The sequence below is a fragment of the Ostrinia nubilalis genome, chromosome 19 (genome assembly GCF_963855985.1).
Source record: "Ostrinia nubilalis chromosome 19, ilOstNubi1.1, whole genome shotgun sequence".
NCBI lineage: Eukaryota > Metazoa > Arthropoda > Insecta > Lepidoptera > Crambidae > Ostrinia > Ostrinia nubilalis.
This window is the reverse complement of record NC_087106.1, coordinates 3,016,539-3,088,627: the sequence shown is the minus strand read 5'-3', so window position 1 is coordinate 3,088,627 and position 72,089 is coordinate 3,016,539. Positions and strand designations below refer to the sequence as shown.

At 36.3% G+C, this 72,089-nt stretch overlaps 2 protein-coding genes and 1 long non-coding RNA gene across 3 annotated transcripts; 2 read left to right on the top strand and 1 right to left on the bottom strand.

The window, feature by feature from the left end:
• Positions 1-4,141: 4,141 nt before the first annotated feature.
• On the bottom strand, positions 4,142-8,018 carry LOC135081049 (uncharacterized). Its single transcript, XM_063975766.1, has 2 exons — positions 7,684-8,018; positions 4,142-5,416 (listed from the first exon to the last, which is right to left on the bottom strand). Exon 2 carries the CDS (start codon positions 5,273-5,275, stop codon positions 4,265-4,267), a length of 1,011 nt encoding a protein of 336 aa, XP_063831836.1. The 5' UTR covers positions 5,276-5,416; positions 7,684-8,018; the 3' UTR covers positions 4,142-4,264.
• Positions 8,019-30,906: 22,888 nt separating this feature from the next.
• On the top strand, positions 30,907-32,407 carry LOC135081371 (zinc finger MYM-type protein 1-like). The gene is made up of 2 exons (XM_063976090.1): positions 30,907-31,932; positions 32,375-32,407. The coding sequence occupies exons 1-2, from the start codon at positions 30,907-30,909 to the stop codon at positions 32,405-32,407; spliced, it is 1,059 nt and encodes a 352-aa protein (XP_063832160.1).
• Positions 32,408-32,442: 35 nt separating this feature from the next.
• LOC135081065 (uncharacterized) lies at positions 32,443-33,280 on the top strand. Its single transcript, XR_010259118.1, has 2 exons — positions 32,443-32,788; positions 32,860-33,280. It is a non-coding gene; the product is annotated as an uncharacterized LOC135081065 (long non-coding RNA).
• Positions 33,281-72,089: the final 38,809 nt, after the last annotated feature.

Here is a 72,089-nt window from a genome sequence, read left to right as displayed (position 1 = left end):
ACGTAATGAGAGAAGGCATGTGCCCAGCAGTGGGCCGTTTATATTATAGGCTGATGACAACGATGACTATATCAAGCTTTTAAGGTCATAGTTTTGTGAATAGTATCTACATTGAAATTTCGCCGTGTCAGATGGGGTGCGAATAGTCGCTGCAAATTTTACATCGTTTGCAAACATTAGTACGGTGGAATGGAATATTTTAACAGTATCTGGTAATTTGTAAATCATTAATGATTATTAAAAATAAGAGGGGACCTGTAGGCCTAAGATGCGCGCCGCGATAACTTTTATCGACGTCAAAATGTATGGGCAAAATCGATAAAATGGCGTGATAACCGCTTATCGCGGCGCGCATCTTAGGCCTACAGGACTGCTACCTTATCCAATACCTGACCTGACGTCACTGGATACGGTGCAGAATGAGCTTTCTCATGAATTAAATGTTGTATCCGCCCACTTAAGTAATCAGCGAAAAAACTGAGTTCATATGGAAGAAAATCACCAGATAATGCAATAGGTAGTCACTTCGAACGCCTTACTAAAACCAAATTAAAGTATGTGAACAATGCATTTCATGATTGCCTGACGTTAATTAAAATTATTATAAGGTAAATTATTGGTTCAAAAGTAATGAAACAGCGAAGTATATGCGATTTACATAATTTATTCATTTCTGAACAAAATCAATTTATTGAAATAATTCCGATATGAAAGTTTTTCACTTGCTTTTCTCCCGTAATACCTAAATCGTAGGTCTATAAAAGCTTTAATAATGCTGTTAATCAAAAGCAACCTGTGGATGGTGTCGTGGTTCGTGTCAGAGCACAAAACTTTACTGTTATCTATGTTATAATATTCCACCATGAATTGAAATATGTACATATAGTAGTTTTCGTTTACGACCAGGATCGGTTTTGTAAGTTGGTTTGCGTTTGCGCGTAGTGGATGAATTAGGAGTAGAAGGATTGTCATTATCAGATGTCGAAATTAGTGAATTTATGCTTGGTATGTTATGGTCTTCCGGTACTGGTGGCGTTGTTGCACTGAGGTCGTTTTGTTCGGAAAAAAGTGCAAACGACGCATTTTCTTTATTTGGAGTAGTAACAGGGTTATCAGTTGGTGGTGACCCGAAGTTATTTTCTTGTTCGGAAGAAGGTAATGGTGTTGGTATCCCTTCTTCGTCGTCTTTATTTAGCGTATTAACTGGGTCATTCGTTGGTGATGACCCCAAGGTAAAGTCTTGTCTTGGCTGGAAATGGGCATGCCGAAACATCTTGTCCACTTGCTCAGACGCCTGTACGAGAGCGGATTGGCATCAGTAAAAACAGATGAAACGCTGTCGAGTCATTTCCATCCGGATGCAGGAGTACGCCAGGGCTGCATTATTTCACCGCTACTTTTCAACATCTATACAGAGATGATAATGAGAATTGCCTTAGAAGATTGGACGGACGGAGTCGTAATTGGCGGTAAAAGGATCTCCAACTTGCGATATGCGGATGACACGACCTTATTCGCTACTGATGCTCGTCATATGGAAGATCTGCTGCACAAGATGGAAGCTACAAGCCGAGGATTTGGATTGAAAATAAATCGCACAAAAACCAAAATGATGATTGTCGACCGCGCCAATAACAACTTACCAGGGATAACACACATAGGGAATTGCGAGGTTGTTAAATCATACATTTATCTTGGGGCATTGATATCCAATGAAGGCGGGTGCATAGACGAAATCAAGCGACGCAACGCAGTCACTAGGTCTGCTATGGACAAAATGAGGAAGATTTGGGGCAACAGAAACATCACCAAGGCCACGAAAACCAGGCTCGTTTATTGCCTAATATTCCCCATTTTCCTCTATGCGTCGGAAACATGGACTCTTCGTGAAACCGAAAGGAAGAAGATTGACGCATTGGAGATGTGGTGCTGGAGACGGATGCTGGGAATATCGTGGACCGAGTTTCGTACCAATGACTCCATATTAAATGAACTCGGCATCAGACAGCGCCTATCAACCACGGTTCGGTCACGCATTTTAACCTTCTTCGGCCATGTATCTCGGCGCAGTAATGACTCCATAGAGCGTCTCGTAGTACAGGGAAAAGTTGAGGGCACCAGACCACGTGGTAGATCACCAATGAGATGGACGGACCAGATCAAGGCCGCAACTAAGTGCTCGGTTAGCGAAAGTACCCGGAAAGCTGCAGTCCGCGAGGAATGGCGCCGTATTACGAGGAACATCACTCTGAATAGTGATTCAAAATGATGACCACGACCACTCTGACAAGAGTGTACCGACTGAGAAGAAGAATGCAGGGGATTCTAAAATAAAAGAAAAATATATTTAATCTACCTAAAACATAATAAAGCCACTAGTAGGTACACTAAAAAAGTTTTTAAGTCAGTTAAAAATTAATGTCAATTAAAATTGGATCTGTCATCTAACCAAAAATTAGCGTAGAACAGTATACAGGGTGTCCCGTAATGTAACGTCAAGCCGGAACTGGGTGTTGAGGCAAGTTGTGCTGGTTATCAGAAAAATATAAAAAAAAATCTATGTGGCATATTTTAAAAAAAATAGGCATTTAAAAAAAATCAAAAAATTCTACACCAGGTGACGGTCCTTTTACACGTGTTGCCACAAATCTTCACTTTTTCCAAATTTTTTTTTTGTTATGTAACCCTGAATAATGCTTCTCTAAATTGTTATCAAAATTACAAAACCAGCTGCTCCAACTTGGATGAAAAAAATACATTATTCCCAAAAAAAATATCAAAATAAAAATTTTGCCTAGTTTAAACTGACTGTACTGAAAAAAAATTGTACTACGCGAGTGTGGCAAGTGACGTCATAATTTGGCGCATTTAGTAAGGATTCCAAAATGTTATAACACTTTGTAAAATCTTGCTGTAATTGTCGACAATTTTTGTTTATTGGAAATAATCCCGTTTTTAACTTTATCTACCTTGGTTAAAAATATTATTCTAATGTGCCCAAAATTCAAGTTTCTGGCTTAAGTGAGGTGGAGAAGCCATTTTAAAAGGTATGAGCGGGACGGAGAGGGCCATCTTACCAAGCAGGGATGTTATGGATATCCGTAACCGTAACCGAAACTATCGGATATCCGAAATAAAAAAATGTCCATAACCGTAACCGAAACTGATTCAAAAGTTACGGATAGTTTCGGATTCGAAGGCCAAACTGCAAAACTCTATGAAATCTGCAGTATACACGCCGCAGCTGCAATGCCGCTCTGCCGATTTCATAGTTTTGCAGTTTGCGGTTGCAGTTTGCGGTCTGCGGCCCGTCTTGGAATTGTACCTTAAATCTTAATATTTGTTACCAACTTGTCTGGCATTCGCTGGCACCATCTAATATGCCAGCCTGTTTTACCATTATCATACATAGGTGTCGTCTTAGTTGGTACATAAAGTAGCTATGTGGGTCACGCTCACGCAGCATCTTGCTATTTGTATTATACCTACATTTTTGAAATTCTAATAATTCCGTAACCGAAATTATCCGAGACTTTCGGATAATCTGAAATGATTTCATATCCGTGACCGTAAAGTGCTTATTACACTACGCGGTATTCAGACAGTCTTACTAAGACTGTCTTAAAATCTAACTAGACAAGCTCGCTATTACACTGTGCTGAATATCGCATGCTAACTCATTTGCAAGGCGTACGTAGTCGGTGACGGTTGTCGCGCGATGGGAAAACTTTCAAAGCACCAGAAAATCGCCATAGCTCTTGCCGCATCTATTAATTTAAATACAAAAAAGAAAAGAAAAATATGGGTGAAAGAGTATTTACTTTTACGAGAAAAATTATCAAATATGCAAATACTGAGTGTTCTGGAACCATCTTAAGAAACTACCTTAGAGTAGGAGTTGCCGAGTTTGAATGTCTTTTGAAATTAGTTACTCCGTATATTCAAAAAGAAGATACGATTCTTAGACAAAGTGTCAGTGCTAAACAAAGATTGGTAGTTACTTTAAGATTCCTGGCAACGGGCAACTCCTATCAAGACCTAAGGTTCAGCTCTTTGATATCGCAACCTCTTTTATCGTCAATTATACCAGAAACATGCCGGGCTATCTACAAATGCTTAAAACATTTGATCAAGGTGAGTAAAACCACTGTATATTATTTTTCAATTTAACATTTATTTTTCAAATCAAAATTCAAAGTTCAATTTAACATTTATTTTTCAAATCAAATCAATAACAAAAACAATCAGTAAATTAAACAGAAAATTATTCTTTTTTCGGCTTGAAAATCAAAAAATCTTTCATTACATTGGCACTCCCTTCTACTATAGACGGGGAAACAGTTGACCCTGATTCATTTTCAATGTATTCTAAAAAATCTTCAGGATTGTTGACAGTGATTCTCGAGGGAAATGAATGTTGTGGTGACTGGATTGCTGGTTGTGGTGATTGAATTATGTGTTGTGACGACTGGATTGTGTGTTGTGACGACTGGATTGTGTGTTGTGGTAACTGAATTGTTTGTTGTGGCGATTGGATTGCTTGCTGTGAAGACTGGAATGGTTGTGGAAACTGAATTGGATGAGGCGGATGATACTGTGTAGTAGATGATGATGGAGGACTCGGTGTGGGTGATGAATAATTGCGTGATGATGGACGTTTGTGTGGCAACTTAGGGGAAATAGTAGACACTGATTCATTTCCAATGTATTCTGAAAAATCGTCAGGATTGTTGACAGTGATTCTCGAGGGAAATGAATGTTGTGGTGACTGGATTGCTGGTTGTGGTGATTGAATTATGTGTTGTGACGACTGGATTGTGTGTTTTGGTAACTGAATTGTCTGTTGTGGCGATTGGATTGCTTGTTGTGACGACTGGAATGCTTGTTGTGGAAACTGAATTGGATGAGGCGGATGATACTGTGTAGTAGATGACGATGGAGGACTCGGTGTGGGTGATAAATAATTGCGTGATGATGGACGTTTGTGAGGCAACTTAGGGGACTGTCGGTTGTATGGTGACGGGGATGAATAACTTGATGCTGGTGATTGGATGAAGGGTATCTGATAGTTGTATCTGTTCAATGTATGTCTTATTTCCGATGGCGTGACGAGTAGACAAGAATCTTCAGAAAGTCGTCCAAGTTTAGCATTAAAAATTACATCGGATATAATTTTTTGAGTAAATATCAGTTGTGTTCCATTTATATCCTTTAACTGCAAGCCTACAGACTTTCCAAATACTTCCCAGTCTTCTTCTTCTTTATTTGATAACATTACTTCAGCAGATTTGATAATTTTTTCTTGTTTTTGTAGAAGTGTTTCTTTCTTTTTTTTAACGCTATGTCCTCTAGACGTTGAAGGAATTGATCCTTGAATTTGCTGGCTTGAAATGTCTTCGTCAGATGAGTTTGAGCCCTAAAAATACAATCAAATTAATTTTTTTGTTCCAGATACCTGAAAATGAGACAGAATGGACAGAAATTGCTGAGGAATTCGAAACAAAATGGAATTTCAGTCACTGTATTGGATCATGTGATGGGAAGCATATCGCCATCGAAAAACCCCCCGGAAGTGGCTCTTTGTTCTATAATTATAAGGGATTCTTCAGTATAGTGCTGTTTGCTGTTGTAAACGCTAACTACGAATTCATGTATACAGGGTGACTGGAACTGAACCCGCCATAGCTAATAGGCGTATAGAGGAGGTCATTTGCTAATTATTGAACCTTACTTTCTATGGCTAAAGTTTTATAGTTTAGGAGATATGTCAATTTTTATACTTTTTTCAGATTTTTCCGAAATTTGACCTAAAAACTGCTTCAATTTTTTTTCTCGCGTGATTTCAACAGTTTTTTTTATTTGATATTAATATCGAATATGTCTTTATTCAAATGAAATAAATTTCTGATCCAGATAATGATTGAATAGCTAGTTACGAGCCGCCAAAGTTCAACAAAAGTACAAACCACGATAAAAAATTCTACTTCAAATTCGATTGAAACAAAAATTAATGGTGACAATGGATTTCCAATAATCTTAAAAATATCTCCAGCTTCTCTTCTTTCCAATGATATATCACACGTTGTAATTGGATATTGAAATTTATCAAAAATTCAAAGTTTATGGAAGAAAATGGAGTAATAATACAAAAATTATCCATACAAAGTTGAATTTGATTTTTTTTTTCTTTATAATGTGATTATTATTTTTAAATTCATTTAAAAAAAAAACACGAAAATAGTTATGAAAAGGAGTATAGCAGAAAATATGAGTTGTTTGAAGAAACTTTGTATGGATAATTTTCGTAAATTACTCCATTTTCTTCCATAAACTTTGAATTTTTAATAAATTTCAATATCTAATTACTACGTGTGATATGTCATTGGAAAGAAGAGAAGGTAGAGATATTTTTAAGATCATTGGCAATCCATTATCACCATTAGTTTTTTCTTAAATCGAAATCGAATTTGAATTTTTTATCGTGGTTTGTACTTTTGTTGAACTTTGGCGGCTCGTAACTAGTTATTGAATCATTATCTAGATCTGAAATTTATTATATTTGACTAAAGGTTTATTCGATATTAGTATCAAATAAAAAAATCGGTTAAAATCATGCGAGAAAAAAAATTTAAGCAGTTTTTAGGTCAAATTTCGGGAAAATCTGAAACAAGTATAAAAATTGTCATATCTCCTAAACTATAAAACTTTAGTCATAGAAAGTAAGGTTCAATAATTAGCAAATGACCTCCTCTATACGCGTATTAGCTATGGCGGGTTCAGTTCCAGTCACCCTGTATACACACAGGCACCAATGGATCCGTTGCAGATGGAGCAATTTTAAAATGTACAAAATTTTATAAGAAAATGATGAACAATTCTTTAAATTTGCCATCTCCATCTCCACTACCAGGCACAAACGAAATTGTACCATACGTGTTTCTGGGGGATAGTGCATTCGCATTAAATAAAAATTTAATGAAACCGTTTCCTTTTAAAAATATTAATCGTTCACAAAGGATTTTTAATTATCGATTATCGCGAGCCAGAAGAGTGGTTGAAAATGCCTTTGGCATATTAAGTTCCCGTTTCAGAATACTGCGTAGACCACTTGATCTAGATCTGGACAATGTGGATGCTGTAGTGTTGGCATGTTGCGCTCTGCATAACTTTCTGAGGAAACGAGTACCAACTTATATATCTCATTCTAATATTGACTCAGAAAATATAAGACTGGGTACGTTTCGCGAAGGAGATTGGAGACAAACCTCTGCACCCTTAGTTTCATTACAGCGTTCATCAAATAGGCAGCGTAATGAAGATGGCAACATTGTTCGCAATAAATTCATGGACTATTTCAATTCTGTTGGACGTGTTAGTTTCCAAGACCGAATGATTGATGTTGTACCACCATAATATTTGTTGTACCTACCATTTTATCTGATTAAATAATGCTTAGTAAAAAATAAAATACAGGTTGTTTCATAATATCCTAAAAAATGAAAGGGGTCAATGTACTGCACTTATGTACCTACGAACAACTTTTACCATCCAACTTCGAAATCACGAAAAAAAACAGCTGTTCCATACATATCGGGTGATTGGTCTTGAATTTTGAATATTTCTATGAAACCTGTTTTTTATTCGTGATTTCGAAGTTGGTATAATGAATTGAATACAATTTACCTCCTCATCTTCGATACTCTCTGGTGTTATGCGACACGGTTTACTCCTTGACCCAAGAAAGTTTAAGGCGTCGTAATACCATAAAGTTGGTACATACGCGTCATCTGTCCCTGCACCAGTTTGTTTGGAAGCATTTACCTGTAAAAACACCGCATTTCGAAGCTTGAAACGATTTAGGCCCAGTTCAATTCAAATCAAAAGTTATAAAGGGGGTTATTACACTATTTTGACAGGACACACAGTCGATGTACATTGCGTGAATCGAAATCGTTTGACAGATGACGCCATACAAAGAAAATCGAATTAGGCAATGTACGTCAAAGTTTTTGAAATAACGGTCAAATTTCCAACAACACCCGGAATCCTTCAGTACGTAGTGGTTGATTAGAATAATCTTTATGACTTTTCTGCCATAAATATGGCATGTCTCGGTACAAATCGAGTACATTAAAAAGCACTTCTTTCTCTTTCGAACAAGCCATGGTGCACGCGGCCACAGCAAACAAACATACGAGCGACTTTGCTCAGCGGCTGCCGCGCGCTGACTGAACGGTCTAAGCGTGCTAAGTCTTATTACACTACGCGGTATTCAGCAAGCAAGCAAGTAAGCATGGTCGAACCCATTCGGTCGGTCTAATTAGACAGGCTAACTTGCTAACTCTTATTACATTATGCTAAATCTTAGTAAGACTGTCTGAATACCGCGTAGTGTAATAAGCCCTTAACCGAAACCGGTATAATATTATTCTAATATCCGTAACCGTATCCATAACCGAAACTTCATATCCTTATTATCCCTGTTACCAAGTACAAGTGCAGGCAGAGCAGGTAGTAAAGGCGCGCGCACACGGGTGACTTTTATCACAGTATGTCAACTACTAATTACTGTCATGGTGACAAAAGTTTCTGTGACTGACTGTACGGTAGTCAGTCACAGAAACTTGAATTTTGGGCACATTAGAATAATAATTTTTAACCAAGGTAGATAAAGTTAAAAACGGGACTATTTCCAAAAAACCAAAAATTGTCGACAATTACAGTAAAAATTTACCAAGTGTTATACCATTTTAGAATCCTTACTAAATGCGCCAAATTATGACGTCACTTGCCACACTCGCGTAGTACATTTTTTTTTCAGTACAGTCTGTTTAAACTAGGCAAAATTTTTATTTTGAAATTTTTTTTGGGAATAATGTATTTTTTTCATCCAAGCTGGAGCAGCTGGTTTTGTAATTTTGATAACAATTTAGAGAAGCATTATTCAGGGTTACATAACAAAAAAAAAATTTGGAAAAAGTGAAGATTTGTGGCAACACGAGCAAAAGAACCGTCACCTGGACTAGAATTTTTTGTTTTTTTTTAAATGCCTATTATTTTTAAAATATGCCACATAGATTTTTTTTAATATTTTTCTGATAACCAGCACATCTTGCCTCAACACCCAGTTCCGGCTTGACGTTACATTACGGGACACCCTGTATAGTAACTGGTAAATTCGATAAATATTTTATAAAGTAAACTATCGAAAGTACCACATTCAATAATTCTCAGTTTTGAAACGTATGCGTAAACTATCGAAACTGCCACTTACAATATTTTCCAAAAAATATTTACCTAGAATAGGTACAATCAAATCTACCAATTTCGATAGTTTAAGTTGTTAACCTCAAATTTGGTCACGAGGATAAGAAAAGGGAAAAACATAGTTATTAATAATTTTAAAAGATCAAATCACCAGATTTATTAATATGTATGTATAACCAATTTCGTAGTTATATTTATTATATTAAATATCACTTACCCGGACGATCGTCATTTTTTTCGTTGGGCGTGGTTTCACTACGCTGGCGTTGTTCGTCTTTTTTAATTAAATTAACTAAATATTTACCGCGGCTATTCATTTTTAAACTTCGACTATAATACAAACCATAAACTAACAATAACAACTGAAAAGTTTAGTAACCTAAGACGACGCGCCCTCCTTCTCTCACATCGCGGTGAACACTGACGACTCGGGCAGTTACAAACTGTGCGTGCGTACCATCGCGTTGGAATAGTATCGAATTTACCACAGTCGTTCATGTTCGTCGCTTAAAATGTGAAGTTTCGATTTTGTTCAATTTAATGCTTGATTAAATAGTTAAAAAAAAATAAATAAAAAATGTTACTTCAAAATATAACGTGTTCTATTACAATTAGTACAATAAAATTAAAAAAGGTAATTTTGCAGATTCGATACTGTTTGTTGCAGCAGTCGATATATTTTAAATTATATTTTCGCTATACAGCCATAAACGCCGTCCGCCATGATGGTCTATTAATTATATTATCTGTGCCGTGACGTGACTATTCTTGTAAACAATACGCGTGACTGTATCTGCAGTTCCACTGGACAGAGTTACGGGATCTCTTTTAGCTAGTTGTAACCAGGTGTTTCGCATATTCTCATCACTGTGTACTTTAATCCACAACTTCACTGGGTTCTTTATTGATGTATTCTTACATTCCTGCACGATACAATAGTGGTAATTACTATATTTATCATGTAATCCTTTCGAAGCAATGGTTTTAAATTCCGACAAAAAGGTTATGATGATAGTCACGCGTATTGTTTACAAGAATAGTTTCTTAATTTCTGGTTTGAATTTCTGCAGACTATATTTTCTTCATTGAAGAGATGTTTAGTTTTTGAAAGAAAACGATCACAAGTCGGTTCTTTGTATGTATTAACTAAATAATGTAAAGATAATATTAATTTTTCCTCTTCATAATCTCCAACATGCTTGATAAACTGACATTATTTAATTTTTCGGTTTTTGCATTCAATTACAAATTCCTCCATAATACTGGTGTCTGGTTCCGGAACCTGATGTTTTCTTTTGCACATTTCTTTTGCAGTTAACACTTTAATTGTGCTGCCGACTTTTGAAAGATTGGATTTTTTCCAGTAGCATTCTACTGATGTGCACTGCGACGATGAAACCACATTAAAAATGCAACAGCATGTTTGCAGCCCCCTGCTGCAGCTGGACAATCTTGACAAAGAACTGTAATCTCTTCTTCTTCTTCATAAATGACTGCTGAAACTGTATACTGCTTAGAGCGCACCTTATGTTTAGGACACATTTTACATTTCACAGTGCAGATTTTACTTTCCCTTTTAAGTTGAACATAACCAATTGCATCATCACCATATGATTCTTCTGCAATAATAATATAATAATTTAGCAATAGTTGGTCAGAGGTTATATTACTTATTTCCTTATAATGATGTGGTCTAAATTAAAAAAAAAAGTTGTAAATGAACTGTACTTACTTAGTTATCTTAACATTCCTTAGCTCAGCTGAGCAGAAATCAGGATTTGAAGCATAACATTTTGCAACCATCAATGTGTCGATTTTGGGCAGATTTGTGCTTTCTGCTTTCACTAACCCAGGATCCATGATAATTTACAATAAATGCGAACTGTACAATATTTTTATGTGAAATAAATAATTATCAAGGCGTATTAGGGGTTTTTCTTTCGATGTATTGGAAGAAAACATCGATGTTTTATATAAATCGAGTACTTTTTTAAGATTTTTTATAATCCACTAATTTAAGCATTGTATTATTAAAAAACAGTAAAAGCCATACATGAGAAAAATCTTCATTATATATTAAAGTAAGAACAAAAAAAAACATCCGCATTTATTTTTTTAAGTTTGTTATATCCTATTTCCAGTGTTCTTTTGGAAGACTTTGCAAAAACAACAGTTTATTTAAACGTTTGCCTTTCAGCCTATTTCTTTGTTGATTGACACAAACAAACTCGCCAACCGACACGCGTGACGCGACATTGACATAACAGTTTTTTTTTATTGTCACTAGAGACACTACTCACTGCACTCATACGCAGCGTTGCCAACATTTTTAAAATACAAGTTGGGTTGTCCGTATAAGTAAAATTTTAGTGGTCAGACTTGAGTTTTATGAAATTTTAATTGGTTATCATCGATTCGATGTTTTAACACTGAAAACTTAAAAACATCGATACATCGGGTATTTCAATAGTTTTTCAAAACATTGGATCCATTCGATGTATCGCATTGTAAACATCGATGTTTTCAATACATCGATGTATATCCTGTATATACGAATAACCTGTAACTAGCGTTTGAAGTTACATATGTTGCTAAATTAAGAGCTTCAATGCTGATGTGTGACTCATGGTTGTCTAAAATCAAGAGACTAGGGTTGTCTTTTCTGCTATTTGTGTGTGTAATAACGTGTTTCATAGCTTTGACAAATAGTTCCTTATTCATCCATCCACTTTGCGTGGCCAATCCTAGTGTTCCAGTTGGTGCACCATTCAGCATATGATTTTTGAAGTGCACTCGCGGAAAAATCATTACTGGCGGTAACGTGATCCAGAGTCCCTCTTTCTGCGCTTGTGACTTTTGACACCTGTTTTTGTCCCTTTAATGCCAAAACTTTGGCCGATTTTTGAACAGTCATAGTATTTGTCTCGTCAAGGTTATACACTCAAGTTCCATTCCCAAACATTTCGTGTCGAGACATTGCAGTTTCTAGGTTGTCATAAAACATAGTGACATTATGTCTATTGAACGATGTAGCCCGACTAAGGCTACACCCCTCAGGTGTCCTTAAAGTGATGTTCGGATGCCTTTTTCGAAAACCATATAGCCATTCAACTCCTGCCTGCTTTGTATCATGCCATTTCTGAGGTACTTCTATATTATTAACGACAGCGGTTTCGTAAACAATTTCGCGAGCATCTAAAGTAGATAAACCATAAAATACTTTGCAACATTCTGCTATACAGGGTGGCCAAAACAGTGAGGTCTAAAAGAAAAATTTAGATTCCTTACATCAAGGTGTACCTAAATCACCCCCATGTATGTAATACGATTGTGCTTAGTTTAGGAGATAGAGTTAATTTTGTGATATTTTAAAATTTTATGACCTAGTAGGCTTTAAACATTTTTATCTTTTTTTTGGGTTGACTTTTTTCAGATTTCTTTTTTTCGACAGATTTGTTATTAATTGTAAATGTTTGAAAAAAATAATCACCTTCCTATCTTTGATTCAAGATACAAAAGTTTTGCTAGAAACATTTAAATTATGCTTTTATCAGAACACTATCAATTTTTCAACTTAAAAGTTTAAGTAAAAAATAGAACTTCCATAGGTCCAAAACCATTTTAAAAACTGCGCCGTTTCCTGAACATTCATAATAATACAAAAAAACATGTACTTAATGGGCCACTATTTCCTGTAATCGGTCCACTAAAGTGGGAAGTCGGAGATTTCGTTACATGTTTTTGACTTTCTTAGAGTGAATTAATATTGGGAATCCTCTAAGTTTACATTACGTAGAACAGATTTAGAGCAGTAACAGGACAGAACATGTTTTTATTCTCAACGAGGAAGCTCTTGCCCTTCACCACACCTGGTGGAAACTGATGATTAGGCTGAAGGTGGAAGGGTACTTCAATTACAGAGGAACTATGGCTTCCTACCTCCAAATGCCGGAATACAGTAATGCTATTAACATTATTGTTATAGTGACAGACTTAGGAAAATAGAGTTGCTAGCCAGATAGACTTAGATCAAACCCTACCACCAACCAAACCGAGCAGAAAATTGCACCTCCACTGAGAATCAAACCCGGGACCTCTGAAGCTTACATCTTACCACTTGAAGACAGAGGCATTTGTTACATTTTACTATTCCCTTGAAATACCTACTACAGTGAGAAGAAGAAGGAGGATATTTGGTTTATGTTAATTAAAACTTACTTAAAATAAGAATGTGTTCCGGAATTTGTAGGTAGGAAGCCATAGTTCCTCTGTAGTTGAAGTACCCTTCCACCTTCAGCCTAATCATCAGTTTCCACCAGGTGTGGTGAAGGGCAAGAGCTTCCTCGTTGAGAATAAAAACATGTTCTGTCCTGTTACTGCTCTAAATCTGTTCTACGTAATGTAAACTTAGAGGATTCCCCATATTAATTCACTCTAAGAAAGTCAAAAACATGTAACGAAATCTCCGACTTCCCACTTTAGTGGACCGATTACAGGAAATAGTGGCCCATTAAGTACATGTTTTTTTGTATTATTATGAATGTTCAGGAAACAGCGCAGTTTTTAAAATGGTTTTGGACCTATGGAAGTTCCTTTTTTTACTTAAACTTTTAAGTTGAAAAATTGATAGTGTTCTGATAAAAGCATAATTTTAATGTTTCTAGCAAAACTTTTGTATCTTGAATCAAAGATAGGAAGGTGATTATTTTAATCAAACATCTGCAATTAATAACAAATCTGTCGAAAAAAAGAAATCTGAAAAAAGTCAACCCAAAAAAAAGATAAAAATGTTTAAAGCCTACTAGGTCATAAAATTTTAAAATAACACAAAATTAACTCTATCTCCTAAACTAAGCACAATCGTATTACATACATGGGGGTGATTTAGGTACACCTTGATGTAAGGAATCTAAATTTTTCTTTTAGACCTCACTGTTTTGGCCACCCTGTATATTCAGCCAAAACTTCTTCTTGGTCTGTAGTAAATATTTTACGCACACTGTAATTAGGTGTTAGCTTTTCCGAACTTAACGGATCTTCGTTGGTTGAATTTTTTATTTTTTCGTTGTATCTGTATAAAGTTGTGAAAGGGATGTTAGTGATTCTTGCAACAGCTCTTATTTTTTGCCCATTTTGTATCATTTGTAGGGCATTCCGCATTTCTTCTTCAGTGGTTAGACCTATACTGGTCTTTCTTTTCTTGTATCTCGGCATCTTTACCTTAAAAATATAATTCCATTAATTATAAATTATTCTGATTCACTGTGTCACAAAGGCATGAAAAAAAAAATTGTACAATGACAATTGTTGTTTGAATTGGGGAACAGTGGATCTCGATCCACTGTTTCCCAATTCAAAATGATTCAGTGAAACCCAAAGATACCTTCATCAAAAAAACAACCTTAAAAAAGTTTTTGTTGCGTATATCACAAGCATCTATTTACAAAATAACACCATAAACATTAAAGAGCAAGGCCTTAAGACAAAAATCCAGCTAATTTAATTTAATATGTTTAAAATACGTGTTCAAAAATAACCTTAAAATTTATTCTCGTACTTACCTAGTCTCGAGATAGTCGCGGCGCGGCCTCCCGCTTCGAAACACTGCGAGCAACTAGTTAGGCGCGGGGGGCACCGCTAGGTCATCAAACACACAAGCGCGTGAGTGTGTGCGTGCAATACATACAAAGTTATGCAAAGTAATTCACTGTGACCCACGATCCACTGTTACCCATCTTCCCCTACTTGTTTAACGAAATTGATATGAGATTTATTTAATTTGTTACCCAAGTGTAATCCTTCGTTGTCCTGAAGTTCTACAAGTGATCTTACATACTCCCAGGATATAACACGGCCGTGCGGATCAATGATTGGCCCCTTTTCACCTAGCGTATTTCTCACTAACTTGAGCATGTGCGAGGGATCTGGGAATATTGTATATCAACCCCACAGTCTTGACTTAATGTCTCAATGCAATCTTTTATTAAACCTGCTTTCTGTTCAGCACTTATACCGTTTATCAAAAAATATCCTAATGGTATCTTCCATGATCCGTTCATGCATGTAAGCATGAAAACTAGTGCATCTTTGGCTAGCTGGCTATCGCTTACAACTCCATTCCCGAAATTTACAAAACCTATGCAGTTATTTCCATCAAAATTAACCCCTTTCCTAATTGCCATCTCATCAAAGCTTAAGGCACATAAAGTTTTATGTAACGGGTTTTTATTTTTATTTATTTCATGTAATATTTTTACCGCTTTAATAGACTCAGATGAAAAACCAGGATCCCCATCAACGCACTGGAACCATCGCGACAATGTACGCGTATGGGGCAAACAGGTGTTGAACTGTTTCCGAACAAAATTGTAAGCTTTTGGACTTATATAATGGAGAGTTAAAGCGAATTTCCGCAGCTCTGGAGTATACTTTCTGGCAGTACTATCTTTACATAAGAACTTTTTCAAGAAATCTCTATTTACAACATCTATTGAAGACAATAAATCTGCACTCTCTTGATTAATCAATGAACGTGTTTTTAATTCCTGTATGACTGTACACATTTCAGCCGTTTTCTTCTGCAAACGCCAGGTTTTGGATCGCAAAGCTGCTAATTTCTTCTTTCTTTTTTCTCCAACAGCTGTTGTTTTTTCCAATTTATTAATTAATTTTTTCTTACGAGGAGTTATCTTTGGAGTCTGAAACAAAGGAATTAAATATATAAAACGTTACATAGTTACAATGGAAGTAAATCCAAACTATTTTATAAAACTCTTGTAAAAAAATTATTCAAGCCTCGTGTAATGAATGATATACAAAACCTACCATGTTTTTTTCTATTTCTATTTCCATAGCAACTTCAGGTGGTAAAATTGACACGTCATCTGTCATGGATGCAGCATCGGGCTGAAAGTTAAGATCGATATTAGAATAGAAAATTTCAATATTAATAAATCACAAAAGCAGTGTGTACACGTAAGACTTGCATTATAATAATAATGATGAATTAATAAAACGCACCATTGTGTTTTCTATTTCTATCTCCATAGCAATGTCTTCAGGTGGTAAAATTGTAGTCGTCACGGACGTAACAATGGGCTAAAAGTTAAAATTAATGTTAATATTTTTCTTTACTATAATTTAGCATTAGTCAGTAATTACTTAGGAATATTTTATAATATCATACATGTATAGTTATTATGCAAATGTTACGTTATATATTATATACGTTACGTTACATATTATAATGTTACGTCTAAAATAAAAATATAAAGGACTGGCCGACTCGAAATCCGAGGAACGCGGGTTCGAACCCCGCCGCCGCTCGACTATTGTGGTGAGCCCACTCGTAACACAAGCATATTTAGCTTACCACGAGGGGCTAACGGGACTGTTAGTAATTTGTGCAAACAAATAATAACAAAAAAAGAATTTTGAAAATCGGTCTACAATTGACGGAGTATTCGGTGAACATACATAGAAAAAAAAACATACAGTCGAACATATAACCTCCTCCTTTTTTGAAGTCGGTTAAAAATAAATTTTCATATTCATTTATTGCATCCTGTTGTACAATTAGGTGTTTACAAATAAATAAAATAGACCTAGCCTAAAGGACGAAAAATCTTTATAGGTTTTTAGCCTTTCAAGCCTTTTAGGCTAGGCGCAATATGCGCCTAGCCTACAAAAAGGCTAAAAGCCTATAGTCATCGGGTGGATAAAAAAAAGGCTATGAAAAAGGCCTAGCCTAAAGGCCTAAAATACCTTTTTAGGCTTTTTTCCCGCTGTAGCCCCTAATTCATAGGCTAGCCTTAAAAAAAAGCCTAAAAGCCTATAGGCCTCGGGAACACTAATCTGGAATAAAGCCACCACCTAACCTACTAATTGACTCGGACAAACCAACGTGTTGGAAAAACTGGTTTAAGCAATTTGAATGGTATTCCACAGCTATTCAATTGGAGAAAAAGCCAGCCAAGGTCCAAGCTGCATTTATGGTTGTAATAGGTCCAGTCGCGATCGAAATTTTACAAGGCCCAAATTAATACAAGGAGTCACAGCTGAACTACAAAGATTGAGAGAGAAACAAAGTAACTACAGTAACAAACATACTAAAACACCAGAAAAATTGGAAGTCAACGATAAAGTCAGACACAGAGTTGCTCATCGACATTGGGAAGGAGCAAAAGTGATAGAAAAACCTCATGATTTACCAAGGTCAGTAATTATTCAAACAGACCAGGGACAGATCTTTCGAAGAAACTTCAGCCACCTGCATAAGACTCAAGGAGACATAACCAGCAAGAGAGTGGTAGTACCTGAAACTATATCCTACCCAGATGAACCAGCAGCACAACAGGTTCCAGTACAAGATCAGCCACCAGCAGTTCCTGAGTCACTCCCAGCATCAACACCCTCAACACCAAGTACTTCCAATTGTGTGCAGAAGTCAAACCTGACTCCACCACCACCAGCACCGGCACCCCGCGTTTCAAGATTTGGTAGAGTAATTAAACCAGTCAAAAGACCTAATTTTGAATAATACTTACTTAATAAGTGTAATACACTCGGCATCAAATAAATCGCACCTCCCGCAACAGGCACTTCTCAAACGTATGCATCCCCGCTTCCCACCAACATTGGTTCCATTTGAAAGCCTAGTTTTAAACTTTATTTCATTAAAGGAAAGGTTTTTACCCCAAAAATGTGTTTTTAGAAGGATCCAGAGTCACTTTTTCAAAAAATAGGTAATTACGCTTGAGCCAACTTTTATGGCTATAAAACTGTTAAATTATTGCTCAGCTAATAACCTAAAATTAAATATTGATAAATGTCATACTATTACCTTTTCACGCAAAAAACGTCCGATTAATTATAATTATACATTTAATAACATTCTCTTCGAATATGCATCAACAGTATGGAACCCAATTTATGCCACTTATATTGATCAGATGGAAAGGATACAAAACAAATTCTTAAAAAGACTTAAATACTTGTTTAGGGATCATTCAGCGCAGCTTCAGTCATTAGAATTAAGACGTGAACATAGGGATCAAGTATTTTTGTTTAAAATTTTAAATGACTACATAGATTCATCCTTCCTTCTCAGCCGAGTGTCATTCAGGTGCCCCAGGCTCAGTGCCCGCTCCAATGCAGTTTTCTCTGTTCCTATTTGTAGAACTAATTATTCAAAGAATAGATTTCTTGTTCGTGCTTGCAACACACATAATGTTCGATACAGTCACATTGATATATTCAATTGTTCTCTGCGTGTTTTTGCTTCACATGTTAAGAAGGTTGACCACGTTTAAGTGGGATCATCTTGTTTCTGATGAACGAAATTACCTAGTTAAATTACTACGAAACTTTTTATAATATGTCTTCGCTATTGACAAATTAACGTTGGAAACTTTTTTGGCTTATGAATAAACTAAACTTTTTCCTGTACCTATATGTAATATAAAAGCTGTATGTTTCTTTCATTAAATAAATAAATAAATAAATAAATAAATTGGGATTAATCGCTATCCATCTGTTAAAAAGGACACGTAAGATCATTATTTGGTTTTATAACCACAAAAATTGGTCTGATTGTTCCCAGAGGTGAGCCCCAAGTGAGGCCTTTTTTCAAGTCACATTTATGGTACCTGTTAAGTGTTTATAAAAAAATTAAATGTGTTTACTTAAGTTTATTTATTGGGCTTTCAAATAACACCAATATTGTTGGGGCACCATGATTGTGTCAGAAGAAAATCTTTAAAGTTCGCGTCGCGGAAGGTGCGATTTATTTGATGTTGAGTATAGTTTGCTATAATGCAGTGTTTTTCAACGTTTTTCATGACGCGACCCCCCTAGCATGAAAAAAATTTTTGCGACCCCCCGACCGTTCACTTTTTTTTCATGCCTTTTACAAAAATGTTGTAGGGACCGAGTTCTTCAATCTGTACAACATTTATGCATTTGCATAATTAGATTTATTTACTCATCCAATGTGCCAATAGTGTATGGTAGAATTGGTAGATTTAAGACTTCCGGTGTGTGACGTTTCTGTACTCGGGTTGGCTAAATATAGAAAAGTGTGTCAAGGACATTAAAATACCATTCGTTAGTAAATAGGTTATTTTTAATTCCATCACAACAGGTTATGGGCCCAGGCACATTTAAGTGAAGTGAGATAATAAAGTGATCGCAAAAGTATTGAGTATTTCTCGCTTCGGTAACGGGCTGCCGGCTTGCACGTGAAGTCGTGAAACAACTTGTTAAGATCGGACACAAAATCGGCGAACAGCGGGATTTCGGTGTCCAACCGGAATTCCCTTATTTCGACCACAATAATACTAGGGCACTATTTAAGTTGTGAGCCTCGACAACATAACGTGTTGTTAGACGACATCTGATACTTTTAATGAAAAGTTTGTCATTTTTGACTACAACCTTATTCAAAACTTTTTATCATTTGAGCACGTTTTGTATTATTAACATTGAATTGAAAATTATCTTGACTACAAAAACATGGAATTGACTTGCGGAAATTTTCGCGCGAAGATTTATTATGACTTTTGACGTGGTTAATCAATACAAAACTGAAGCGGTCAGCTAAATTTCACTTTTGGTGATAAAGATCTGTCCTTTACCATTGTAAAACGCTAGTTTATGAAGTATAATATTGTATGTCATTGGCTCACCAGTGAACTTTGCGAAAGTCGTCCAAAATGACTAATAGTGGCGGAAAACATTGATGTTGTCAGAAAAATGGAAGAGAAACCTCGTTATGTGATATATCGTAGGATTGAGATAATCCTAGGCATTAATTCCACTAGCAGTAATAAAATATTGTATGACCATATTATGGGTAATACGTTTTTTTCTCGCTGGATGTCACAAAATTTTTCAAACGCTCAATAGGACGCTTGTGTCGTTTAGTCCTTGGAAATGTTTGATAAATACGTTTAAAAAGCTTTAAAAGCCGTTTTTAAAATTGTGACAGTTGACGAATTAAGGATCTATGCATAATGATCCTGAAAATAAACAGCTATCGACTATGGAGGTGTTTTAAGATGAACCAATTCCAACAAAAGTCCCATGCGCTCGGAACACTTTAAAACTTACGGTCGCCTATTTTTCCGAAATATCCGATTATATGACAGAAACGTCACTAGAGAAATTTAGAATGGTTAATTCTTATTAGTAAACAGCCACTTTTTTTCCAAAAGTCTTCAGTTTAATAAGGGAAACTGACCAGCATAGTCGAATCGCCATTCGTGACGAAAACGTGACCTTTTACACGTCTCGTCAAATAACTGACTATTTGAACACTCAAAATATAAAATAAACAGGTCCAACGCTACAAAATTTTTGCTTGGAATCTAAACACTTCTTTTGGTACCCATATATTAAAATGAAATGCGTGAACAGCGATTTATGTAGCCAGAAGCAACTGTCGGTGCGGTCAAAAACCATGCTTTGGAGGTGCCTCAAGCTGAGTGGAAAAAATACTATGAAAAGTGTTTCGGACCCATTAAAAAGTACATAAATCATGAAAGACAATACCAATAAACGCAATCAATACCATTTTAATAATAAACTACTTTGTTTTCATAGTTAGGCTCACTACTTAAATAGTGTCCCACGTATGTGATATGATCGTGGATCAATCAAAATACATTATAATGTTATTTTAATATAAACATTGAAGAAAATATTGAAAATAACTAGAATTTAAATTAAAGAGCCTAAATATTAAGTTTTATAAAAATTTAGTGTTGAACATTTAATTTCGTTTTACACTTTTTCTGTACTAAAAGAATGAAACGTAACGCACCGATCTGTCAAACAGAGACATTCGAAAAGTGAGGTTATTTATTGCTCTGTTTACCAAAACAATCTAATTAATTTTAATAGAAGTTAATTTAAATTCAGTGAATCTCTAACAACGACACAATCAAGTGACAATGGAAATACTGTACGCTTTATAAAATGTGACCTTACGGTCAGTTGGAATATTTGTTTGTGGAAATCGGTAATATTTTAATCTCACCAAGAAAAAAAGTGTTACAAAGGCAGGACGATAACAATAACGAAATGGAAGGAAATCACAATTCTATTAGATTGGAAGGGTCCAGCAATTGGAACGTGTGGAAGTTCCAGACACAGGTGTTATTGAGAAGCCATGGATTGATGGCCATTGTTGAGGGACGGTCGGACGCTGAGGAAGGCAGGGCTAAGTTAGATGCCAAAGACGCTAAGGCACAGTCGCTGATAGTGTCTAGGATGGCCGAGAAGGCGATGCTGCACATCTTAACATGCAGTACATCAGCAGAAATGTGGCAAGCTGATTAGTGTATACGAGCAGAAATCGGAGACAAGTATTGTATATATTGCAACAGAGATTCTTTCAATATAAATTTGAAAGAGGTACAGAAATGACAGTGTTCCTTTCTAAAATACAGGAGATAAGGGTCTGATAAGGTCACCATTACAAAAATCCTGATGTCGCTGTCCGACGAGTACAAACACTTCGTTTCTGCGTGGGAGTCAGCCCCAGAAGAAAAACAAACAGTAGATAATCTGGTTGCTTGGTTATTAATAGAGGAAGAAACTGTAACAAACTTGGACATTACAAAAGTGAATGTAGGGTGAACAATAACAGTGAAGGGAACTTAAATAATATCAATAAAAAGTGTTTCTATTGTGGTAAAATGGGACATAAAAAAGCGCAGTGTTGGTTTCAGAAAAACAGTGACAATAAGAAAAGTAATGCGTTTGTACTGTCAGCTTCAGAACATTATCAGAAATCAGAATGGCTAGTGGAATCCGGAGCTAGTGAACACATGTGCTGTGACCTCACTTTGTTTACACCTCTATCAAGCGCTACTCAAAAATCAGTGATACTAGGAAATGGTGACTCAATTACAGTCCGGCAATCTCATGCGCGACCTTCCCGCGGGGTGACAGACGGTGGCGGGGACGAGGTAAACAAGATGTCAGCGGGTAGCGGGGAAGGGAAACGCGTGCATGCATATGCGCGTCAAATACGGCAGTCTCGGCCGCGCAGTCGAAGCGTCAACACGTGCTAGATATTCCGTACTACTTTGAGTTCGACGCACACGAGATTAAGATCTCAGGATGAGTAAGGCTATCTCAAGACAACTTAAGGAAGTTGTACATAAAGTGTACAAATTTTTTGAAAGGCGAAATAATGACCGCACATCGGCCGAATACGCAAACGACATTAATTTAGCAGAAACTGTTTCTGAAGCCACAGGTTGGTCTGAAACCAGCGTTAAAAAAATTATAAAAGAAGCTAGAACCATGGAAGCACAAGGCAGCACAGTGACTTTCAAATCACCACAGAAAAACCGTTTTCCTAAAAAAAGTATTGAAATGGACAGTTTTACGGAAGGTGTCATACGAAGAAAAATTACACAATGGTATACTGTCAAAAAATGCATCCCGTCGTTGAGAAAGTTAAATGCGGAATTAAAACAAGAAAATATACTTCATTGCTCACGTGAATACTTAAGAAGGACAATACGTAGGCTTGGTTTCAAATATTTATCATGCCAGTCAAAGAGGAAATTATTAATTGAACGTCACGACATAATGCGCCTGCGATGGCATTACATCAGAGACATAAAAAAATACCGCCGAGAGGGTAAGGTAATAATTTTCCTCGACGAAACCTACGTGAATCAAAATCACGTGACACAAAAATGCTGGCAGTCTAATACAGAAAGCGGGACTATGCAAAACATCGGTAAAGGACCTCGTATTATAATTGTACACGCTGGCAGTCGCAATGGCTTTGTACCTAATGCTTTACTGATGTTCAAATCGCATTCCAAGACCGGTGATTATCATGGAGACATGAATGCCACAAATTTTCGAAAGTGGATCGATGAAAAACTGTTACCAAACATTCCTCCGAATTCTGTTATTGTAATGGACAACGCCGCTTACCATAGAATTCAGATCGATAAAAAACCTACAATGAGTTCCCTGAAAAGCGGAATGCAGCAGTGGTTAGAACGGCGAGGTGTTAAGTAGGTATGATAGCGCGATGCGTAAATGTGATCTAATGAAAATAATTGATGAGCAAAACACGGAGAAACAGTACACAATTGATAAAATATTAAAGGAAAATGGACATATCGTGCTTCGCTTGCCCCCATACCATCCGGATTTAAATCCAATAGAACTCGTGTGGGGGTACGTAAAAGGCGAGCTTGCAAGGACTTCCATTGATTCTAACTTGGATAAAAAGTTAAAAGATTTAGAATTGCTTTTTTCTAATTATTCGGTTGAACAGTGGCGCGATTGTGATAATCACGTCATAAAAAACGAGGAAAAATATTATAATTCAGATAGAGTATGCGACGATGAAATGGACAGGTACGTTATTGTTTATTTTTAACATAACAACTGTCTACAGCATTTTTGCGCACGGGTTATGCATAGCTTATTTTTATTGCTTTAATACCTAGAAATAAGAATAACAACAAAAAAAAATCTGAATTTGCTTTTATGTGTAAAAAATAGAAAAATTCATATCAATGAATGTATGAAACATGAACATAGAGATGATTTAATTTGTTGCCAAATATTATTTTTTCTTTCTTTCTTTCATTCTTTCTAATTATTAAAACATACCAAACATCCATTTAAGATTCATTCTCACAAGAGAAAATTTAAAATAGAGTCCAAATATTTATTAAAAATGAAATGTTCTAATTTTCTGTCATGTTCCATAGATGATTTTTCTCATAAAAATCTAACCCTATTATGCTTTCAGTTTACTGGCCTTGGTAACGTCGTCTCTCAAATCCCACTATATTTTGATGAAGGCGTGCCCCTTGTTCTTGCGAATAAGCCCCCATAATTATTTATAAATATATCCCAATGAGAATGTGATGTGCATCTTTAGAGACATTCTACTATGAAGATGGAAAATTCAAATCGCTATAACTCTTTAAAAAGCAAATATTTTCGATTTGTAATTGCACTTTTTTATATAAATTTGCTTATATAATCAGAATATAATAAGTAAAATCCATGCGCAAAAAAAAAAAATTTTTGTTGACCGGTGTTATTGTAGTACATTTTTGTCTTTTTAGATTCATAATTCAGCTGAATGAAAACGACGATGATGATGACGACGAAAGTGATGAAGAAGATCAAACAGAGAGTGAACAGGAAAGTGATATGGAAATTGATTTATAATAAAACATTCTATCATAATTTTAGTTTTTATAATTATTTGCACTCAAGCATAATAAAAAATTATAAACAATAAAAGTAGTTCTGTCTATCTTTTTATTTACTCCTATATCACGTCACAAGCAAGCACAACTTATCGCAAGATTTATTCTGGCACACTTCTCTTCGTGTGTAGCCGTGTGCTAGAATGACATTGCTACCTCGTCCCCGCCATCGTCTGTCACCCCGCGGGAAGGTCGCGCATGAGATTGCCGGACTTTAGTGTGTCAGGATGTGGACAAGTGGCTGTACAAGTTCATAACGGGAAAGAATTGATTGGACCTTAAAACCGATCTCTTTACGGTAAACTGTGCGTCTGACAAAGGTTATGTCATGGTGACAGATGACAGATCGTGTAGGTTCATCAAAAACAACAATGTTTGTGCGATTGCTAAACGACATGGGAACTCATATTACATGGTTTTTCGCTACAAAAACCAAGTGGCTAGTGTTGCAAAAGTAGTGGACAATAATCTCTATCAGTGGCACGAAAGGTTAGCGCACCAAAACTTCGAACATGTGAAAAAGTTACTTACGAAAAATGACATCAATGTGAACACAACTTCGTTGCCCAAGTGCGAATGTTGTCTTCAAGGGAAGATACATAGATTATCGTTCCATAACAGCGAGAGTGTCAGCACTAGAACCTGTGAACTGATCCATGTGGAAATGTGGATACTTTTGGCCCCATGGAGGAAACATCTGTTGGAGGGTCAAGATACTTGTAGTCTTAAAGGATGACTTCTCAAGTTATAGACACGTATACTTTGTCAAGAATAAGCACGAGATTAAGAACTGCATAGCTGATTTCATAAATAAAGCTAAGAACACAACTGGTAATAAAGTGAAAACTTTCAGAAGTGACAACGGGCTTGAGTTTGTCAATAAAGAAGTCAAGGAATTGTTTTCAAAGCACGGAATAACTCACCAAACGACCACCCTTTATTGTGACTCTCTATTCGGGGCTCTGAATTAATGTGACCGCGAACTGACTGTACGATTTCCTCACCAACTTTATTATGATGATAATGTTTGCCTCTTTTCTTCCGGAATCATAGGTACCTACCTGTCGTACAATTTTGTCTTCCTTGCATTACTGTTCGCAATACTCTTTCTGATATGCCCAATGTATTAATAAAAAAAATTTTGCATGTCCGTTTGCTTTCTCCATTCACCGTAAAATGAAAAACACAGTTTTGGTTTCTTGTTTTAGCATTTCCTTCTTTCACTCGGCGGTATCCTTACCGTCCTTAACTATTTCCTAATTTATACTTATAATAAATCTGTAGAGGTCAATTCTGTACATGAAATATATTTTCAAAATAACTATCAGGGGGTGATTAGTAATCGATACTGATGCAAAAAATGCAATCAGTAAAATTTTTGTGTCTGTCTGTATGTTCCTTATAGAAACAAAAACTACTCGACGGATTTTAACGAAACTTGCTACAATTATTCTTCATACTCCTGGGCAGGTTATAGTATACTTAGGAATTCCCACGGGAACGGGAATTAGCGGGAAAATCCTTTTGTATGGGTAATCTAACTAAACCGCTTAAGTTAGACGCTTGAAATTTGGCATGCAGGTACCTTAGTAAACTTAAAGCTTAGTTACAACAGGATATTTCAAAATTCCCACGGGAACGGGAGTTAGCGGGAAAAAACATTTGTATGAAAAATCTAAACCGCTTAAATTAGACGCTTGAAATTTGGCATGCAGGTACCTTAGTAAACTTAAAGCTTAGTTACAACAGGATATTGCAAAATTCCCACGGGAACGGGAGTTAGCGGGAAAAACATTTGTATGAAAAAATCTAAACCGCGTAAGATAGATGAAGGGGGTAAAACGGGATCCACGCGTACGAAGTCGCGGGCGGCCGCTAGTAGTTAAATAAAATAGTTCACCAAAATTGGCAATTGAAGGAATTTGCGTATTTTGCGTTTGTCGCCACCATTATTTTTTTCAAACATTTTTTTCCAATAGCCTACAGTAGGTATCTACGGAATCGTTACAATCCGTATCGGCAAGGAGACTTTGATATCTCCATTCCTTGTCCAGCTCTGTTAAATCTACAGTAATTTGCGATGGAATGTGTTTTTTCGCGATTTCATACAATGATGTAGGGTGCAAATTAGCAGGGGTTTGCTTGACATAATTTCTATTCATGAAATTTAACGCCAATGTTTTAATTAATTCCTCAGTTTGAGTCTTCAATTCTGAGAATTTAGGATAATCAGCTTGAAACATGCAATTAAAATCATTAAACAGTCCAAGATCGTAATCTACAAAATGCATTTGGTTTTTTATCAAAGGGTTCTCCAAGGTTTGGAGAGTGAGGCGGTTTGCATGTCTTGGATCTTCAAAATTTACTATTCTCCGGTAACTCTTTAATGGATCCCACTGTTGCTGTGCTGCTAATTTAGCACACAGAAGCTCGTTAGCTCGCTATGTCACAATACGTGTTGGTCGCATTTTTCGTGTTGGAGCAGTTGGTGCACTGTGTACCTGTTATGACAGAATAATTTCTTAAAAAAAATATATTTTTGTTTGCCGAAAGGAGATGGGAACAATTACATACAAATCTGGGCCAAGATGTAACAAGATAAAAATTGTGTAAATTAATAGCTTAAAATACTTTGCAGATGTTCACTAGAAATTATGCGTGTTTTGGCTATCTTAAAATCTGTACTTGCAGCTGCGGCGATTTCTGCAGATGTCATAGAGGTTTGCAGTCTGCGGCCTGAAGTCCATCTTGGATTTGTACCTTATGTGTATTTTGTAGACGACAGGAATGACAAGGTGATGAATAGGATGTTAAAAAATAATATTAAAACATTTTTCTTTACTTAATGATTTTATTCGTCTTCTATAATAATTAAAATATCATCTAAGAACTGTGTAGGTGGTACTAAATGGTCTTGGTACCTCGCCCAGCTAAGGTACCATATTATCGACATGATATGGGCGCAGCAGCCTACAGTTCGTCTGCCTACAATGCAGTTAAAATACTCAATACTCAATCGTTTATTGCATAACCACATTAGCATTCACATTAGGTCTTACAATTTAGGCAGTTATACAATGTGGACCCAGTTAGGGCACAGCAACTTTAGGAAGGAGACAGAACGACGATCTTAATAGTTTCAAAAGAAATTAATGTACACATTGAGTTTGGTGGTGTTGAAATAATATCATAAACAATAATGATGTTTAATCTATACTAAGGAAGTACTAGTAGCGCCATCTTATGTTAATGTGGTTTGATCAAATAAAACTTCAGTTCGTTTCCTGCAAGCATTCAAGTCGTTTTATTATAGGTTATGGGCCCAGAACTCGCCGTAAATCGCTGTATTTAGTAGATTTTAACAAGAATTTTGGACGTTTACAAGTGTTAAAGACAGTTACTAAGTGCGATAACTCAGTTTCATAACGAATAAAACAGTAATTGTGGATTTTTTTTGCAAATAACCGGCCGGTGTGTATGGTGTTTAGCCTGCTCTACACGTCTACAGATACGTCCGCGGACGCTGACAGATGCATCCGCAGATGGATCATCTCGAGTCGTCCACACGTCTGTTGCTTGATCAGTATAAGTTCATTCTCGACAGAAACACAACGTTTAAATATGGATATTGATATCATAGCTGCCGCAGCTATTTATTTATTTAGTACTTTTAACTACTACGTAAATGTGCATCGCAATAGAGTTATTAAAAATAAAAGGAAAAGAAGAAAATTGTGGATGCTGGCAGGCAGGCATTATACATCGAAACAGAACGAAATAAGCGGAATTTTTATCCAGACACAAATCAAATTTACGTAATTGCACATTACACACGTAATAACAAGATTTTTTTTGCAGGAATAGCATGGAAAACCAGCTTGCAGAACTTTACTTGGAGCCATCTGGAGAATTCAATAATTTTGTTCGAATATCTAGCAGCGATTTTGAATACCTTCTACAAAAAATATCTCCAATGATTTTTAAAAAGATACCGATTGGAGGGATGCAATACCAGTGAAAGTGCGCTTGGCAGTAACATTAAGATATTTAGCTACTGGAGACAGCTACAGAAGCTTGCATTACCTGTTTAAAATTTCAAGCCAAATTATATCTCTTATTGTCCCTGAAGTATGTTTGGCACTCAATGCCGTGTTAAAGGATTTAGTGAAGGTAAACTACATTATTTTAATACAAATTATTTATTGTTAATGAAAATTCAACAAGTTTGTTGTTTACAAAAAATTTACTTTCAGAAAATGTAACTTTATTATTATCCATCACATATTCGAAGTTTTCATAAACTTCTCTACTTGTTTGTGGTAGAATAATTTCTTGTGATATAATGTTCACTACTTCGGATTGTTGGTTGACCGTATTTTGTGGCACCGATTCCACTGTATAGGGAGAGTCAATTACATAATTCGGTGATGGTGTTGATAAATATACACTATTTCTAGTGCTAGGACGACTCAGTATGATGTTTTGAGGAGAAGAAACAGCGTATGAACCTGCATCATGCTGTTGTACCGACGACGTCTGTTCATCATAATACCATGGAGTTCGTACATTATTTTTTCCTTTTCAATTTTTGGATATTCCTTGATTTGTCTTGCCAACAAAACAAAATAAATCGCATTCATCTTCTTCTTTTGCGCTTTGTTTACTGGTCAATGCCTTATTTAGTGTGGTTAAAGCAGTATTCATTTTTTTACCGGCTTCCTGTAATTCAGGTGGATTGAAAGCACGACGTTTTTGTGCTTGAATGCTTGGGTTCTTTTGAGGGGTAGCAGGGACTTCTGCGTCGTCGTCGTTGCCCATTTTAGGTTTTGGTGGGATGTCACTACATGGCCGTAGCTAGGGGGGGGCATTGTGGGGCAATGCCCTACCTTGAAACCACAATGCCCTACCTTAAAAATATCTAAAACTAAGATAAATTATTATAATTAAATTGTTTGTTCATAGTTTGAGAAAAAAAATGTAGCGATAGGTATCTAAGTTTGCAACAAAATTTATAATGTGATGGTAAGACTCTTGTATTGGTTCAAACTAAAGCCGATGAAACGGAACGCACCAATGACAAATGTCATGATGACATTTTGCTGAATAAAAACAAAACGTCAAAACAAAAACAACCTCAAATGGATATTGTTTATATTTTATTGAATTTCAGGTGTTTTATCAGTGAATGCAAAAAAAAGTGTTACATTCTTTGTTCTGTGTATAGATGGCATTCGAAGCGCCATCTCATGAAGCGATGGGTTTATACAAAGAATTAGAATAGGGCTATAGTTATTATTCTAAGGGTTTATAGGCCTTTTCATCACAATTTTTTTTGTGCGCATACGTTAGCATCAGCCATTTTTTTCGTACTGTTTTTTGTAAACAACCATGCTAAAGTGCCCGCTACACGCGAAAATATTAATTCAAGTCGATTAATTGTAAAAACATAGAAAAAGAAATAAAGTAGTAAGTCAAAATAACCGTTTTTTTATAATCCATTATAATAATTTTGTCAGTACCTATGTTATAGTGATACACAATACAAATCATTCAAAACTAATACATACTGATTTAACAATTTTCATCTTATATAAAACTCTATATATTTCTATATAAGTGATTCTATATATTTTTTATATAAGTAAATCTATAGAAATATTTTTACTCGATTATTCATAATTGCATAATTTTTTTATAATTATATTATCTCGTATTAAACGTTTTATTTATGATAAAAGCTACTAAATATATTTACATTTGTCTAATTATTAATGTCATTTGTAGCCTCAAAATATTAATGACTTAATTTATTAATTACTTCCATAGTAATACTTAAGTTAACTAAAATATATTTTCAATTACAGAAGAATAAATGAATTGACATTATTAATTAGAATAAAAGTGAAAAAGTTATTTTTTTTTATAAGTTTTTAGATTAAACTTTCGATGACTAACCTCTCAATCAGCTAATTTTTTTTCCCTTTTTGCGGACGCCCATGACATTTTAGCCACCTTTTCAATTGTTTACAATTGTCAACAGTTGAAGATTCAACTGAATTATGTCCCTTTCACGTAGGAGTCTGAAAGGGACACCGTCTTATCTAAGAGCGAGAAGGCAAGATCTGGATCGTGATCCAGATTGAGCGTGTACTGGGCGCCAATATCTGTGTGATGCAGAGGGAATCCCCGTACCATAGACTGCAATATGGGCTATATTGCAATCTATGGTACGGGGAATCCCCTTTTAAACCTGACCTAAAGATTGATTATGATTGTTTGTAGTTTGGTTAAGTGAAGTGTACGGTGAAGAGTGCTTTAGACAAAAATCGATACAATTGTTATTTGTATTGCTATAAATTGAAGATTCATTTATTTCGCGATGGATATACGGGCTTTCTTTGGAAAAAAACGAAGACTTGAGGAGCAAATTGACCACGAAAAACCTAACTGTTCAAAACAGGTGGAAGCACCAAATACAATCGCTACTCCTAGTTCCGTAGCAACAGGTAACGTTAGCTATGGTATTCCGTCTGATATTGCACAAATCGGAGAACCAATAGAACAAGTTGTTTTAGACACATATCCAAAACAACACAACAGGGCCTTTGTTTCCGATTGGTTCAAGCGTTATAAATGGTTGCAGTATTCTGTCGAGAAAGATGCTGCTTTTTGCTATCCATGCCAGCAATTTTTACCTCATGGAAGCAAACAGACTTCGTACACTTCCACAGGATTTAGAAACTGGAAAAATGCCACTGATTCTAAAACTGGTTTTCCAAAACATGAAAAATCAATTTCTCATATTCAAGCTATGTCGATGTGGCAGGAGAAATTACAAAGAATATCTACATCTAGCAGTGTTGAAACGTTAATAAATCAAAAAGTATTAGAAAAATATAGGTATTATGTAAAGTCTATCATGGAAGTAATACAATTTCTAATTGTCAACGAATTAGCTTTGCGTGGAAATTATATTTTGGAAGAAGAAAAAGAACAAGGATTATTTCAGAATTTATTTGAATACACATGTATGAAAGATCCAAATTTGAACGAGGTTCTCACTCATATACCACAAAACGCAACATATCGTTCACCCGAAATTCAAAATCAAATAATTCAAGCAATGGTTCAAGCGGTACGAAGTTCCATTGTCAAAGATATTAATGAATCTGACGTGAAATGGTTTACTCTAATGGAAGATGGGACGAGAGATAAAAATAACCGCGAAAATATTGCATTAGCAATACGCTACGTCAAGGATGGTGTCGTCAATGAGTCGTTGCTGATGGTTAAGACTACTGAAAATCTTGATGCAGCCACTTTCACGGAATTAACGTTAAATACTCTCACGGAAAATAACATTGACCCCTCTTGTATGCTTAGCCAATGCTATGATGGCGCAAGTGTAATGAGTGGGAAAGTTTCAGGAGTTGCGACTAGAATAGAAAATAAATTGGGCCGAAAAATTCCTTACGTCCACTGCTATAACCATCGCTTGCACTTAATAGTCATCAGGACTATCTCAGAAATGACTTTTATTCGTTTATTTTTTGACCAATGCATCATGTTACATGAATTCTTTCATCATGGCAAAATAGCTGCCTTATATGATGGAAAAAGGATTGGCCGACTCCTCGAACAACGCTGGTCTGGACATTTAGCAGTTACAAAAGTTGTATACGATAATTATTCATCGATTTTGCAGACTTTGAAAGAAATTAAAAATGGCAGATTCAACGGTGATGACGTCGCCAAGAGTATAGGTATTAAAAAAGTCATGCTTGATCTGGAATTCCGAATAGCCATGGTTGTGGCCAAAAAAATCTTATCCACGCTACAACCTGCAGACGCAGCTTTGCAAGCCCGAAGCGCAGGATTAAAAGATGCCATAACAATCATAAAGTGTGTTAAAGATGAAATTATTAAATTAAGATCAAATCAAATGTATAATCAAATTCTGGAAGAAGCTAAGTCTTTAACAAGCAATGACTGCGGCGAATCTGAAAATAGGACACAGACCTCGAAGAGGCAAGTAAAAAAACCAAATCGGATGGATGACTATTTGACGTACACCCCCTGTTCCTCCGCCAGACAAAATATAGATGAGAACGACGAGCCATTTAAGTCTGAGTATTTCGAAACGTTGGACATTTTAATTGCTGAATTACAAAGAAGGTTTTCGGACAACGATGATTTAATTAATTCGATTGCAAGTCTTGATGAGTTGGATGTAGATAAAATGGTTCCACTGAAAAATTTGGGTAAGTTTAAAAAAAAAAAATAATTCAAAAAAATTGTCATGTTCAATTTACAATTTTAACTAATTTTTCAGGTCTGAAAATTCCATCAAGAGAAGAGGCTAGTGTGGTTAAAGCTTACTTGAGTCGTAACGAGGATATAATGGAAAATACATTGCAAGTTTTGTACAGGCAACGAGAGGCGTTCAAAGATACATATGAACTTTTTGCGTCTGTGGCGACCATAGGATGTAGCACTGCAGTGTGTGAATCTACGTTTTCAACTTTAACTGCAATCAATAGGCCTCAAAGGCTGTCAATGGGTCACGAGAGAATGGCTGGTATGGTATTTCTGGCCTTTGAAAAAAAAAGAACAAAATCAGTTGATCTGAACGAAGTTCTTCGCATTTTTAATAACATGGCGAATCGTAGAATTCAGCTGTTTTAAATGTTTTTTATTATTATGTTAGTTAATTATTATAATAAGTACGCAAAAACAATGTGATCTTAATGATATTTTTGGTCGTTTCTATTTACTCGTATCACCCCACCCAATAATTAATTATTACCTCACTCTCACTCAGACGTGGATCTCTACATCCAAATCTGGAAGTTCAACCATCTTATTCACTTGTTCTTCATCATTGAGGATTTAATAGTTCTTAGATCCATGCTCATGCACTGTCACAGTAATTATTTGTCTACGAATAACTATTCACATGATGGTGATATACATGGTGATTGATTTAGGAGCCCGTGTTTCGACGGCAGATCAATTATGATAATTTTTTTACTTCCGCCCTACCTGTAACTAATGCTGCCCTACCTCAAATTCGACCCTAGCTACGGCCCTGTGTCACTAGCCTGCATCTTGGAAGGGCTAGCCTCTTCATCAGTTTGTGTCTGGGAAAAAACAAATACAATTTAAAAAAATGTAAAGAAATTACAGTAAAGAGCTAACTAGCAAGGTTAAAATTAATTTGCTCAAAATGAAAAATACGTATAGATAATACTTTAACTTTATTTTCAGATGCCTAAAACTACGGATGAATGGCTTTCAAAGGCAAGAGGATTTAATTTTCCTCATTGTATCGGCGCTTTGGATGGGAAACATGTAATGATTCTACCGCCACCTCATACCGGGACGGAGTACTTCAATTATAAAGGACATTTTAGCATTGTACTCTTAGCGCTAGTTGATAGTGACTACTGTTTTATGTTTGCCGATATAGGTTGCCAAGGACGGATTAGCGACGGTGGAGTCTATAATCAAAGTGTATTAAGACAAAAAATTGACACAAATGAAATCAACTTGCCACCTCCTAGTCGCTTACCTAATAGTAACACTGAATTACCATAGGTATTTTTAGCTGATGCTGCATTTGCGTTGAGTACACATATTATGAACCCATTTCCTGGGTATCATGCTGTTGGAACTCCACAGAGAGTATTCAATCAAAAACTATCTAGTTCACGAGTAGCAGTCGAAAATACTTTTGGAATAATGTCCAGCGTATTTAGAATTTTTAAGAAGCCTATACCACTATATCGAAAAATCATCTTCAATTACAATGACATGTGTCTTGTTGCACAATTTCTTAAGGCTTGGTATTTCTGCTAAAGTAGGTATTTCGCGCTGTCAAAATCTGCGCGCGCAATACTTCGCCGAAGACAGCGCGCCAAAGAGCTCTCGCGGCTACACAGTATAGAAATACGCAGTTGGTTAGGTTAGGTTGACTTCCTTCCGTTCAAGCGTCACACTCACAGCACTTTCTAATACAAATCATATCCAAGTGATACAAATTAAAACAACTTTCAGAATTTTTGGGAATATATTTTAGAATCGAATAAATATAAAATATAACTGCCAAAGTAAACACGGTTCAAAGAGGCGTGGCGTTACCCGACCTTCCGGAAGTTCCGCGCCGGCCAAAAGAATTTCAAGATTACGTCACCCGACCGATCGGTAGGTCCTCGGGAGCTTGAGCGATTGGAAAAACATTTTATGATCAGTTACTCGTAGTAGCGATTATTTAGAGCTTGGATAATAAATTATAGTTGTTGCAATTTACGAAACTTTGCATGTGGTTAATTACATTAATCAGTACACGCATCAATTATGTTCAGTCTTTGTACGGGGCTCTGTATCAAAAATCACTATGAGCACCACACGCGGTTACCTGCCGCAGGCACCCGCTCTGAGCACTCATGGGAGTTTATGCAGAGGTCGCTAGAGTTTGACTTTGAGCTTTGTTTATAGTCATTACGAAGCAGATTTCGATGGGAAACTGCACTGTCTTGAATTCGAAAGGGTAATTTGACGGTGTTAGGAATTTGAGATTTCACTTGACATTGATTGCAATCTGACATGGAGTTTTCAAACACTTGTAAAAATAAAAATTAATTAAATCAAAAGCAGTAAGTATCTAGTATTGATATCAACTTCGAAGCTAAATAAATGCTTACTTACTTACTTAAAATCCACGTAAAAAGGGGTAGAAAGTTATTTTGGGAGTGTATCCCAAAATAACTTTCTACCCCTTTTACACGTTTGTCATGAAATATAATATTAAGGAATTGTTAAGCAAAATTTCAAGTAGATTGAACCAAAGAATCACTTTGTCCCATACAAACTTTGCCCCCTTTTTTCACCCCCTTCATTTCATGACCTCATTTCGGAAAATCGGATGCCTACGTCATACAAAGAACACACCTTCCAACTTTCAGGTCTCTACGATATCCGTCAGTCATTTAGGACAAAGCATTTTTATTAGTTGTCCAATAATCTATCGTTCCAGGTATGTCATTGACAGGAGGGCGCTACTATCTTAATGGGTTATTTATTTGTCCCAACTTTATGCGACTTGACATTTCAGAATCGTTTGACTTCGACTTTAATAATTATGCTCTTACATAATTATAAATAAACTAGCTTTCCGCCCGCCGCTTCGCCTATTACATATAACCTATTACACTCAGATATAATGTGGCTTTCCATTGGTGAAAGATTTTTTAAAATCGGTTCAGCAGATCCCGAGATTACCCCTTACAATTTAACAAATATACAAACACACAAACTTTACCTCTTTATAAATTAGATAAAGATAGGTAATTTGAAACCCTGTTTTGTTTTATTCTTTTTTTATTTAAATATTTCACAATCCAAACTAATATTTACTGTAAGTAAATGCTAAATAGTAAATATTAGTTTGGATTGTGAAATATCATATCCTACTAATATTATACAGGCGAAAGTTTGGATGTCTGGATGTCATGATGTCTGGATGTCTGGATGTTTGTTACTCTTTCACGCAAAAACTACTGAACGGATTTTGTTGAAACTTTACAGTATTATCCCAACTAATATTATAAATGCGAAAGTAACTCTGTCTGTCTGTCTGTCTGTTACGCTTTCCCGCTTAAACCTCGCAACCGATTTTGATGAAATTTGGCATAGAGATAGTTTGAGTCCCGGGAAAGAACATAGGATAGTTTTTATCCCGGTTTTTGAAACAGGGACGCGCGCGATAAAGTTTTTCTGTGACAGACAAAATTCCACGCGGGTGAAGCCGCGGGCGGAAAGCTAGTTGTTTATAACCCAGATTAAGATATAGGCTAACTTATGACTATATGTGACAAATAAATTTCAATAAATAAATAAGATCCATAGATAACATAAGCGCCATCTACCTATCGTCATTGGTTAAATTCTACAGCGCTTGACAAACTACTGTATGGACGTTCGTAAATATTCATTCGGGGGAAGCCGTGAAACGCCATCTATCAACATGATATCTAACGGGGGTAAAACGAGGTCCACGCGAACGAAGTCGCGGGCGGCCTCTAGTTTATAATAGGTAGCTTTCCCTCCGCAACCTTATTGGTATTCCATGTATGTGTCTTTTAACTGATTTCTGTTAAACATTTCATGTAAAATTTGTCCAGTTATAACTCCATTTACATCTGCTTCTGTAAACAAGGGTTCATGTTCTCCAGCCCAGATGCCGAGTAAACAGAATCGTCTTTCAGTGAAGTGCAACTGTCCCTATATTTGACCCACTGACCTAATTTTTAATTATTTATTTGTATCAGTGTGCTCTTCTAAAGAGAGTAAGACGATTGTATGTAGGTACTATTAAAATGTAATTTTAACTCATTGGTTTTGTCTCATATTTGAGGAATGTGCTATGTATCATGAGTAGTCTTCGTTTAAAAGGATGCAAACGATTTAAATTTCAATAGGTAGACAAAAATGATAATTCTTAATTATCAAACATTTTAGCTTCCTCCAGTAACACTGATATTATTATACTGTGACTCATCAAAGTCATCATTGTCAAAAATATTGACAAATCGCGAACTGTCACGTCCAAAAAACTGACACGCGTCCGTCCTCCGTAAGCGCCACCGCGCGACTGATTGAGATTGTCCAAGCCGTCATGGACGATTTTTTCCACATTTTTTAACATAGTAACTAAATAAGACGCAATATAAAAATTTCATCCGTTAAAAGCCCTCAAGTTATTTCTGAACTATAGTTTAGTAAAAGATTTAGAATCTCAAATCGCTTATTTTAAAAATAAAACCATATATAGAAAACGAATAGAGGTAACTTTGGGAATTTATTCTATCGAGTCAACTTCATCAAATCGTGTTTCCATCCGTTAATAGCCCTAGAAAATATCCTCAACTATGCCCAATAAAAATATTAGCCTTTAATTTTACTGTTTAGTACCTCAAAAATGAAAAATGAAAACCTCATTTTCGCCATTTTCTCTGCTACCCGGCCTTAAGAAAAAGTCGAACTTCTCGACATGTGTACACTCCCCCGAATTCAGTAGATAAGTATGTCAATGGAGAATTAACACAACCAGGATCTTGGAGACAAAATTACACGGGAACATTTGATCCATTGCAACCTGTAGCTCGAAGAGCTCCTATAAGCGCAATTGATACAAGATTAAAATTTATGAAATATATTTAAGAGAACAACAATCAACAGTTATAAGATTAAGTAGTTAAGTATTCTGAAATAAATAAGATAATAGAAATTTGGTATTCGTTTTACTTACTTTATCCTCCGAATTCATGAAGCTTGGCGATTCATACACATCCATCAAAAATGCCGCCATTACGTCGTAAAATATCCAGATGGGACGGTAGACAGACATCTTCAGCTCCAGCCCCAGACGTAATAGAAGCCTTTCTTTTTTTTAAATTTGCTCTGAATGTAGCTATAGCCTGACCAGGAACATAAAAACCCTCGCCATGTTGCGGAAAACTAATGGTACTAATTTCTTTTAATGGCAACAGTAACTGAAAACTTCATTGACATGTCACCTTGCATGTCAGTCTATTGTTGTCAAAGTGTAAACAAACTTTATTTTAAATGTGTGCAATTGATTTTGTGAATTAAATTGCTAAAATATTTTTATAGTCGTGAAAGAAAAGTGGTTCACAATGTGTTAATGTATTTGTCGAAGAGAAATAATAACGGTTCGGACAATATTTTCATTGAATAATGTTTCCGACAAAGGTTGTCAAATTGACTGACATGTTTATCGTATAGTACAGTCCACTATGAAAATTAGCTGTGGTTTGTTTCAACTACCTATTTTAAAGTTTTTTGTCACTTTCTAAGTGTTGAATTTTATGGAATTGGGAAAGAAGTACCGAGTTTGAAGCGTTCACGAGCAGACATTGCAGTTGAATATTCAAGTTTTGAATTTGATTATTGATGAATAATAAAATAAATCCTACTAGCTCGATTGATGGTTTCATTTAATTTATTTAAACCAGGTTACCTTTAATAATATTTTTTCGTTAATTTATGAAAATATCGAATTAGCCCGTAATCTTGAATCCTGATACATAAAGAAGAACGGTCACGCCCCATACAAAAAAAACCCAGACCCGACAGAAACGAGACATACCTCAGTTTTTTTGTCATGTCTTAATTAGTTAAATTATATATTTTTTATATTCGAAATCTATGTATAACACCAAAATATTACCCTTTGTTTTTGTTTAGGCGTTATACAAAAACTAATACAAAATGCCTATTTATCACCAAAATTGGTAAATGTATGTACCTAAATGTCTATTACAGCTGCTATGGAATGTAGGTCTAGGTGACCTGGAGATACAGCCGGATTATACAGTAACCCTATATTATAGCCGCCCTAGGGGGCGCTGTTTAATTTTTCATACAAAATTTTTCGATGACACTTTGAATACGCAACGAAACGAACTCGAAAGTTTTTCGTACTAGAGGTACTGATGCGTCGTAGGACGTGTGGACAGGACGCCGGACGTTCACGCCAAAACCCTTTGATCCGTGCCACAAAAACCGACAACAAACGGATAAGTGGCAGACGCATCTGCGGACGTTAAATACCTACAACAGACGCGCAAATTACCCCGTCTACACGTCGGCGGACGCATCGGCAGATGACGTCTGCAGATGCGTCCGCCGACGTGTAGAGGAGCCTTTTGGTTGTGCTTTTGGTGCGAAAAATGGCGGCTAACTATATGGTTAATGTGCCAAAATTGCGAGGCCGTGAGAACTATAGCGAGTGGTGCTTCGCAGCAGAAAACTTTTTAGTGCTAGAAGGCATGAAGCATTGTGTAGTTCCAGTGACAGACAAAATTGTGGATGCTGCAGATGATGAAAAAACCAAAGCAAAGTTGATTATGACAATTGACCCGTCTTTATACGTCCATTTAAAGACAGTGCGATCATCGAAAGAATTATGGGAGAAACTCAAGCCGTTATTCGATGACAGTGGTTTTTCGCGGCGAATAAGTCTACTGCGGAATCTAATATCAATAAGGCTTGAAAACTGCACATCAATGACATCATACGTTACTCAAATTATCGATACTGCTCAAAAACTAAGTGGGACTGGATTTGAGATTAATGATCAATGGACGGGATCGTTATTGTTGGCGGGATTGCCGGACCGTTTCTCGCCAATGATAATGGCGATCGAGCATTCAGGAATGTCATTAACAGCCGACTCCATCAAAACCAAGTTAATGGACATGTCATCTCCAGAATATGAAGATAGTGAAGTGAATGGAGCCTTTATAACTCGTTTAAAAGTGAATGGAAAGAAAAATACGAGTTTGTCTATGGCGAAAAATAGTGGTCATGTAGGCAGCAGTGACAAATCAAATGTCAAAATGGTGAAGTGCTACCGGTGTAAACAAACCGGGCACTATCGTAACCAGTGCCCTTTAAATGAAAATTCCTCGTCTAATTCAAAGAAGAACAATAAAACTCAAACGAACGCGTTCAGCGCAGTGTTCTTGAGTGGAAATTTCAATAAAAACGAGTGGTATATTGATTCCGGCGCAAGCGTCCATTTGACACCAAATGAAAATTGTGTTATGAATGCAAAATACGAACAACAGAAGGAAATTATTGTTGCAAACAATGAAAAGGTGCTAGTTTTGTGTTCGGGCGATGCAAGAATTACGACAAAAACCGACGATAGCGAACATGAGATCGTGATAAAGGACATACTTTGCGTTCCAAGTTTGACTACGAATCTGATATCTGTCAGTCAACTCATTGAAAAAGGAAACAGAATTTCGTTTACCAAGACCGGTTGTCTGATTTATAATCAAAACAACGTTCTTGTGGCATCAGCGTCGCTAGTAAATGGAGTCTACAAAGTGAACCTGTCTAACCGAGAGAATCTCGTCGCATCAGCTGTGTCGGCAGGAACGTGGCATCGCAGGTTGGGTCATGTCAACAAGGATTACTTGAAACAAATGAACAATGCAGTGCTTGGCATGTCCATGAGTAATAAAGTTGAGAACATAAGTAAATCCTCTTGCACTACATGCTGTGAAGGTAAGCAAAGTCGGTTACCATTCCAAAGTACCAGCCAGAGAAGCAGTGACTTACTAGAAATAGTGCATACCGACATTTGTGGACCCATGGAGAATACATCAATCGGAGGCTCCAGATATTTTATATTGTTTATTGATGACCATAGTCGCATGACCTTTGTGTACTTCTTGAAACACAAGAATGAAGCCTTGAAGTATTTTAAACAGTTTAAGGCAGAAGTCGAAAATCAGACACAGAAAAAGATCAAGATATTAAGAAGCGACAATGGACTAGAGTATTGCAACAAGGAATTTGATATCTTTCTGAATAAAGCTGGCATAATCCATCAGAAAACCAACCCATACACGCCTGAGCAGAACGGCTTGTGTGAGCGTTTTAACCGCACAGTCGTAGAGAAGGCGAGATGTATGCTCTTCGATGCCCAACTAGGTAAAGAGTTTTGGGCGTAAGCCACCAGCACGGCAGTGTATTTGCAGAATCGTACTGTGGCAGCATCGTTGGCGTATAGAACTCCATATGAAATTTGGCATGGCAACAAGCCAGACGTCAGCCATATAAGGATCTTTGGCAGTTCAGTGATGGCGCACATAGCTAAGGAAAAGCGAAAGAAGTGGAACAAAAAGTCAGAAAAGTGCATACTCATTGGATATCCAGAAAATATAAAAGGATATAGACTTTTCAACCCCGATACAAGAAAAGTGTTGACCAGCCGAGACGTTATAATAACTGAGCCGGAATCAAAATCTGAATGTGAAATTGAAGTTCAAGATCAGAGTTTTGATTCAGTGGCGGATGGCTCACAGGTTTTAGATACTGCCAAGATAGAAAAATCTAACCTGGAGACCAGTGTAGAGACGTCAGGTCAAGATGACAAAAAATTCCTCGATGCTACACCAGAAGGAAATGATGAAACATATGTTCCCAGTGACGAAGACGCAGACAGTAAACTGGAGGAAGAGGTCACCCATTCCAGACCATCCAGACCTGTGCGAGAGAGAAAGAGGCCAGAACGGTACGGCTTTTCCCCAGAACGCTATGACTACTCCAACTTCTGTATGCTTGAGGACACCTCTTCCCTGAGTGAAGCATTGAGAGGCCCCGAGGCGGAACAGTGGAAGATGGCTGTGCAGGAGGAATTGCAGAGCTTCAGGGACAACGATGCGTGGGAGTTGTGTGTTGCTCCAGAAGGTAGTCGAGTTGTGCAGTGTAAGTGGGTGCTACGAAAGAAATATGACAGTGAAAATAATGTCCGTTTTCGTGCGCGTTTAGTGGCAAAGGGATTTTCACAAGTTGAAGGTATGGACTATACTGACACTTTTTCCCCCGTAGTGAGGCATACTACCTTAAGGCTATTGTTCGCTCTCTCTGTTCAAATGGGTCTAGATATACAGCACCTAGACGTAACAGCTGCTTTCCTGAATGGTTCTCTTGAAGAGACAATTTTTATGAAAATACCAGATGGGTATTCTGATGTAACGCATAGTGGTCAAGTTGTAAAGAATCAATTTATTTAAAGAATTTGCAGTATGAGATTACAGGAACAATGTATAGTATTGATCTTTGTAATGATAACCAAAGTGCGCAAAAGTTAGCATATAATCCAGTTTTTCACAAAAGGACCAAACATATCGACATCAGGTATCATTTTTGTAGAGATTGTGTGGCAAATAAAGTTATTAACTTGATGTATATGTCAACAGCTGAGATGCCTACAGATTTGTTGACTAAGGCCTTATGTACTGCAAAACATTACAGATTTCTAAACAAATTAGGTATTCAAAATGTTAATTAATTATTGTTTAGATATAGTGGCGGTGTTGAAATAATATCATAAACAATAATGATGTTTAATCTATACTAAGGAAGTACTAGTAGCGCCATCTTATGTCAATGTGGTTTGATCAAATAAAACTTCAGTTCGTTTCCTGCAAGCATTCAAGTAGTTTTATTAAAGGTGGAAATGTCATTATTAAAAGTTTCGATAATTATAAAATAAAGATAGAATTAATCAATTAATAAAATGGAAAAATATTGTTAGAATGTCATGCTAATTATTAATTATAAATAATGTTTTAGTATTGCTTCCCTTCCTCTTCGAGAGCTGTCGACGAAAATATAAATAAAATATGTTTTTCGGCTAACCCTTTCGGACCCGCGCTTAAACTAGAAAGAAATTTGTAATTTTGAAAATGAATTTTAGGTAATTTGGGGCCGCAGATTACGAATCTGCTATAATTTTCCAGATTTTCCGCCGCCATCTTGGAAAATTCATATAACAACAATTGTATCAAACTGGGCCCTTCACTTCCCACGTACAATTGTGAGGGTCAAAATTGTAAGGGTTTTAGAAATTGTATCAATGGCATGTATTCCGAAAAACGTATTTATAACCCGTAAGGAATAAAGAGGTTTCAATTTTATACCAGTATTTGCCATTTAATATTGATTTGTGGGCAAAACCATCTCTTCCATGAGCTCAACAGTAAATATAGCGCTCGAAATATTCCTATGGAATTTTAATATCTCCTGGATCATGAACAGCATCTCCTGGAAGAGGTTGACGACTGAAGGGCTTCGTCTGCTATGCCGCTTGCATACTCAGAGGTATGTATCGTCATGAATGTCTGAGCCTTCATCAGAAGAAGAGGAGTAGTTCATCTGAAGTAGTCGAAACTAGCTTTTGTCGTTGTCATCGCTCTCATCCCCAGATGCATTGAGCATCTCTGCGATAGTAGCGTCGTTTAAAATCGGAAACATGGTGCGGAAACCATGGAAAATTAATAATTATGAGAAACTTAAAATACGCATAAGGTATTGTAGGGCCCACGTCGATACAATTGTGTCAGTAAAGTTCGTTAAGCCGTTACGCCAAAATCTTTGCTTACAAGTAGTCACTGTTATCATCAAAAGATGCTATTTTTATCTATTTGTCTATTTATTAACTTGTATATTACTACAATTACAAAATAAAACTATAGTAGGCACTTTCTTTTCGCCAAGTCGGGGAGCGCAATCAGTCATGAACTGTACAGGTTGTAACCTGCTCACCAACTGCGCTTCGGACAAAATTTGCACGGGAGGTGAAAGAACGCATCCCGCACAATCGTACGATACTCAGCCCATCCACTTCCGATGTAAAACTAATGAGATAATCTCGATTTTGTAACCCGCACAATTGTATTGGAGCGGTCCGAAAGGGCTAATATGTATTATGTATTAGAAGCTGACAGACAGCTCTCGAAGTAGGCTGTTGCTGACCTCCCTGCACACTTCTATTACAAAACCATCATTCCCTCGTCATCAACCATGTTCACCATAATAGGAGCGTGCCTGCTTTATTTGATATGTGCCCAAAGAAATTAGTATAAGTTGACTGTGTGTGAGCTGGGGAAAATCATTCAAGTTGTCATTTTGTACAGTCACTCTGAACGACAATGAGTCCATTTTGGTATTGGCAGATTTCTCTACCAAAATCCTGGCGTTCTGGATTGTGATATTTAATAAATGCTTAAACAGTTTCTTGTTCCATTTGCGGCACTGTTTGCGCTCGACCAAATACGGCTCCAGCATTTATTTGGTCTAGCCGGTCAATTCCCCCCATGTTCTTATTGTAGTCATCTATGAGCTGCAACTTGAACTGCACGGGATGACCTGGCCGAGGTTCCTTGCGTACTTGAGAGACGTCATGATATGTGGACAGAAAAGTCACCCTCTTCCGGTCCTGAACTGCCACTACCATGACATTCTCAGATGCTCGGGTAATAAATTGACCTTCTGCGAGAGGACAACTCTGCACCTCTAGAGGTACGTGCTTTCTAGACGCACGGAGTGTCCCCACGCAGTCGGTTTTTTGCCTTTTCAGCCATCGCGCAAGCATAGGGGAGTTGAACCCATTGTCCATGTACAGAGTGTGCCCCAAATGGAGAAGGGGTCGCACCAGTTTTATGACCGTCTGTACGCTTGATGGGATTGAAGCCGGTTCTGAGCCGCGATCAATGTACACAAAGAACGACCAAAGGTACCTTGCGGACTCACATAATTGGTATGTTTTAATACCAAACCGCGCGGCTTTTGTTCTAATGTACTGCTTAAAGCCGACGGAACCTTTCCACAGCGTTAGGGATTCATCGATACAAATTTCTTGGGACAGTCGGTACATTTCCTTGAATTTTGTATTTAAATGATCAAGGATTGGGCCCATCGGATGTAGAGGATTGTTAATGATCGGCCCTGTTGATTCTTGCAAAAATATCTCTTTCACTCCATTCCAGTCACTCATAGGTCTCCAAATGCTTCATTGATATCATAATCATTCATTATCAAACCTTCATCCACTCTCATATCATCGTCCACGTTCAATCTCCTTCGTACATTCACTCTAGCAGCCAAAATGCGACTTATATCTTGCCTCAGTTGTTCAGGCAGCTCTGCATCGGCAACATATTGTTGCTGTAGCAGTTCACCTCTCATCCATCCTCTTTCGGACGGAGGTGGCGGTAGCACCTCTATTCGGAACCGCTCTGGTGCGGGGGATTGAATTGGTGCAGAGGATTGACCTGAAGCAGGAGAGCGGTCTACCACAGGAGAGCGGTTACCCACTGTTCTGTAATAAAATATATAACATAAGTTAAAATATGTGAAAATTGTTCGCAAAATAGTAAAATGAAAACTATAACTCACAGTGGACTTATTGCGATCTTTCATGCGACGTCGCGCCGATATCCATTCAGCTTCATCCTCAGAATCACTGATACTGAAATAAAAAAGTAATAAGTACTATTACATTGCTTATAAAACATCAGCTATACAGGGTGTTTGGCGCATCGTGTGCCAAAATGATTTGGTGGATAGAATGGGTCATTTCCTATATTTTCAGCCCCCATAACACGTTCCATGCCAGGCGGCTACTTTTATATTATTTTTTTTAGTAATTTCACCAAAATACCCAAATCGCATCATTTAATTTCGATTTAAAAAAAACTACTAGGCGTAGTCTCAAAGTAAATATTTTGTTTTGACGTGCATTGATGTAGGGTTGCATCAAATCTTAATTTACTGACAAATATCATCTAGTTTTTTTTAAATTCAGCTTTGAAGTTTTCCGAAAAGTTAAAAATGGACTGAACATTTAAGTTTACATGGCTATAAAAAAATAAATAAAAGAGATAGCGATCTTCGGACTGTATCAAAACTTCTCTAGTCTATCCCCATTTAAACGGTACACTAATCTTGTTTAAATAACAACAATAACTTCACAAATTCCTTAAATTAGTGAATTGACTCTACTCGGACTGATTTGCGAAATTTGTGTTTATAGCCCCTTTTTGTGTGAATAGCACGTTAAACACCTAACAGGTAAAAATTACTTATCTTATGCAATGTAAAAACCTTTTCCCTTTCGTTTTTCAACGTGGATTTCTTGAAATTAAAGACGAAAATAATTATTTTGATCGTTTATTAATTATTACAAATTTTCTGTATACGTTGCCGAGGCGGACATTTTGAACAAAATTTGTAATAATTAATAAACGATCAAAATAATTATTTTCGTCTTTAATTTCAAGAAATCCACATTAAAAACGAAAGGGAAAAGGTTTTTACATTGCATAAGATAAATAATTTTTACCTGTTAGGTGTTTAATAACGTGCTATTCACACAAAAGGGGCTATAAACACAAATTTCGCAAATCAGTCCGAGTAGAGTCAATGCACTAATTTAAGGAATTTGTGAAGTTATTGTTATTATTTAAACAAGATTAGTATACCGTTTAAATGGGGATAGACTAGAGAAGTTTTGATAAAATCCGAAGATCGCTATCTCTTTTATTAATTTTTTTATAGCCATGTAAACTTAAATGTTCAGTCCATTTTCAACTTTTCGGAAAACTTCAAAGCTGAATTAAAAAAAAACTAGATGATATTTGCCAGTAAATTTAGATTTGATGCAACCCTACATCAATGCACGTCAAAACAAAATATTTACTTTGAGGCTACGCCTAGTAGTTTTTTTCAAAATCGAAATTAAATTATGCGATTTGGGTATTTTGGTGAAATTACTAAAAAAAATAATATAAAAGTAGCCGCCTGGCATGGAACGTGTTATGGGGGCTGAAAATATAGGAAATGACCCATTCTATCCACCAAATCATTTTGGCACACGATGCGCCAAACACCCTGTATATTGTTACATACACACACTAAATACATACAGTGGCAGTGGCGGCGTAGCATGGGTTGGTTGGTTGGATTTTGGGGTTACCTACCGATTCGAAGATTGAAAGACAATCGCACCCCCCCGTATCATGACATAGACCGTAGACTTGCCATGCAGATGCGCCAGTGAGTACTAATTTGCGCGACTTGTGTCACCCCCTGATGCTTGGCACCCGGGGCGGACCGTGGTGGATCCTCCGCCTCGGGGTCAAGGGGAGGCAGAGGCACTAATGACCCGTCGGTTTCCTGAAAAGGCATGTCCGGCTAAAAAAAATACATAAATATGAGAAAGAAATAAAATAATGTCTGAATTTTAAACCGCTTCCTTTTTTTGAAGTCGATTAAGAAGTACCTACAAATCACTTACAAAGAAATCTATTTCATCATTATCAACGTCCTCTTCGAGAACGTCGACATCGTCGTCGGCGTCCTCTTCATCTTCGTCGAAGAGAACTTCTTCAAATTCTCGAGGCAAAGGGTTTCCACGATCTTTCCATTCTATTCACACAAAAGCAAAAAGATATAACATGTAAAACACAACATGTAATATAATTGATCATCAATATTGAAAATCACCCGATATAATCACAAAATATTCAGAGGCAAACCCACGATAATATATAAATATTTTTTAATATTTTACTTCTTTTCATACATTATAAAAACAAGTAAATAAATAAACGAAACAACTGTTATTTTAATAATTTATCGATATTTTATCGACACGCACTTATCGCACTATCGTAACTTCCCTACTACATGCACACAAAAAATGGCGGACGATTCAAATGACTATTCGGATTTCTATGTTTTTTACTGAATCTGTGATGTTTTTGTTGAAAAATGAATATAATCTACAAAGAACATTTAATTTCCAACAATAATCTAGCATATTATCGAGCTTATTTTATAGATTTCTTGGGTAATATTCTTATTCGCAACTATTGACAAACAAATTCATTTCGCCAGTTCACAGTTTTGAAGGTATTGTTTACACTTTACATCACATCTTATGCATAAAATTATACATAATAATATCCTTCAGGTTCAGAATGTCCAATTCCCAAAATGTCCAACGGTTTCAAAACGTCCAATTCCCGGAATGTCCAATTCCCAAAATGTCCAATTCTCAAAATGTCCAATGGACTTGGCGCACAATTTTTGTTGAAGATGCCAAAAAATACTACAAAAAATTAGAATGAATACTGTATTTTTACTTTTTTGATATCTTTAAAAATGACTGAAATATTCAAGCTCAAAGTGCGCTCTTCCGCTAGGAGCGATTTTCCGCGCGGATTTTGAAAATGTGACGTAGTAACATGAAAAGCTGCATGTAAGATATTATCTGTGTACAATGGTTAGAATGGTTAGTAGGGGAGCCAAAGCGGACGGTCGGGACTTACTAAAGAGTGGCAGACTAACATACAAGGAAATACTTTGTACCTGGTTGATTACCTTTAAGTATGAATTTTTGACATAAAACGGCATTAGTTCTTATGCCTCTCACCCAAAAAATACCTCAATTAAGCCCAAATTTGAGACCGCAGCCAAACTTTGAGTGACGAGCCTAGATGGAGGACACATGAAATTGAACTTCTGCTTCTTCATTGATAAAGACTTATCATTTACCATACCTTATCATTTTGTATTCCATTTTCAAGTCACTTTTTTTTCGCTTACTGTTTAAACAAAACGTGGGATTTTTTAAAATCTCAGGTCTTTTGAACGCACATCTGAACGATGTCTGGTTTTAATTTCTTCAGTTACTCCGTGACCATGGCGCTTGCAACAGTGCCGAAATATTGGAAACTCAAAACTAAGGTACATGGTAGCAATCCCGTCAGTAATAATAATAGGAAAATGTCTTGAAAAAGAAGTAAATCGTATATTACTTTATGTAACTAATTTTATTATGTATCATACTTATAACTAATCACTTCATTCAGAACTAGAAAACGATTCCAAGGATTCCACTTTTCTTCAATAGATGATCAAGATAAAGAGGTATTTATTATAAATTGCTCTTCCACCATTTCAATTATTCTATCTTACATCTTACTTGATGAAATCTTTTTCAATTTTATTTACATGGTCATAACTTTTTCACCATTCCTCTGCACCAATTTGTGAGGTACACCTGAAACCCCCGATAAAGCAGCTATTATAAGAATAATATTAAAAAAAACCCTCCTTCTGACGCAGTTAGGTAATAAACTAAATGTATCCAATTTCACTCCAACTTACTGTCAACTCAACGACGCGCTTTAAAATCAAAGATTGACTTTGAATTATGCCTTATTTTACAATACACATTGAAAACAATATGACTTGCTTGAGCTTTTTCGACTTTTTCACAAAAATAACAAATAGGCATGAAGAGATTACAAAATTTCGGCAGCGACTGACAGTTCACTTGATTTACGTTGACAGGTGACAATAAAGCCATAGACATTTGCCATATGAAAGACACACTTTTCCAATATTTTTGTTTGCCATGAGATTCTGGTACACCTATACCTATCATTTAATGAAAAGATAAACTAAACTTTTTCAGCACAACGAAAATCTGCTTTAGCGCGTAGCAATGCAAGGTGACAACTGCAGTTCGGACTTCTTTATGCGTCCACTACACATACAATAAAATTCGAACTATCGCACATTTTTTCTTTTTAATTCTAATTCAGTAAAAAATGTTTTTGAAACCTTCATTCAAAATTCAAAAGTTATCATCATATGACAGAACTTATGACCAGACTATGTACATTGAATAAAATATTTTTCTTTTTATCATCAAGCTTAGCAGTCGAATAAGTTACTATGACACTCGAGTTAATCCACATTCAGCACCATAGCCTCCCCTTCTACAAGGCCCTCTACAAATGTCAAAACGTCACTTAACCCTTTTAGCACCAGTTCTTTTGTTTTTGAGAAGATGTACCCAAATTTTTATATCAATTTAATTATATTCCAGTCGTTTGGTACAAATTAACGTGGTTACCTGGAAAGTGTTCCGGGAGTTTTGAAAATCGGTGATTAAAATAGATTTCGCTATGCTCTCTGTTAGTTAAGTGTGATTGCCGCGCTCGTTGCGAAATTGGAAAAATGCTGCCTTAGAGAAGATTTTTGATAGTTACATTCTTTCCTATTTCGTCGTTACAGCCAAATGACGTTCACTGCTGGACAAAGGCGAGAGGCCTTTGGGTTTTCCATAGGTTTTTCATAATGAACAGTCCTACGCTGCCCGCATTCAGGTTCTTCCCGCGACCTTTACCAGATCGTCGGTCCACCTAGTAGGAGGCCTGCCCATGCTACGTCTTCCAGCCCGTGGTCGCCACTCAAGAAATTTTCTGCCCCAACTCTGTCTGTCTCTACGAGCTATGTGTCCCGCCCACTGCCACTTGATTTTAGCAATTCTGCGTGCTATGTCGGTCACTTTGGTTCTCCTGCGGGTCTCCTCATTTCTGATTCGATCACGCAGGGAAACCCCGAGCATAGCCCGCTCCATCACCCTTTGGGTGACCTTGAGCCTTCTTATGAGGCCCATAGTAAGCGACCACGTTTCAGAACCTTAAACTTTCCTATTTATTTCACGACTAGCTTTTGCCTGCGGCTTCACCTGCGTGAAATTTTGTGTCACAGATCGGCATAAATTATAGCCTATATGTTAATCTGGGTTACAAACAAAACAATAATATTGTACAGTTTCAACAAAATCCGTTGAGTACTTTTTGCGTGAAAGAGTAACAAACCTGAGACACAGGAATCTTCCTAGTTCAGGTATCAACCCACCAATATTCTTACTTTTTACAAGCTTTATATTGACTTCACTTGTTAGTATGTGTGGGACAAATCTTGCAACTGAATTTAAGGCCAGTTCTCCTCAACCGATTGATCTGAAATTTGGTATACTTATGTAAGTACGATGACAATGCAATGTTATGGTACCATTGAGCTGGTCTGATGATGGAGTCAGGAGGTGGCCATAGGAACTCCTAAACGAAACGGCAGAAACTTGTCGAGTTTGGGTTCGTTGTATTCGACTTCCCGAGCACTTTGGTGCTAAATGATGACCCAGGGCCCAGAGATTGAGATACAACTAAAAAGTGTAAAATAAAATTATAATAAAAAAATAACTTTTTTAAAAACAAGCTATAAGCGAAAGCTTGTAGCGCAAACAGAAAAACGGAATAAATTTCATGCGCGATACAAGCTTTCGCTTAAAGCTTGTTTTTAAAAAAGTTATTTTTTTATTATAATTTTATTGTTTTTCCTGATTGTTTGTTATCATAATATTATCTGTTATGTTGGTGAGAAATAAACATTACTTTACTTTATTTTAAACTTCCAGACATCCAAACTTTCGCATTTATAATATTAGTAGGATACAATGGACAACACGCATAAGTTGTAATATTAAGTTAAATTATGACTTAATTTAAAGTTTAGATCACACACATTACACTAGTTTTTATTTCACCTCAATCCATCCAGTATTACCGAAGATAGAGCCTCGAGAAGTTTACGGACATTTTAAAATTTTCAAAAATTTCCAATATTCGCGCGTGACGTCACAACATGATTTTGCAGCCCCCGCACGTTAACCCATTTACCACTTTTTGTCTTTTTCCAACTAAAATAAAATTTTACCTAACTGACAACTGTTGTTAGTTGTCATCGTTCAATCACATTTCAAGCTAGGCGCTAAAAAAGTAACCATTATTATGCCACCTATTGCCAATTTTGTGCACTATGAAGCCATTTTTACATTTATGCACTTAAATATAAATTTTCTGGAAAAATAACCAAGTTTGTGTCTCTGTGCTCAATAACGAGTAAATAGTCCAGTTATTTGTTAATTTTACTTGGAAAGTTTTCCGGAATTTTTGAAAATTGGTGAATAAATAGATTTCGCTATGTTTTTTCCGAATTTTGTGACCTCGTTTATAGCCGCGCGCGCGCCCGCCTTATTGAAAAAAATCCGCCTTAAAAAGGTTTTTGACAACTACTTTTTTCATTTTATAATTTTTGGGACATAGACAAGCTAAGAAGCTTTGATAAATTTCATGTAATGTAAGTTAAATAGATTTAGAGTTGTGAAACAGTCAAATTAATGTACCTGCTAAATTGCGAGTTATTTTTTCTTTGACAGGACACGCTGCCGGGTGTCCTAAATATGCTGAAGTATAAAAAAATTCGCGTTGCTGAAGTATACATTTTTTTTTGTCTTGTTTGTTTCTACATTACATAATTGTATCCTACTAATATTATAAATGCGAAAGTTTGGATGTCTGGAAGTTTAAAATAAAGTAAAGTAATGTTTATTTCTCACCAACATAACAGATAATATTATGATAACAAACAATCAGGAAAAACAAAAAGTAAGAATGTTGGTGGGTTGATACCTGAACTAGGAAGATTCCTGTGTCTCAGGTTTGTTACTCTTTCACGCAAAAAGTACTCAACGGATTTTGTTGAAACTGTACAATATTATTGTTTTGTTTGTAACCCAGATTAACATATAGGCTATAATTTATGCCGATCTGTGACACTAAATTTCACGCAGGTGAAGCCGCAGGCAAAAGCTAGTCGTGAAATAAATAGGAAAGTTTAAGGTTCTGAAACGTGGTCGCTTACTATGGGCCTCATAAGAAGGCTCAAGGTCACCCAAAGGGTGATGGAGCGGGCTATGCTCGGGGTTTCCCTGCGTGATCGAATCAGAAATGAGGAGATCCGCAGGAGAACCAAAGTGACCGACATAGCACGCAGAATTGCTAAAATCAAGTGGCAGTGGGCGGGACACATAGCTCGTAGAGACAGACAGAGTTGGGGCAGAAAATTTCTTGAGTGGCGACCACGGGCTGGAAGACGTAGCGTGGGCAGGCCTCCTACTAGGTGGACCGACGATCTGGTAAAGGTCGCGGGAAGAACCTGAATGCGGGCAGCGCAGGACTGTTCATTATGAAAAACCTATGGAAAACCCAAAGGCCTCTCGCCTTTGTCCAGCAGTGAACGTCATTTGGCTGTAACGACGAAATAGGAAAGAATGTAACTATCAAAAATCTTCTCTAAGGCAGCATTTTTCCAATTTCGCAACGAGCGCGGCAATCACACTTAACTAACAGACTAACAGAGAGCATAGCGAAATCTATTTTAATCACCAATTTTCAAAACTCCCGGAACACTTTCCAGGTAACCACGTTAATTTGTACCAAACGACTGGACTACAATTAAATTGATATAAAAATTTGGGTACATCTTCTCAAAAACAAAAGAACTGGTGCTAAAAGGGTTAAGTGACGTTTTGACATTTGTAGAGGGCCTTGTAGAAGGGGAGGCTATGGTGCTGAATGTGGATTAACTCGAGTGTCATAGTAACTTATTAGACTAGACTGCTAAGCTTGATGATAAAAAGAAAAATATTTTATTCAATGTACATAGTCTGGTCATAAGTTCTGTCATATATATGATAATAACTTTTGAATTTTGAATGAAGGTTTCAAAAACATTTTTTACTGAATTAGAATTAAAAAGAAAAAATGTGCGATAGTTCGAATTTTATTGTATGTGTAGTGGACGCATAAAGAAGTCCGAACTGCAGTTGTCACGTTGCATTGCTACGCGCCAAAGCAGATTTTCGTTGTGCTGAAAAAGTTTAGTTTATCTTTTCATTAAATGATAGGTATAGGTGTGCCAGAATCTCATGGCAAACAAAAATATTGGAAAAGTGTGTCTTTCATTATGGCAAATGTCTATGGCTTTATTGTCACCTGTCAAAGTAAATCAAGTGAACTGTCAGTCGCTGCAGAAATTTTGTAATCTCTTCATGCCTATTTGTTATTTTTGTGAAAAAGTCGAAAAAGCTCAAGCAAGTTATATTGTTTGCAATGTGTATTGTAAAATAAGGCATAATTCAAAGTCAATCTTTGATTTTATAGCGCGTCGTTGAGTTGACAGTAAGTTGGAGTGAAATTGGATACATTTAGTTTATTACCTAACTGCGTCAGAAGGAGGGTTTTTTTTAAATATTATTCTTATAATAGCTGCTTTATCGGGGGTTTCAGGTGTACCTCACAAATTGGTGCAGAGGAATGGTGAAAAAGTTATGACCATGTAAATAAAATTGAAAAAGATTTCATCAAGTAAGATGTAAGATAGAATAATTGAAATGGTGGAAGAGCAATTTATAATAAATACCTCTTTATCTTGATCATCTATTGAAGAAAAGTGGAATCCTTGGAATCGTTTTCTAGTTCTGAATGAAGTGATTAGTTATAAGTATGATACATAATAAAATTAGTTACATAAAGTAATATACGATTTACTTATTTTTCAAGACATTTTCCTATTATTATTACTGACGGGATTGCTACCATGTACCTTAGTTTTGAGATTCCAATATTTCGGCACTGTTGCGCCATGCGCCATGGTCACGGAGTAACTGAAGAAATTAAAACCAGACATCGTTCAGATGTGCGTTCAAAAGACCTGAGATTTAAAAAAAACCCACGTTTTGTTTAAACAGTAAGCGAAAAAAAAGTGACTTGAAAATGGAATACAAAATGATAAGGTATGGTAAATGATAAGTCTTTATCAATGAAGAAGCAGAAGTTCAATTTCATGTGTCCTCCATCTAGGCTAGTTTCCATCGTCACTCAAAGTTTGGCTGCGGTCTCAAATTTGGGCTTAATTGAGGTATTTTTTGGGTGAGAGGCATAAGAACTAATGCCGTTTTATATCAAAAATTCATACTTAAAGGTAATCAACCAGGTACAAAGTATTTCCTTGTATGTTAGTCTGCCACTCTTTAGTAAGTCCCGAAATCCCCACTTCGGCTCCCCTACTAACCATTCTAACCATTGTACACAGATAATATCTTACATGCAGCTTTTCATGTTACTACGTCACATTTTCAAAATCCGCGCGGAAAATCGCTCCTAGCGGAAGAGCGCACTTTGAGCTTGAATATTTCAGTCATTTTTAAAGATATCAAAAAAGTAAAAATACAGTATTCATTCTAATTTTTTGTAGTATTTTTTGGCATCTTCAACAAAAATTGTGCGCCATGTCCATTATGTAATGTAGAAACAAACGAGACAAAAAAAATGTATACTTCAGCAACGCGAATTTTTTAATACTTCAGCATATTTAGGACACCCGGCAGCGTGTCCTGCCATGATCAAAGAAAAAATAACTCGCAATTTAGCAGGTACATTAATTTGACTGTTTCGCAACTCTAAATCTATTTAACTTACATTACTAACAAATAACTGGACTATTTACTCGTTATTGAGCACAGAGACACAAACTTGGTTATTTTTCCAGAAAATTTATATTTAAGTGCATAAATGTAAAAATGGCTTCATACTGCACAAAATTGGCAATAGGTGGCATAATAATGGTTACTTTTTTAGCGCCTAGTTTGAAATGTGATTGAACGATGACAACTAACAACAGTTGTCAGTTAGGTAAAATTTTATTTTAGTTGGAAAAAGACAAAAAGTGGTAAATGGGTTAACGTGCGGGGGCTGCAAAATCATGTTGTGACGTCACGCGCGAATATTGGAAATTTTTGAAAATTTTAAAATGTCCGTAAACTTCTCGAGGCTCTATCTTCGGTAATACTGGATGGATTGAGGTGAAATAAAAACTAGTGTAATGTGTGTGATCTAAACTTTAAATTAAGTCATAATTTAACTTAATATTACAACTTACGCGTGTTGTCCATTCCCGAAATGTCCAATTCCTGAAATGTCCAGTTCCCGAAACGTCCAATTCCCAAAATGTCCAATCTACTATTATAATGGGTTTGTTAAATAAGTCCTCATAGGCTTTCTTAAAAATATTTAATAAATAACCATACTTAAATTTAAATAATCATTTATTTATTTACAAATTATTATTTCCTTTTTAGGTCAAAAGAAAAAATATAAATAACTATACATACTTGTACGAGTACAAAGTGTACGACTACAATTTTTTTCTACGTACTTTTTGCAAATAATACAAATTTTCTATGTTTATGCCGATTTTGCAAAAACTAAACGCATTCGTACAGAAATATATTAATTACTAATTTTTAAGAAAGGCTATGAGGACTTATTTAACAAACCCATCATAATAGTAGATTGGACATTTTGGGAATTGGACGTTTCGGGAACTGGACATTTCAGGAATTGGACATTTCGGGAATTGGACATTTTGGGAATTGGACATTTTGAAATAGTGTTGCCGATCGATAGTCGACTATCGATAGTCTATCGATAGTCAAACTATCGCAAGACTATCGATTGGCCTATCGATAGCTCAAAACGAGGCAATACTATTGAATATGTGCAATACTATCGATACTATCGATAGTATTGTTGCTCGTGAAGAATAAACTATCGATAGTATCGATACTATCGATAGTATTGTCGCTTTTGAATAAAAAACTATTAATAGTATCGATACTATCGATTGTTCTAGACTTTCGATAGTTTGGCAATTTACAATAGTATCGTTTACAATATTTGGGTATAATAGTCAATAGCCACAACAATAGGGTTATTGGAATACTTGAATTATTTCATATAGTTAACCATAACATTTAATTATATGTTTCCAAAATTGGCAATAGGTACATTTTATTTGCCGTACTTAACTAATGCAGGTAGTTTTAAATACAAGTGAGATTATTATTGTTAGTTATTTGTTTAGTTGGTAATTCAAGCGAAACATTTTAAATATTGTAAAAATGAATTTAAACATACCCAATACTATTGCAAAGGATAGTGCCAGTGTCTGGACCAAGTGCTGCCCAGAATCAACCCATAGTGCATTTTGTTCCTCAGGCCAATACTAATGTGTAAACCGAAGCGCACTGCAATCTATCCCTGGAGTTAAGAGAAAAAAAGAGTTTTGTTTTGAAATATTTACATATAAAATATCATCGATATATACGTACTACGCATAAGATTTCGTGATTTTGGCATTAAATAACACTCGCTATGTTGAACTTAACCATACTGCATCCGTACACCTTACTTTAGTGCGACTTCGACATTCTTTATAAGCGATCTAGCGCTGTTGCAATAATTTGGTTAGTTGACAGAAATCATTATTTCCAAAATGAAACAAGAAGTTGTAGTTCTCGATCCTTGCGAAAAATCAATTTATTGGTGTATTACAATCGATTATTGAAGTTATTGTAAGCTAAAACTTCTTGCTCCATTTTGGAAATAATTAATTTCGGTCAACTAACCAAACTACTGAAACAGCGCTTGATCGCTTATAAATAATGTCGAAGTCGTCTTAAAGTAAGGTGTACGGATGCAGTATGGTTAAGTTCAACATAGCGAGTGTTATTTAATGCCAAAATCGCGAAATCTTATGCTTAGTAGGTATACATCGATGATATTTTGTATGTAAATAATTCCAAACAAAACTCTTTATTTCTCTTAACTCCAGGGATAGATTTCAGTGCGCTCCGGTTTACAAATTAGTATTGGCCTGAGGAACAAAATGCACTATAGTTTCATTCTGGGCAGCACTTGGTCCAACTTCCATACATGGATTGGCACTGTCCTTTACAGACTATCGATAGTCTAGAACAATCGATAGTATCGATACTATCGATAGTTTATTCTTCACGAGCAACAATACTATCGATAGTATCGATAGTATTGCACATATTCAATAGTATTGCCTCGTTTTGAGCTATCGATAGTATCGATAGTATCGACAGTATCGATACTATCGATAGGCCTATCGATGGAGAAGGCTTTTTCGAATGAAAACTATCGATAGTTTTACTATCGATAGTTCGGCAACACTATTTTGAAACCGTTGGACATTTTGGGAATTGGACATTCTGAACCTAAAGGAATAATACAGGGTGACTTTTGTATCAGTATCCAAATTTTAATATAATAATCTATGAAGCGAAAGACAAAACACGTATTTTTTATTTTTGTATCGTCCAGTACAAAAATGTCAAAATAAAGCACCCAGAAACAGTCTGAAAAAACACTTACACCGTGGTCACGGCTCACTCGCTTACGCACGCACACACGTACGCGCCTGCCCGCGCCGCATTTCATTCATTGCGATACGATTTATAAGTTGTCGATTTTCCCTTCATACTTTCACGGGCTTAGGACCGTCAAAATGCAAAAGATTTCAAAGTGGTAATTAGTTTTATCGGAATTCTTGTTTAAATGAAAGCCCCATAAGTAAAAGTAATCAGTGACATTTATTTTTAACTTCTCAATTATAATCTAATTAAACCTACGCACAACACGTCCGCCATTGCGAGTACGAGGGGACCGGGAATGAGGTTGTCATTTTGACAGCTCCACAGATAAAGTATTTTATCGAATAAGACCGAATGAATGATTATATTCAACACCCCGGCTAAAGATCAAGTCTCAATTTTCTTGGCCAAATTGACTTGAACTTGCAGACAATAAATTTAATCTTTAAATAGCAACACTTGGCATGAGCTGTCAAAATGACACTTGACATTTGACATTGACACTAAAATTTTAGGTTATACTATACTTATCTTACGTCTCGATACAAAACAAGTCTGAAATATTCAAAAAATCAATATTAATCAACACAACTCTGATGCTATAATGTGGTTAAAACATAATACAACTAAAATATTAATCGCAAACTAATACAATCCAAGAGATTTACAGAAATAGTTATGTTTAACCTGGCACAAAGACTTTGTAAGTATATCTGCTTTATTTTCATTAGTACACACATATTTCAATGTAATTAAGCCTTTTTTAACAATATCCTTAATAAAATGAACTTTGATATCGATATGTTTCGACCTTTTGCTATTTTCGTAACTTTCTATCATCTTAATTGTACTCTGATTATCTATATATAATGAGCAAATCAAATCTTTATCACAATGCAAATCTTTTAACACTTCTCTAATATATACTGTTTCACTTACAGATAACGATGCTGCGTAGTATTCAGATTCCGCTGTGGACAGTGAGACCGATGATTGCTTCTTGGAACTCCAACTGACCAAGTTGCCTTTGTGGAAGATTGCAACTCCACTCACACTTTTGCGGTCCATTTGCTCGGATCCCCAATCTGAATCTGAAAAAGCTATTAAATTATTATTTTCTTCTCTTTTATATATTAATCCCATATGTTTTGTTTGTTGCAGGTATCTGAGGATTCTCTTCGCAGCTGTCCATAAAGTTGGTGTTGGGCAGTGCAAGTATCTACTTAAAAAACCCAGTGGCATAAGCGATGTCTGGCCTGCTGATAGTAGCCAAGTACATGAGTGAGCCTATGAGCTCTCTGTAAGGGATGTTTTCCATGATTTCTTCGTTTTCATTTATTTTTAGTCCGACTTCCATTGGTGTATTACAACCCTTGCAATCTTGCATATGAAATTTTAATAAAATCTTTTCAATTATTTGTGTTTGTTTTATTTCTATTTTATCCAGTGTTTGTGTTATTTCCATTCCTAGAAATTTGCTTATATTTCCCATATCTTTAGCTTGAAATTCTTCTTTTAATTTATTTATTATTTTCTGTCCATCTCCAATTACTAGTATGTCATCCACAAATATAAGTATGTATACATTTCTTCCTGAGTACAGACAAAAGTCACTTTGAGATTGCTTTAGTCCATTTTTTGTCAAAAACTGATTTAACTTTTCATTCCAGCATCTGGGAGCTTCTTTTAATCCGTAAAGAGCTTTTCTGAGTTTTAGTACTTTTCCTTGTTTTTTATTTACACCTTCGGGATAATCTATATATATATCTGTATTTAATTCTCCATTTAAAAACGCTGTTGGGATATCTAGTTGTTTGATACTTAGATTTTCTTGAACTGCTTTGTTTATAAATAATCTTATTGTTGTCATTCTTGCTACTGGTGCGTAAACATTCTGAGTGGTTTCTTCTTGAAAGCCTTTAGCCACTAATCTGGCTTTCTTAGTGTTGTCAGATTTTGTACGGAATACCCATTTTGTATCGATTATCTTGTGACCTTTGGGTAATTCACACTCTTCCCATGTGCTCAGCTTTTTATGTGCTTCTAGTTCCTTCTCTATAGCTTCTGACCATCCTTCTTTCTGTATTGCTTCTTTGTAGCTTATAGGATCTTCTGAGATTAATGCATACGCTATATTTGTCATGTCATAGTCATCATATTTCTTAGGAATCTTTACTTGTCTCTTTTCACGATGTAGTTCCTGGTTTTCTTCTGTGCCTTGTACTGGTTCTTCTGTCATATCCATGTTTGTCATATCCGTGTCTGTCATATCCGGTGTAATATTCTTAGAGTTTTCTTCTTCTTCACTTTCTTCTATGTGAATAGTATTATGATTCTTTTCTTCTTCATATCTGTAATCTGCCTCATCAAATCTTACATCTCTTGACTCTATTATCTCATTAGTCTTTGGATCCCATAGTCTATAGCCTGATCCACAGTATCCTATCATTCTCATAGGTTTTGCTCTTGGCTCTAATTTGCTAGGCCTTGGAAGTATTAGGCTCCAAGCCTTTGCTCCGAAAACTCTCACTTTATCCAGATTGTTTTTGCCATACCATATTTTTGCTGGTGTGTCACCTTTAAGTGCTTTCGTTGGTGACCTGTTTATTATATAGGCCGCACATCTGATTGCCTCACCCCAGAGATACTTTGGGAGGTTGGTTTCTAATAACATTGCTCTTACTTTGTTTAGTAAAGTTAAGTTCATTCTCTCACAGATAGAGTTCTGCTGTGGAGTGTATGCGCATGTAGTTTCTTGTATAATTCCATGCTCTTCATAGAATGAATGCAGTTCCTCATTTAAAAATTCTCCACCTTGGTCGGTTCTGATTCTTCTAACATTGTTTCCATTATTTTTCATAATCTTTATGTACCTCATAATATAATCCTTGGCTTCATTCTTTGATTGCAGAAGATGTACCTCCAAGAAATGTGAACAGTCATCTATGATGGTTAAGTAGTACCTTTCTCCTTCTAGTGTTACAGGTGTGACTGGCCCACCTATGTCACAGTATACCAATTGACCTATTTTGTGTGTTCTCGGTATAGGATTTTCTGTAAATGGGTTTCTGCCCGCTTTTGCCTCCATGCATACAGTACATTTTTCTTTGGATAAGGGCAAATCCAGGATTTTCATACTACTGTAATTTAAGTGGCCCATTCTTCTATGCCATAGAAGCTCTTGCTCTTCTTTTGTGATCAATCCGTGTGACGCATTTAGATTCAATTTCATTTTAAATAGTTTCCCATCACAGTTTCCTTCAATTTTAATATTACCTTTTCTCATCATGGCTTTTTCTTTGTTAAATATCACTTGAATTCCTTTCTCATTTAGTTTTAATACTGACAGCAGATTGTGTGTTAAGTTTTCTACAATTAAACAATCTTCTATAGTCACTCTGTATCCTTCTTCAGACATTCCAATTAAGTCTCCTTTGTATAAAGCTGTCATAATTCCTCCATTTGCTGCTCTTATATTTATTTGTGAAATCTTCTTTATGTTTGTCATGTATTTTTCATATTTTTTATTTATCAAATGGTAAGTAGATCCTGAGTCTATAACTAGTTGTATATCTTCATCATGTGACATTGTCTCAGCCGGTATAGTTTGTGTGGCTACAAATGATACATTCTTGTCTTTGGTGTTCTGTCTCTCTCCGATATTTGCCGAGGCTCCTCGGTTTCCTCTTCCTCTGCCTCTGTAGTTGCCTCGTCCTCTATAGTTATTGTAATTTCTCTTCGTGCAATTTCTAGCAATATGACCGAGTCCTCCGCAACTGTAGCATTTGAATGTGGTGCTCTGAAATACATATTCTCCTTTTGAATTATTTGTTGCTTTGTTATGAGCCTTCTCTTTCATTTCCACATCAAGTAATTTGCATTTTATAAATTCCACAGTGAGTTCGGTGTTAGACATTTCCAAAGCTGTTACTAAAGGTTGATATACTTTCTCAATACTAAGTAATAATTGACAGACTTTTTCTTTTTCATCTACTTTTGTACCGCTCGCTTCTATGTCTTGTATTATTTTCTCGAACTTATTTAGAAATTCTTGTACGTTTTCTTCTTTTCCTATTTTTAGGTTACTGAGCTGGCGTTTTAGGCATAAAGTGCTGAGAGTGCTCTTTCTTTGGAAGACAGATTTCAGCTTCACAATCATTTCAAATGCTGATTGGGCTCCTTTGACGTACTCCAAGTATTTATCAGGTATTCCTTGTATTATCAAGTTTCGTGCCTTCGCATCATTCTTGTTTGTTTTCTCTTCACTTTTGGTATAAATTGTTTCTTTTATTCCTTTTTCATCGAGTGCCATCTCAATCCTGAAAAGCCAGTTTTCAAAATTTCCACTATCCAATTGTGGCACATTGCTTGTTGTTGCAGACATTGTATATATCTTCTCTGAAATCAAGAGCCTACCCCAAGAGAATTTCTATAACACGTGTGGACCTTTTTTTTATGACCACGTTTTTTGATTAGACTTTTTTTACTGCCTATTCTATCCTTTGTCCATTGTAGCGTTGCAGTTTTGGCTGTTTTCACAAATTGATATTTCTTCTCGATATTTGGATTTAGGATACCACTGGCGACATCTATTGGCGTGATTTTGAATTAATTTGCAATAGATGGCGCTTTTTGCTCAGTCAATTCAAATATATTTTATTGAAACATTTCCTAATGTTTTTGTTTTGATTATTCTATTTTTTAATAGAATATTTTCAGTGTTCAGGAGATTGTTTTCATCATGGTTTTTATTAGTATTTGCTTTTTACCTAAGCGGCGAAACGAAACGTCTTGCGATGTCAATGACTCGCAGGCTGTCAGTTGAGCTGTCAAATCACTTTGGAATTTTGGTCGATCTTGCGCAACCGCAATTTTATTATTTTCGGGGATGTAATCCCCTGTGTTTTAAATCGTGTGTTGCAGAATGCATCCACGATAATTTCATAATATAATTTAAAATAATCACACATGAGGTAAGTTCCCGTCGGAGAATTTATTTATTTTTCGTGATTGATATTTTTCGTATTCCAGTACGTGGTATTTTATGTGATGGTTTCTTTCAGAAATTCCCTAAATTCTATTCGGATGAGGGTATTGGGTTGCTGAGGGCTGCGAGCGAAGCTCAAATTAGTGAACAGCCTTCGTAAGTATTTCTTTCCCATTGCGGGGTTTTTCATAACCTAATGCCACGTTCCACATGTGATGCTGACAGTGTATTTTTCGTTTCAGATGCGGGATTTCAAATTTTATATTTTATATTTCATATTTTACGATTTTACATTTCATATTTTAGATATTTCAATATTTCATATTGATTTCTATAATTATTACTCCTTTCTGAACTGCTGATCTCTTCGCATTTCCTCCTTGTCATCAAACCTCTGTCTCTGCAAGAGTTTGAACGCTTACCTGTCGAAGAGATGCAAGAGCTTGAGGCCGTGGAGGACGCTGCTTGGAGCCTAAAAGTGTGCGAGACCCGTTGGACCCCGGAAGGAGAGAGGAACGTTCAGGGTAGCGGCTTATAACCGCATGGCTTCCAAGGTACCCACTTTTCCGTCCTTCAAGTAGGAGTCATTCCGACCTGACATCGTGCAGTTATCTTAACTAGTAGAGTCTTTTAATATTTAGGCTGAGTTTTAAGAAATTTGTAGTGGCAATAATATTCACCAAACCGAACCTAATTAACGACCCTGAATCCCTTGAGATTGGCACTATTACAGTAGTTATTATAATATCGTAATTGTTAACTATATACGAGCATACGAGATAAAAATAAATTGTGTCAATTGAGAGGGAGCTGTTTTATTTACATTTTTTAATTTCATACAAGGAACGGTAACTTATATAAATTTCTGCAAGCCGGACAACCTCTTTTTCACGTGCAGACAATTCACCATCTCCTCCGTCTGCACCGGTGGCGGTTCAATTCCAGTCACCAAGCCGCCAGGAAAAAATCCTTTCTTGCAGTGGCGCCCATCTTTTGATGTTTATTATTGCCACATTATTTTTTATGAAGTTTATGGGTGGAAAGCCAATAATAGAAGCAACTTTGTGTGCTGACTATCCGCTCATACACTTCTATTTTGTTGTTAAATATTTTTTATTAGGGAATCTCTCATGTGTGTGCTGTTGTCTGTCTTGTTTTTTTTTGTAATTTATTTTATTTGTGATGCCCACATAATTTTTTTTAGGTTGTCAACTTTTTACATATTATTATGTTAACCATTATAACAGAGCGTACTACTCTATATGAGGTTAGTTTACATGATGTTAGGTTACATATTTTTTGTGTTGCAACTCTTATTTTTTATATTATGTTGGGACAAGTAAGTAAAATTTTTTTTGTTAGGTTATATTTATTTTATACCTACACTGCTTTTGGGCTTTATAGCTTATAACTTTTAGTTACTTACTTTAATTATTTTGTTTCTTCATACAAGACAAACACAGTTTTAGTTTTAATTTTAGTGTTTATTCATTTGTACTAATAATAAGTAAGTACATAATGTATTTTAAAGTACCTACCCAGATATTTTGTTACATAATGATGACTAAAATCTTTATTATTGTTTATGTACTTAGGTAACAGATTGCTTTTGTGTCACTATGGACATATAACTTTTATTTCATGTTACCTAGTACACATTATTTTGTATTACATAATGTTAGCATAATATTATAACCTTTTTTGAAATTAATTAATTTAATTTGGCTTAATTTTGATAACTTAAGGCAGATATTCCTATTAGTTATTTAGGCATTATACTGCAGTGTATTATAAGGTTTGGTACATAATGTTATTACTGGCTAGTGAGTTGTTTGTGGGTACACTTACTAACTTGTAAATTTTTATACGGGAATAACTTAATTGATTATTTTTTGGTTTCGATAACAATTAAAAGTTATTAATTCTTGTAAAGTGCCATTCTTCTTGTATAACTTTTGTGTAGTTTAATAATTAATGATAGAAATTTTTCATTTAACTTTTGGAAAATATTTTTGCCACTTAGTTTTTTTTTCAAAAATAATTTTATCATTATTTTTTTAATTAAAGTTATGCCAAGGTTCTCAGTCGTAGGACTTGAGATTTTTTATTTCTGGGTAGGTAGGTACTTTCCTTTGGTAACTAACTTGAGTTTAGTTTTTAGATTTTTTTTTTTTGACACAATCATATTGTGTAGTTTTTCTGTTAGGAATTTATTAACGGTAGATTCTTTTTTTTTTTGGACACAATCGTATTGTGTAATGTTTTTCTGTTGGGAATTTAATAGATTCTTTTATAGCAAAAAATTTTTTTGGACACAATCGAGTTGTCGGGTAACTGCTACATACTTACTAGCCTCGGTGCTTTATCTGTAACTTAAAGTTCAGATTTTTTTTTTTCCAGAGATTTTATCTCTGTGTTTTTGTTTTGTTTTGTTTGAGTGCTATGTATCTCCTATATACATGCCTCGTTTGTTTTGTCTTTTCCAGGGATGACATCATGTGCTTCTATGCACTATTCCCTGTGTTTTGTGTTTTGTTGCGATGACGTCCAATTTATATTGTGGCCAGCGACATTTTTGTTCTGTGGTTTTTAACCCAGACATTTTTTCTAGGGATGACATGTGTTGAAATATACACTTTCCCTAGGGCCCACTGGATGGCTATTCCAGAAAATATGTTAGTAATGGCCGAAATAGCCTTACAACGTTACTGGGGATTTCGAGTACCACTGGTTCACAGTTGGGACTCTATGGGGGAATTTTGAATGCAGGTGGCAAGCAGTGTAATTTAAAACTGATGCTTACAGGTATGAAAGAGAGGTATGAAAGATGATTGTATGTTAGTGTTGGGTTTTATTTATGCTCGGACAGCAGAGATTGTTTTAGGTTTGAAGAACATCAGTCCTGGTAGTTGGTTTTCATCTGGTTTGTTTTGCTTAGTGAAAAGTCAGGTTGTTTTTGTTCCTGTTATGACAGTATACCCTACAACTCGTTGTTTGTTTTCTAGATTTTTTTTTTTAGTTGAAGTTTCTGCTGGAATGTTTTCTTTTTGAGGTCTTTCTGCGTTTAGACACATTTTTTTTTTCTTTTTCAGTTTGTAGTTCGCTGAGGGCAGCTCAGATTCTTTCTCCGTGCGAATGTCTAGGGGGGAGGGTATTGTAGCGTTGCAGTTTTGGCTGTTTTCACAAATTGATATTTCTTCTCGATATTTGGATTTAGGATACCACTGGCGACATCTATTGGCGTGATTTTGAATTAATTTGCAATAGATGGCGCTTTTTGCTCAGTCAATTCAAATATATTTTATTGAAACATTTCCTAATGTTTTTGTTTTGATTATTCTATTTTTTAATAGAATATTTTCAGTGTTCAGGAGATTGTTTTCATCATGGTTTTTATTAGTATTTGCTTTTTACCTAAGCGGCGAAACGAAACGTCTTGCGATGTCAATGACTCGCAGGCTGTCAGTTGAGCTGTCAAATCACTTTGGAATTTTGGTCGATCTTGCGCAACCGCAATTTTATTATTTTCGGGGATGTAATCCCCTGTGTTTTAAATCGTGTGTTGCAGAATGCATCCACGATAATTTCATAATATAATTTAAAATAATCACACATGAGGTAAGTTCCCGTCGGAGAATTTATTTATTTTTCGTGATTGATATTTTTCGTATTCCAGTACGTGGTATTTTATGTGATGGTTTCTTTCAGAAATTCCCTAAATTCTATTCGGATGAGGGTATTGGGTTGCTGAGGGCTGCGAGCGAAGCTCAAATTAGTGAACAGCCTTCGTAAGTATTTCTTTCCCATTGCGGGGTTTTTCATAACCTAATGCCACGTTCCACATGTGATGCTGACAGTGTATTTTTCGTTTCAGATGCGGGATTTCAAATTTTATATTTTATATTTCATATTTTACGATTTTACATTTCATATTTTAGATATTTCAATATTTCATATTGATTTCTATAATTATTACTCCTTTCTGAACTGCTGATCTCTTCGCATTTCCTCCTTGTCATCAAACCTCTGTCTCTGCAAGAGTTTGAACGCTTACCTGTCGAAGAGATGCAAGAGCTTGAGGCCGTGGAGGACGCTGCTTGGAGCCTAAAAGTGTGCGAGACCCGTTGGACCCCGGAAGGAGAGAGGAACGTTCAGGGTAGCGGCTTATAACCGCATGGCTTCCAAGGTACCCACTTTTCCGTCCTTCAAGTAGGAGTCATTCCGACCTGACATCGTGCAGTTATCTTAACTAGTAGAGTCTTTTAATATTTAGGCTGAGTTTTAAGAAATTTGTAGTGGCAATAATATTCACCAAACCGAACCTAATTAACGACCCTGAATCCCTTGAGATTGGCACTATTACAGTAGTTATTATAATATCGTAATTGTTAACTATATACGAGCATACGAGATAAAAATAAATTGTGTCAATTGAGAGGGAGCTGTTTTATTTACATTTTTTAATTTCATACAAGGAACGGTAACTTATATAAATTTCTGCAAGCCGGACAACCTCTTTTTCACGTGCAGACAATTCACCATCTCCTCCGTCTGCACCGGTGGCGGTTCAATTCCAGTCACCAAGCCGCCAGGAAAAAATCCTTTCTTGCACCATCTGACTTACTTATGGGACTGGGCCCATAACCTATCGGAATTCTTGTTTAAATGAAAGCCCCATAAGTAAAAGTAATCAGTGACATTTATTTTTAACTTCTCAATTATAATCTAATTAAACCTACGCACAACACGTCCGCCATTGCGAGTACGAGGGGACCGGGAATGAGGTTGTCATTTTGACAGCTCCACAGATAAAGTATTTTATCGAATAAGACCGAATGAATGATTATATTCAACAAGTTTTAATTAAACAGACTTACTAATTTATGGTAGAAAAATTAAATACCTACGACAATAATTACGCTATCAAAAAGAAAATAAAATCACCGAGAGCGGTAACACTACTTTTCTTGTGTACCTATTCGGGGGTATTTATCGTTATTTTCATGTGCAATAATTGAGATTGCTTACCAAACCTACCTAACCTAACAACAAACTAACAAATTATGAGTAGTTATTTTAATAATTGCCCAAAGTGCATACCATTTTTCTCCAGACAGACTTGCACGCTTTTGTACATTGTCTTTGAGTTTATTTAAAACTACAGTGTCATTTCGCACTTCGCATCTCGTGTAGGTACTTACCTACTTGCTCGCGGATCTCGCTTCAGTTTGCCGCTAAAATCGTTCACCGGTTTGGCACTGTTGGGTTTAGTCCTTGGTTACGAAGTCGAGGTATTCCTCTGGGCCCGGTTCAAACTCTCTCCACTTAAAATGTAGCACCGAATCATTTCATAACACTCGCGCTGCGAATACATCGTTACGTTGACCGCACGACGGAACGATCGGCGCGCGCAGCGATACGCGCGTCTCGTAATGGGTTGCGCGGGCGACTGATTGAAGCGCCGCGCGGCCAGGCCGGCCGGTCGAGCGTTGCCACACGTTGCCAGCTCTCCGCTCGACCAGCTCTCCCGCAAAATGTTTACGCGCTAAGCGCGGTAACCACACTACGTGATTAATTGGTTAGAAAAAAAATAGTTGATGTTAAAATTTGACCTACCTATTTTTTATTAAAAATGTCATCTATAAACGATACCTAATGTCAGGAAAAAATTTGGATACTGATACAAAAGTCACCCTGTATATCTACATGTTTATAAGATCACAAGGAATAAATAAAAACACTGAACTTACCTTTTATTCCACAAAACCACAAAAACAACAATAAAAACCGTAAGCACAAACGTCACCGAACTCGCGGGAAAGACTTGAACTGTCAGCACTTCATTTCTCAATTTTTGTTTTTGAACGAATGAAAGTTTATGATGTCAAATTGAGGACTAGTTTTTGTCTCCTTTTTTCTCGTAATCACTTCGTATAATAAATAAGAAAGGAATAGAGAACTAAAAATGCATTTTTAAATTGGTAGCATTCTCGCGCACATATGCGCGCGCCCCGAGCCAACGGATAGTACGCGCACATTTGCACGTTTCCCGAGCGAGAAGGCTAAGGGCAAGCACCCACGCCTTCCCCGGAATTCCATCGGGGCCAGGAGCAGTGTTCTTAGCTTGTAAGCGTAGGATAGCCGCCCCTAGCTCTTCTTCCGTGACATCGGGCGCATCCCCTGCGTCTGCCTGTGCCACGATATATCTGACTGGCGGCGTAAAATCAGACCGGATTTCAGGGAAGAGGGCTGTGAACACTGTGCGAAGAAGGGTAGGATCGATCCTGGTGGTGAGTGGGGGAGCCCGTATGCGGAGCTTGGTCATGACCAGCTTATTAGGGTCTCCCCCATGTATCTTGATTCAGGGTGGAGAGAAGTTCCGTCCGTTTTTAGCTGCCCCTATCGCATTCCGGAGCTCCTTCTTCGCTCGTTGGTACTCCTCCTATAGTGGAGCGTCCTGCGACTCATCCCTGTTCCGTCTTCGGCGGTGCCGAGAATATCGTCGCCTGGCGTGTGACTGTGTTGCACATCATCATCATCATCATCATTTCAGCCACAGGACGTCCACTGCTGAACATAGGCCTCCCCCAATGACTTCCACATCGCACGGTTGGTAGCGGCCTGCATCCAGCGCCTTCCCGCTACCTTTATCAGGTCCACAGTCCCGCTACCTTTATCAGGTCCACATGTGTTGCACAGTCCTCTCTTAATCGAGCTAGCTCCGGGGCCAGCGATGATGTCGACGGTGGTCGCCCTCTCATCCAGATCCTTGGGTGGAACCCGTTATCGTGAACTGCAAAAATGTCTGATCCGTTTGAACCATGCAAATACAAATTGATTTAATTTAACTTCGAAAAAAAAAAATCTATAGATGCTTCTCTAATTCTCGAATAACATTTCCCAAGACTCGGCGTCCTCTTGTCGAAGCCTATCGAACTCAATCGCCTTTCTATAGTGAGAAATGAAGATGTTTGAAAAGTTTTATTGCCTCCTCAATTTGCGTCTAAAATTACGTCTTAGTCGATAGCAGATCCAAAACGTTTCCATTAGTGACCGACCGAAACATGTTATTTTGCCGAAACCGAAGGTTTGGTTTCATTGTAATTTCGGCCGAAACCGAAACCGAACCTTTTATAGAATAAAAAAAAAGTCCTTAAAAAGTCGAAAAAATTTTAGTAAGCCCATTTTTTTCTAAAATGTATATCTCGCCGACCTCTAATTACAGGTTTCTACTTTCAAAGATTTATCACAACGAAGTTTCAGCACAGTTACAGAGGTTCTGATTGAATATTTAACTACCCTATAAAGTGAAAAAAATACATTATTTATTTGTAACACAAAGTTAGCGATTTTATAATGGTGGTATAAAATAAAATAAATGTTATTATTAAAATATGATGATTTATGTTTTAATTATACTCACAAATATCACAATCATTTAGCCTGGAATGGCTAATTCAAATATAATTAGATAATCAAAATAATCAAATTGATCAGGTTTGGTAATCATTTCAGCGAACCTTTTTTTTATTATGTAAGGTGCATAACATAGGTTATGATAACAAATCAACAAGTATAATATAGTAACAAATCTATACTTATACTTTTTATATCTAATTAAAAATAAAAACAGTGTTTTTGACATACTTACTGAGATCAACAATTTCTTTATTAGGATCAACTACTTATAGATTTAATCTTTGTCATTTATTGTTTACAACAGTCTTATCAACTTTGCTTACAGTTCAGTAAGTTTGACTATAGTATTTTTTTTACGTATTAATCAACAGATAGTAAAATAATAATAATTATAGTTACTGAAGTAACGCTAACAGTCTTATTAATCGAAGTTGAACAGTCTTATATTATATGCCAAGAACAATAGTTTTTCCGCATTTTCTCCAAGCAGATTACTTCGCCTATCAGCATATATTTGTCCAGCAGCGCTAAACAACTGCTCGCTAGGTACACTTGTCGGTGGTGCTGACAGGTATTTTAGAACAGCATTTCGTAATAAAGGATATGGGCTGGAGTTCCAATAGGAGTAAATATCAGCATTACGCTGTAATAAGGGTTCTGATAGGTAACATTGTAGAGTCTGTCTGAGTGTCGCTGTTGGGTCAAGATTTTCATCGGTGTGCATCTGCTCGATATTTGACTGGTCGTGTGTATCCCAAAGACTATATTTGGCTATGGATATTTTGACTTTCAGAGAACAATGTCGCATTTATGTCGTTCTCTTGCTCACGGTGAGTATTTTTGCTGTACCTTACCAGAAAATTAACGATCTCATTTGTGGCAATGTTAACTTCGTCTGTGGATATATATTTGGATTTAAACCTTGGGTCAAGTAAAGTTGCAGCCATTAGTAAGGGATGTCCTTTCACAAAAGAAAATCTATTATTTAGAGATTTTAGGAGAGCATGCTTCATATTCCCCACGACACTACTGGTAGTGTGGTTTGGTAGTGCGGTGGGTCAGAAGGGTATTTATGCACGCTTCTGCTTCATTTTCTGATTGTGTTTGTAATTTTCGATTAAGCAGCGATATCAGAGGGATTACTATTGAGATGCAGGCGTTGTCGAATGATAGTTCAACTATCGCTTCGTAAAAAAATTTCAGCACATTCATTAGGTGTTTTATGAGGTCCCATTCGTCAGAAGTTAGCGTCTCAATCTTGCCATGTTCTACACTATACAAGTTCACTGCACTTTTTTGCTCTAGCAGCCTCTCTAACATCAAGAAAGTACTGAAGTAAGAAGAAGGTAAGATGGAATACCATCTTACCTCGATATCCTGCACCAAAACATGTTTCGGGGTTCCACATTGATGTTGACATTCAGTCAATTTTCTGGTAGCTGGCTCACTATGGTGAAAGTGGCCTACAATCTTTCGACACTTCTGTAGAGTCTTTTTGACTAAGGCATCAATAAAAAGCGAATTGTTAATAACTAGCTGCAGACTGTGCGATACACATCCAATTGATTGGTAATTATTACGCATAGCGCTATTCATATTAGGTGCATTGTCACGCAACACCAGAAATATTTTTCCTTGCAGGTTCCATTTTGTAACCATTTCCGAAAATTTTTGTTCAATATATTCACCCGTAAGACTCTGTTCTAGCACTCATGCACCTAAAATAACTTTCAGACGCTTTTCTTCCAGAATAAAATGGGCTGTGAAACTCAGCAGTGCACAGGTTTTACTCTCGTTGCTCCAAATATCTGTGGTAGCACTAAGCCAAGTACAT

Coding starts and splice junctions, on each gene's coding strand:
- LOC135081371 (XM_063976090.1), top strand. CDS start 30,907: ATGGATATACGGGCTTTCTTTGGAAAAAAACGAAGACTTGAGGAGCAA. Junction 31,933..32,374: donor AATGCTATGATGGCGCAAGT/GTAATGAGTGGG, acceptor TACAACCTGCAG/ACGCAGCTTTGCAAGCCCGA.
- LOC135081049 (XM_063975766.1), bottom strand. CDS start 5,275: ATGTTATCAAATAAAGAAGAAGAAGACTGGGAAGTATTTGGAAAGTCT.